Source organism: Dendrobates tinctorius, unplaced genomic scaffold, assembly GCF_039654945.1.
Source record: "Dendrobates tinctorius isolate UK_male_01 unplaced genomic scaffold, ASM3965494v1 ptg000151l, whole genome shotgun sequence".
Taxonomy (NCBI): domain Eukaryota; kingdom Metazoa; phylum Chordata; class Amphibia; order Anura; family Dendrobatidae; genus Dendrobates; species Dendrobates tinctorius.
In genome coordinates, this window is record NW_027361818.1 from 30,356,938 (window position 1) to 30,412,038 (window position 55,101).

At 49.0% G+C, this 55,101-nt stretch overlaps 1 long non-coding RNA gene across 3 annotated transcripts; it reads left to right on the plus strand.

Annotated features, from left to right (window-relative positions):
* Nucleotides 1–12,993: 12,993 nt before the first annotated feature.
* LOC141050024 (uncharacterized) lies at nt 12,994–39,421 on the plus strand. Of its 3 annotated transcripts, none has more exons than XR_012220473.1 (5): nt 12,994–13,312; nt 16,519–16,726; nt 17,833–17,997; nt 30,989–31,107; nt 38,089–39,421. It is a non-coding gene; the product is annotated as an uncharacterized lncRNA (long non-coding RNA). The 3 variants fall into 3 exon arrangements; XR_012220472.1 differs by lacking the exon at nt 38,089–39,421 and adding an exon at nt 31,648–32,467; XR_012220474.1 differs by lacking the exon at nt 30,989–31,107 and having other exon boundaries at nt 12,996–13,312.
* Nucleotides 39,422–55,101: the final 15,680 nt, after the last annotated feature.

Genomic DNA, 55,101 nt, shown 5'->3' on the forward strand with positions numbered 1-55,101 from the left:
GGAGCGGCACATGACAGGATGGGGGAGCAGGATGGGAGCGGCACATGACAGGATGGGGGAGCAGGATGGGAGCGGCACATGACAGGATGGGGGAGCAGGATGGGAGCGGCACATGACAGGATGGGGGAGCAGGATGGGAGCGGCACATGACAGGATGGGGGAGCAGGATGGGAGCGGCACATGACAGGATGGGGGAGCAGGATGGGAGCGGCACATGACAGGATGGGGGAGCAGGATGGGAGCGGCACATGACAGGATGGGGGAGCAGGATGGGAGCGGCACATGACAGGATGGGGGAGCAGGATGGGAGCGGCACATGACAGGATGGGGGCAGCACATGACAGGATGGGGGCGCAGGATGGGAGCAGCACATGACAGGATGGGGGTGCAGGATGGGAACGGCACATGACAGGATGGGGGCGCAGGATGCGAGCAGCACATGACAGGATGGGGGCGCAGGATGGGAGCAGCACATGACAGGATGGGGGCGCAGGAAGGGAGCAGCACATGACAGGATGGGGCGCAGGATGGGGGCAGCACATGACAGGATGGGGGCGCAGGATGGGAGCAGCACATGACAGGATGGGGGTGCAGGATGGGAGCAGCACATGACAGGATGGGGGTGCAGGATGGGAGCAGCACATGACAGGATGGGGGCGCAGGATGGGAGCAGCACATGACAGGATGGGGGCGCAGGATGGGAGCAGCACATGACAGGATGGGGGCGCAGGATGGGAGCAGCACATGACAGGATGGGGGCGCAGGATGGGAGCAGCACATGACAGGATGGGGGCGCAGGATGGGAGCAGCACATGACAGGATAGGGGCGAAGGATGGGAGCAGCACATGACAGGATGGGGGCGCAGGATGGGAGCAGCACATGACAGGATGGGGGCGCAGGATGGGAGCAGCACATGACAGGATGGGGCGCAGGATGGGAGCAGCACATGACAGGATGGGGGCGCAGGATGGGAGCAGCACATGACAGGATGGGGCGCAGGATGGAAGCAGCACATGACAGGATGGGGCGCAGGATGGAAGCAGCACATGACAGGATGGGGCGCAGGATGGAAGCAGCACATGACAGGATGGGGGTGCAGGATGGGAGCAGCACATGACAGGATGGGGGCGCAGGATGCGAGCAGCACATGACAGGATGGGGGCGCAGGATGGGAGCAGCACATGACAGGATGGGGGCGCAGGAAGGGAGCAGCACATGACAGGATGGGGCGCAGGATGGGGGCAGCACATGACAGGATGGGGCGCAGGATGGGAGCAGCACATGACAGGATGGGGGTGCAGGATGGGAGCAGCACATGACAGGATGGGGGTGCAGGATGGGAGCAGCACATGACAGGATGGGGGCGCAGGATGGGAGCAGCACATGACAGGATGGGGGCGCAGGATGGGAGCAGCACATGACAGGATGGGGGCGCAGGATGGGAGCAGCACATGACAGGATGGGGGCGCAGGATGGGAGCAGCACATGACAGGATGGGGGCGCAGGATGGGAGCAGCACATGACAGGATAGGGGCGAAGGATGGGAGCAGCACATGACAGGATGGGGGCGCAGGATGGGAGCAGCACATGACAGGATGGGGGCGCAGGATGGGAGCAGCACATGACAGGATGGGGCGCAGGATGGGAGCAGCACATGACAGGATGGGGGCGCAGGATGGGAGCAGCACATGACAGGATGGGGCGCAGGATGGAAGCAGCACATGACAGGATGGGGCGCAGGATGGAAGCAGCACATGACAGGATGGGGCGCAGGATGGAAGCAGCACATGACAGGATGGGGGTGCAGGATGGGAGCAGCACATGACAGGATGGGGGTGCAGGATGGGAGCAGCACATGACAGGATGGGGGTGCAGGAAGGGAGCGGCACATGACAGGATGGGGGTGCAGGAAGGGAGCGGCACATGACAGGATGGGGGTGCAGGATGGGAGCAGCACATGACAGGATAGGGGCGAAGGATGGGAGCAGCACATGACAGGATGGGGCGCAGGATGGAAGCAGCACATGACAGGATGGGAGCGCAGGATGGGAGCAGCACATGACAGGATGGGAGTGCAGGATGGGAGCAGCACATGACAGGATGGGAGTGCAGGATGGGAGCTGTTGTGAGTTCATTTTCTGGTCCACCAGTTTTGAGCTCTCCTTCCAGGCTCCCTCTGGTGGTAACAGGAGGTAGTGAGGCTGATTTAATCAGTAGAGATCTGCCACCTGATAATGAGGATGACGATTGGACCTCAGGAATCTCAGACTGGATTTAAGACAGCCAACGCCCTATTCTGGTGCTGGTGATTCCTTCTGGCTTGTCAGGTCTTGCTTTGCAGCTCTCTTCCAGTCATCTAAAGCTAAGTTTTTCTGCTAATGTTCACACTTGATTTTGTTGGTCTATTCAGTTTTTTGTGTGGTCAGCCAGCCCTAGCTGGGCCTGTGCTGAATTTCCACTCTTATTTATCTGTATTTGCCAATTTGCTTTTTGTCCCTTACTAGATTGGCCTCTTTTTGCTCTGTCTCAGAATATTTCAGAGTGCTGTTACAGTGGGAGAAGTCTAGTGACTTCAGGGTTAATTTTGCTATCAGAAGTATTAGACATTATTTTTTTAGGGTTTTTTGCAGATTGCAGACAGTGTCTTTCCTTTCCTATCCTTTCTAGCTAGTTTGGGCCCCATCGTTTGCTCAACCTATTTTCCTGCCTGTGTTTGTGCTTTCATCTTGTTTCACCGTCAATACATGTGTGGGGGCTGTCTTTCCTTTGGGGTGTGCTCTGGGGCAGTTAGTTTTCCCCTTTTCATGCTTCAGGCTTATTTAGTCCTCCGGCTGTGACAAAGCGTCTAGGAACATCGTAGGTACGTTCCACAGCTGCTGCTAGTTGTGTGGTGAGGATCAGTGATCTGCAATCTGCATAGTTACCAACCTCTCTGGTTTTCTGTGACTTAGCTTGTTTTGCTTTTTTCTCCTCGGTGACCCAATCATAACAGAATCACCTGCCTTACCACAGATTCTAGGGTACTCAAAAGCAGGAAAAAGTTGTTGAAAAAAAAAAAAAAGTGTCAGAATTTTTTTTTTATATATATATATTTTTTTCCTCTTTTTCTCTGGGGCCGTAGGAGGATTTTTTTCTCTTTTTGCTAATGGAGATTAAGCAGTTGTCTGATCGTGTGGAGCAACTTGCTGCTGAAGTGCAGGGAATTTCCACCTACCTCATTCAGTCACATGCTGCTGAACCTAAGATCCCTACTCCTGATGTGTTTTCTGGGGATCGGGCTAAATTTCTGAATTTTAAGAATAATTGTAAATTATTTCTGACCTTGAAGCCTAACTCATCGGGGAGCTCTGTGCAGCAGGTTAAAATTGTCATCTCTTTGCTGCGCGGCGATCCCCTGGATTGGGCTTTTTCTCTGACACCTGAAAATCCTATTCTGACTAATGTGGATGCATTTTTTCAAGCCTTGGGGTTGTTGTATGATGAACCTAATGCTGTTGATCAAGCTGAGAGAACCCTGTTGCATTAAACCAGGGTCAGGATTCTGCAGAGTTATACTGTCAAAAATTCCGAAAGTGGGCGGTCCTTACTTCATGGAATGATAGTGCATTGGCAGCTCTCTTTCGGAAAGGTTTGTCAGAGACCGTAAAAGATGTTATGGTGGGATTTCCTGTTTCCTCTGGTCTGGATGATTCTATATCATTAGCCATTCAAGTTGATCAGCGTTTACGTGAACGTAAAACTATACGGGAGGCGCTGCCACCTTTTGAACAAAAGTCTGAACCTATGCAATGTGATGGGGTTTTGTCTAGGGCGCAACGTCGGGAGATTAGAAAGCGTAATAAGCTGTGTTTTTTCTGTGGAGACGTCTCTCATACTATTTCTGTCTGCCCTAAACGAGAGAAACATTTTGCACACACATTTGCTGTGGGCAGTGTACAACCTAAGTTCCTTTTGGCAATTACTCTGATCTGCTCCTTATCCATGTTTTCCACGGAGTCTTTTGTGGGTTCAGGAGCAGCGTTGAATCTGATGGATTTGGACTTTGCTAAAAGTTGGTTTTTCCATGACGCCTCTGCGGATGCCTATTCCTATGAGGGGTATTGTTGCTACTCCTTTGGCAGAGAATAAACCTCAGTTTTGGACCCAGGTGACAACGCAAGTTGCCCCAGACCACCAAGAAAATTGTAAATTTTTGGTGCTGCATAATTTGCATGATACTATTGTTCTGGGTTTTCCTTGGTTGCAAACTCATAATCCAGTTTTGGATTGGAAGTCTGTGTCTGTGGTGAGTTGGGGCTGTCAGTGTGTGCTTAGTGATGCTCCTGTTTTCTCCACCTCTCCTCAGTCTCATGATATTCGTGATTATCTAGCCAATTTTTCTGATGTATTTAGTGAGAGCAAGTCTGCGTCTTTGCCTCCTCATAGGAGTTATGACTGTGCAATTGACTTGATGCCTGGGTGTAAATTTCCCAAGGGTCGGCTTTTCAACTTATCTGTACCCGAACATGATGCTATGCGATCCTATATTAAGGAGTCGTTGGAGAAGGGTCATATTAGACCATCCTCGTCACCTTTAGGTGCTTGTTTTTTTTGTGGCCAAGAAAGATGGTTCATTAAGACCGTGTATTGACTATCGTTCCTTTAACAAAATCACTGTCAAATATCAGTACCCGTTACCCCTGATTTCTGATTTATTTTCCAGAGTTAAAAGTGCCTGTTGGTTTACCAAGTTTGACCTCAGGGGGGCGTATAATCTTATTCGCATTAAGCACGGGGATGAATGGAAGACGGCGTTTAATACTCCGGAGGGACATTTTGAGTACATGGTGATGCCTTTTGGGCTCTCTAATGCCCCTTCTGCCTTCCAGTCCTTTATGAATGATATTTTCCGAGACTTTGTGGATAAGTTTTTGATCATCTATCTGGATGATATTTTGATGTTTTCTAGTGATTGTGATTCCCATGTGGAACATGTCCGGACTGTGTTCCGGATTTTGAGGGAGAATTCCCTGTTTGTTAAGGGATCGAAGTACCTCTTTGGTGTACAGAGAATTTCATTTTTGGGATTTATCTTGTCTCCATCGACTATTGAAATGGACCCGGCCAAGGTACAGGCCATTTATGATTGGGTTCAGCCTACTTCTTTGAAGGCTCTCCAGAAGTTTTTGGGTTTTTCTAATTTCTATCGTAAATTTATAGGTAATTTTTCTAGTATTGTCAAACCACTGACTGATCTGACCAAGAAGGGAGCTGATGTGCTGAATTGGTCTCCTGAGGCTGTCTCAGCATTTCAGGAGCTTAAGCAGAGATTTACTTCAGCTCCAGTTTTACGGCAACCTGATGTCTCACTTCTATTTAAAGTGGAGGTAGACGCTTCTGAGATTGGTGCAGGAGCTGTTTTGTCCCAAAAAGACCCTGTGACTTCTAAGATGAATCCCTGTGCCTTCTTTTCTCGAAAGTTTCCCCATTTGAACGCAACTATGACATGGGGAATCGGGAATTGTTGGCCATGAAATGGGCATTTGTGGAGTGGAGACAATGGTTGGAGGGAGCTAGACATCAATTTGTGGTCCTCACCGATCACAAGAATCTGATTTATCTGGAGTTGACCAAACACTTGAATCCTAGACAGGCTAGATGGGCCTTGTTTTTCACGCGTTTTAATTTTGTGGTCTCTTTTCTTTCGGGCACTAAGAATGTTAAGGCAGACGCCCTTTCTAGGAGTTTCTTTGCTGATTCTCTTAATGTGACCGAGCCTACTACTATCCTAGGTGAGGGGGTAGTTCTTCCTGCCATTTCGCCCGATTTGAGACGCGCCCTGGAGGAATTTCAGGAGGATAAACCTGAGCGTTGCCCTATGGGAAGATTGTATGTTCCTGACCAGTGGAGAAAGAGAGTGATGTCTGAAGTCCATTGCTCCGCATTGGCTTGTCATCCGGCTATTTTTGGTACCAGAGATTTGGTGAGTCGGTCGTTTTGGTGGCCTGCCTTATCTCGAGATGTCAGGAATTTTGTACAGTCCTGTGGGACTTGTTCTCGGTCTAAACCCTGTTCTCGTTCTAGTGGGTTGCTGATGCCCCAGCCGGTGCCCAAGAGGCCATGGACCCATATCTCAATGGATTTTATTTCTGATCTTCCTGTCTCTCAGAGAATGACTGTTATCTGGGTGATTTGTGATAGATTTTCGAAGATGGTCCATCTTGTACCTCTCCCAAAGTTGCCATCTTCCGCTGAGTTGGTACCCTTGTTTTTACAACAGGTGGTTCGGTTACACGGGATTCCTGAGAACATTGTGTCCGATAGAGGGGTCCAGTTTGTTTCCAGATTCTGGAAAGCCTTTTGTTCCAATCCTTCTCCTCCGCGTTTCATCCCCAGACCAATGGGCAGACTGAGAGAACAAACCAGACCCTGGAGTCTTATTTAAGATGTTTTATATGTGTTGATCAAGATGATTGGGTCTCATTTTTGCCCTTGGCCGAATTTGCGCTGAATAGAGCTAGTTCTGCCACTTTGATGTCACCCTTTTTCTGTAATTTTGGGTTTCATCCTCGATTCTGTTCAGGGCAAGTGGAATCTTCGTCCTGCCCAGGTGTGGACATTGTGGTTGTGAGAATGCAGCAGATATGGGACCAAGTGGTGGATAAGTTGTCACTCTCTCAGGAAAAGTCCCAGCATTTTTCCAACCGGCATAGGATTATTGGTCCCCGGTTTAAAGTGGCTGATATGGTTTGGTTGTCGTCTAAGAATATTCCTATGAAGGTTGCATCTCCAAAATTTAAGCCCAGATTTATTGGACCTTATAAGATTTTGGAGATTCTTAATCCTGTTTCTTTTCGATTGGCTCTTCCAGTTACGTTCAAAACCCATAACGTATTTCACATGTCACTGTTGAAGAGGTTTGTTGAGCCAGTAGTTCCTGTGGCGGCACCTCCTGACCCTGTATTTGTTAAAGGCAATGTGGAATATGAGGTAGAGAAAATAATGGATTCTCGTTTGGTTAGACGGAGACTCCAGTATTTGGTCAAATGGAAGGGTTATGGCCAGGAGGATAATTCTTGGGTCTCTGCCTCTGATATTCATGCCAATAAATTGGTTCGTGCTTTTCACCGGGCCCATCCTGATCGGCCTGGTGGCATGGATGAGGGTTCGGTGACCCCTCTGTTGTGAGTTCATTTTCCCCTTCGTCACTGAGGTCTGGTGAACTCCCTATTCTGGTAAAGGAAGGTAATGAGCCTGATTATCAGGCACCTGAGCCTAATGATGATGACTGGCTGAGTGGAGTCACTGACTGGATATAAGGCTGCCGACGCCCTTCTGCCCTGCGGGTGATTTCTCTGTGGACTTCTAGGACACCAGTCCGATTCCTGCTCCTCTAAAGCTAAGTTTTCTGCTTTGCCTTTTTGCATTTGTGTTTTGTTTTTGTTTGCCTTGCTTTTCTGGATTCTGCCATTCCCTGCTGGGGTGAGCTGTATCTCTTTTTGCCGGTTGCTCTGTCTTCAGAATATTCCTGAGTACTGACATAGTCTTTTTGAAGCCTAGCGTCTTCAGGGCCTTTTTCACTGTCAGTCTGTTGGCTCTTATTTTCATAGGGTTTTTCACGGATTGCAGACAGCAGCCTTCCTGTCCTTTCCTTTCTAGTTAGCTTGGGCCCCGTCTTTGCTCAGTCTCTCTTTCTGTCTGCATTGTGTTCTTTCTTCTTGCTTCACCGTCATTATATGTGGGGGGCTGCCTTTTGCTTTGGGGTCTGCTCTGGGGCAGTTTAGATTTCCCTTTCTGTCTTTAGGCTATCTAGTCCTCCGGCTGTGATCGAGGGGTCTAGGGCATCGTAGGAACCCCCCATGGCTACTGCTAGTTGTGTTGATAGGTTCAGGGGTCTGCAATCCGATAGCTGCCAACCTCTCTGGTTTTCTGGACTTAGCTTGCATTTCTGTTTTTGCCTCCTACGGTGACTCAATCATAACACCTCTCCTCAAGGGGGATACTGTTATGAGCTCATTTTCTGCTCCACCAGTTGAGAGTTCTCCTTCCGTTCCCCCTCTGGTGGTGACAGGAGGTAGTGAGGTTGGATTAAGTGGTAGTGATCTGCCACCTGATGAGGAGGATAACAATTGTATCTCTGGAGTATCAGACTGGATATAAGACAGCCAATGCCCTATCCTGCTGCTGGTGATTCAGTCTGCTTCTCAGGTCTTGGACTTCCGCTCTCTTCCAGTCTTCTCAAGTTAAGTTTGTTTTTTGCTAATGTTCACACTTGCGCTTGTTGGTCAATTCAGTTTCATGTGTGGTCAGCCTGCCCCTGCTGGGGCTATGCTGAACTTCCACTCCTATTTATCTGTATTTGCCAATTTGCCTTTTTGTTTCTTATTAGATTGGCCTCTTTTTGCTCTGTTTCAGAATATTTCAGAGTGCTGATATAGTGGGAGAAGTCTAGTGACTCCAGGGTTAATTTTGCTATCAGACGTGTTGGACATTATTTTGGTAGGGTTTTTGGGCAGATTGCAGACAGTGGCTTTCCTTTCCTGTCCTTTCTAGTTAGTCGGGCCCCATCGTTTGCTCAGCCTATTTTCCTGCCTTTGTTTGTGTTTTCATCTTGTTTCACCGTCAATACATGTGGGGGGCTGTCTTTCCTTTGGGGTCTGCTCTGGGGCAGTTAGTTTTCCTATTTTCCTGCTTTAGGCTTATGTAGCTCTCCGGTTGTGACGAGGCATCTAGGACCATCGTAGGAACGCTCCGCGACTGCTGATAGTTGTGTGGTTAAGATCAGGGATCTGCAATCTGCATAGTTATCAACCTCTCTGGTTTTCTGAGACTTAGCTTGTTGTTTTTTTTTCCTCCTCGGTGACCCATTCATAACATTTACCACTGTGTGAAAGGCACCACCATGGGTATTTCTTGTGCACTGACTTCTGCTAATTTATTTTTAGGGTGGTGGGAAGATAAAATTGGTGAATTATTACTTTTTTACACTAGTCACTTTTTTTTTTTCAGGGGGGGTGGTTGGTACATCGATGATGTTCTTATCCTTTGGGATGGCAATGTCCACTTATTTTCTGACTTTGTTACAGGTATGAATAGGAATAAAATTGCCAAGTTCTTTACACATGAAATTGGAAACAAATGCATCAATTTGCTAGATTTGACTATCGGTATTCAGGATGATGGCTTTATCCGCACGGATATTCTCAGGAAGCCAACGGTTACCAACAATTTTCTCCACTGAAACAGCTGTCACCCCCAAAGCTAATAGCAGGAATACAGGTGGTACAGTATTCGAGGACTCGCCCAAACGGTTCAGAGAATGAAAGTTTTGGTAGAGAGTACCATAATCTTTGTGAAAAGATTTACAGCTAGAGGTTACCCGAAAGAAGCTTTTTATAAGGCATTTAATATAGCAAAATTAAAGCAAGTTCCCATACTGGACCCAAGAGACAAAAAAAGGGATAATTCTATCATTAGATCCATAGGGACCCATGAGGACCAAACCCCAGAAGCTATAAATATACGGCGCAGGTACTGACCTATCTTGCAGACAGATCCTGATTTGAAAGCTATAATTGTCTCATTGTGACGTCTGCCTGCGGTCTGGGCTGCAGCCGGACAACACCCCGAGAAACACTGATACCCTTTACCCCTATACAGGGATCTGGATTTATAGCAGAGCCCAGGAGGTGCTGTCTGCATAGGAGCAATGACCAGAGCAGGACGGTCGCCAGAAAGGTGTTCCAATACAGGACACAGAGGCAATGATATCCGAGACTAAACCAGTCAGGCAGAAATGGTATAAAAACAGTAGACAGTAGCAAAGTCAGAATCCAGGCTGAAGTCAGAGTCATAAAACAGTAATTCACACAGTAACAAGCAGGGGAACCAAGAATATATCCGGCAGCCTGCAAGAGCAGTCCCAAGGTATTTGAGGGATCAGGTCATCCCTCACAGGCTCCTGGGCTGATGATGTCATCCAGACCGCCCCCGGACCAGGCTGGATAGTGATGCACCAGCCCCTTCATGACTGACCGAGGAGCAAAGCCTGCGCCCAGCAGACGCCTGCGCAGGAGCCTTATAACTATCGCTGCCATCACTCGGGGTTGAAGCACAGCGCCTCCCAGAGACCGAGGCCGGGACCGCAGGCCAGACGCTGATAGGACAGTCCAGCGCCTCCTAGTGGTCGAGGCCGGGACAGCAGGCCCTGAGTCTGACGGTGATGTGACCGTACCCCCCCCTCTAAGAGGGGCCTCCGGACCCTCAAAACCCGGTTTGTCAGGGTGGAGGAGGTGAAACCTTCTAATCAACCGCTTTGCACGAATGTCACTAGCGGGGACCCAGGACCTCTCCTCTGAGCCGTAGCCCTTCCAATGCACTAAATATTGCACAGAGTTTCTCACTAGGCAGGAATCAAAGATGCCCTGGACTTCGTACTCCAAGGCGCCCTTGACCAAAACTGGAGGAGGAGGGGACTGGACGGGATGAATTGGGGAGCAGTACACCTTGAGGAGGGACTTATGGAAAACATTAGGAATTTTAAACAACTGCGGGAGCTTTAACCGAAACGCGTGGATGTAGTCCAAGGTTACAGAAAAAGGGGGTAGTTTTGATGGAGTCTTGGTATCTATTATTGAGAGCGAACTCCGCCAATGGCAAATGTTCCACCCAATCTGACTGATGTGCTGAGACATAGCAGCAGAAGTATTGCTCCAGCGCTTGGTTGGCACGCTCAGTTTGACCATTGGTTTCGGGATGGTATGCCGAGGAGAAGGACAACTCAACACCAATACTTTTACAGAACGCCCTCCAGAACTTCGAGACAAACTGGGTACCCCTGTCGGACACAATATTTTCCGGAACGCCGTGCAAACGTACAACGTGAAGAACAAACAACTTACTTAAAGTTTCAGAGTTAGGCAAGCCAGACAGGGGAACAAAGTGACACTGCTTACTGAACCTGTCCACCACCACCCAGATACAAGTTTTCCCATCGGAGGGAGGCAGGTCTGTAATGAAGTCCATGGAGATGTGGGTCCATGGACTCTCAGGGGTGGGCAAGGACTGAAGCCAGCCGGTAGGGCGATTATGGGGGGACTTGGCGAGGGCACAGACTTCACACGCTGAGACGTAATCCTTACAGTCCTTGGCCACCGTTGGCCACCAAAAGTTCCTGGTTACCAGCCTAGTGGTATTATTGAGAGCAGGATGGCCTGCCAGGACAGAGTCGTGTGATTCTTTTAACACTTGTAAGCGAAAGGTAGCTGGAACGAATAATTTTTTTGGGGGGTGTAGGGTCAGGAGCTCGTTCTGATGACCTACTGATCTCCTCCAGAAGGTCCAGAGATACTGCCGACACGACAATGCCATTAGCCAATATTGGAACTGGTTCATAGTCCTCGGTTTGTGTGGGGAAAAAGCTGCGAGAGAGGGCATCTGCCCTCACATTTTTAGTTCCGGGGCGAAAGGTGATTAAAAAATCAAACCTGGAGAAAAACAAGGCCCACCTGGCCTGCCTAGGATTTAGTCTTTTAGCCGACTCTAGGTAGGTAAGGTTACACACCTCGTACACACGCGGCTCTGCTCCGTACACCTCGTACACACGCGGCTCTGCTCCGTACACCTCGTACACGTGCGGCTCTGCTCCGTACACCTCGTACACACGCGGCTCTGCTCCGTACACCTCGTACACACACGGCTCTGCTCCGTACACCTAGTACACACGGCTCCGCTCCGTACACCTCGTACACACGGGGCTCCGCTCCGTACACCTAGTACACACGGCTCCGCTCCGTACACCTCACACACACGCGGCTCTGCTCCGTACACCTCGTACACACGCGGCTCTGCTCCGTACACCTCGTACACACACGGCTCTGCTCCGTACACCTCGTACACACGCGGCTCTGCTCCGTACACCTCGTACACACGCGGCTCTGCTCCGTACACCTCGTACACACACGGCTCTGCTCCGTACACCTAGTACACACGGCTCCGCTCCGTACACCTCGTACACACGCGGCTCCGCTCCGTACACCTCATACACACGCGGCTCTGCTCCGTACACCTCGTACACACGCGGCTCCGCTCCGTACACCTCGTACACACGGCTCCGCTCCGTACACCTCGTACACACGGCTCCGCTCCGTACACCTCGTACACACGCGGCTCCGCTCCGTACACCTCGTACACACTCGGCTCCGCTCCGTACACCTCGTACACACGCGGCTCCGCTCCGTACACCTCGTACACACACGGCTCCGCTCCGTACACCTCGTACACACGCGGCTCTGCTCCGTACACCTCGTACACACGCGGCTCTGCTCCGTACACCTCGTACACACGCGGCTCTGCTCCGTACACCTCGTACACACGCGGCTCTGCTCCGTACACCTCGTACACGTGCGGCTCTGCTCCGTACACCTCGTACACACGCGGCTCTGCTCCGTACACCTCGTACACACACGGCTCTGCTCCGTACACCTAGTACACACGGCTCCGCTCCGTACACCTCGTACACACACGGCTCTGCTCCGTACACCTCGTACACACACGGCTCTGCTCCGTACACCTCGTACACACGCGGCTCTGCTCCGTACACCTCGTACACACACGGCTCTGCTCCGTATACCTCGTACACACACGGCTCTGCTCCGTACACCTCGTACACACGCGGCTCCGCTCCGTACACCTCGTACACACGCGGCTCCGCTCCGTACACCTCGTACACACACGGCTCCGCTCCGTACACCTCGTACACACGCGGCTCCGCTCCGTACACCTCGTACACACGCGGCTCCGCTCCGTACACCTCGTACACACACGGCTCCGCTCCGTACACCTCGTACACACTCGGCTCTGCTACATCCACCCTGTAAACCTTTCCTGACCTCACACAGAAACTTCCCCTCATCCAGCACCATGACAACCAGCACAGCTGAGTCCTGCCCACACTGAGGCCCCTGATCATGTGACCTCTGACTCCTCCCCTCCTGTGACCTCATCACAGGTCCTGTGCGCACAGAGCAGCCATCGTCGCTCCTGAATGATATTGTCCAGTGTAGGGATTCGCCCCTTGCTGGTAACGCCCAGTTGTCAGTTTATTGTTATTTTCTAGGAGTTCTAGAATTTTACAAATAAGATTTCCTGGGCAGAGCGGTGGAGCTGTGACGGCTCACTGTGAGGATGCCCTGAAGGTTGTGTGTGGCTCCAGAACGTGACTTCAGGACATATAGACGCTGGTGGCGTTCACCGTCACAGCTGCTTCCATCCACTTCTTCTCTAATCCACCACCGCGTCAGCCTTGATGTTTCCGGCAGCTGAGCCGTTCCTGTAAGATCACAAGTCCGGGTTCTTACTTGTACTGAGAGTAAATCATCCTGCGCGGGTTTCACCCACCGAGCGCTTTTCTTTTTCTTCTGATCCTCGGCAGCTAAGCTGCACACGTCACGTCTCCTATGTGGATGTCTGTCAGGAGCTGAGGCCTGACTTCACCTCCTCTGGGTAGACGAATGTGTCTGCTATTCACAGGACTTGGTGGGTAAATAAGACTAGGCCTGACTTGCTGGAGATATGTATAGACTAGGCCTGACTTCCTGGAGATATGTGTAGATTAGGCATGACTTGCTGGAGATATGTGTAGATTAAGCATGACTTGCTGGAGATATGTGTAGACCAGGCCTGACTTGCTGGAGATATGTGTAGATTAGGCATGACTTGCTGGAGATATATGTAGACTAGGCCTGACTTGCTGGAGATATGTGTAGACTAGGCATGACTTCCTGGAGATATGTGTAGACTAGGCCTGACTTGCTGGAGATATGTGTAGACTAGGCATGACTTCCTGGAGATATGTGTAGACTAGGCCTGACTTGCTGGAGATATGTGTAGACTAGGCCTGACTTGCTGGAGATATGTGTAGACTAGGCCTGACTTCCTGGAGATATGTGTAGACTAGGCATGACTTGCTGGAGATATGTGTAGACTAGGCATGACTTGCTGGAGATATGTGTAGACTAGGCCTGACTTCCTGGAGATATGTATAGACTAGGCCTGACTTGCTGGAGATATGTGTAGACTAGGCCTGACTTGCTGGAGATATGTGTAGACTAGGCATGACTTGCTGGAGATATGTGTAGACTAGGCATGACTTGCTGGAGATATGTGTAGACTAGGCATGACTTGCTGGAGATATGTGTAGACTAGGCATGACTTGCTGGAGATATGTGTAGACCAGGCCTGACTTCCTGGAGATATGAGTAGACTAGGCATGACTTGCTGGAGATATGTGTAGACTAGGCATGACTTGCTGGAGATATGTGTAGACTAGGCCTGACTTCCTGGAGATATGAGTAGACTAGGCATGACTTGCTGGAGATATGTGTAGACTAGACATGACTGGCTGGAGATATGTGTAGACTAGGCATGACTCGCTGGAGATATGTGTAGACTAGGCATGACTCGCTGGAGATATGTGTAGACTAGGCATGACTTCCTGGAGATATGTGTAGACTAGGCATGACTCGCTGGAGAAATGTGTAGACTAGGCATGACTCGCTGGAGAAATGTGTAGATTAGGCATGACTCGCTGGAGAAATGTGTAGATTAGGCATGACTCGCTGGAGATATGTGTAGACTAGGCATGACTCGCTGGAGATATGTGTAGACTAGGCATGACTTCCTGGAGATATGTGTAGACCAGGCATGACTCGCTGGAGAAATGTGTAGATTAGGCATGACTCGCTGGAGATATGTGTAGACTAGGCATGACTCGCTGGAGATATGTGTAGACTAGGCATGACTTCCTGGAGATATGTGTAGACTAGGCATGACTCGCTGGAGATATGTGTAGACTAGGCATGACTCGCTGGAGATATGTGTAGACTAGGCATGACTCGCTGGAGATATGTGTAGACTAGGCATGACTTCCTGGAGATATGTGTAGACCAGGCATGACTCGCTGGAGAAATGTGTAGATTAGGCATGACTCGCTGGAGATATGTGTAGACTAGGCATGACTCGCTGGAGATATGTGTAGACTAGGCATGACTTCCTGGAGATATGTGTAGACTAGGCATGACTCGCTGGAGATATGTGTAGACTAGGCATGACTCGCTGGAGATATGTGTAGACTAGGCATGACTTGCTGGAGATATGTGTAGATTAGGCATGACTCGCTGGAGAAATGTGTAGATTAGGCATGACTCGCTGGAGATATGTGTAGACTAGGCATGACTCGCTGGAGATATGTGTAGACTAGGCATGACTTGCTGGAGATATGTGTAGACTAGGCATGACTTGCTGGAGATATGTGTAGACTAGGCCTGACTTGTTGGAGATATGTGTAGAATAGGCCTGACTTGCTGGAGATATGTATCTGCACAGACAGAAGACTAGACGTCTAGAGCACCTCCAGGAGGCCACGTACTGTAGGGAAACATGGCGTGCTGACGGTGAACAGTCCCCGCAGGGGGATATATACAATGCTGTGCTGGCTAGTAGGTGAAAATTCATTGATGATAAATATTTCCTGGCTAAATGCAACTTTCTAAATAGTCTTCATTAGAAATGTTCTATCATCAGTGTCTGCAAGTCCTGTTATCTAGCAGAGCGCTCTGCAAAAATGCTACAAATCCCGCGGAGCTCCTGGCTGTGACTGCTCTCCCTCTCTTCTCTCTGTGTTAGGGAAGAGTCAGACGCCGTATAACTCGGACGAGCGCTAAGACTGGCCGTCTGCTCTCCTGGCTCTAGCGTCACAGCTGCACAGAAATACACCAATTTGCATAAGTTTTCACCCCTCTTGGTTTGTTACCTATCTTGTTACCTGTGTTTAAATATTTTTGTAATCTGATTTGTGGGTGATAAATCAGCACTAAATAGTCTAAGTTGGTGAAGTGAGAAAAATATAGGCATACAATAATTTTTTTGTTGGGATCTAAAAATCTACCTGTGCATATGTGTTCACGCCTTTTGCCATAAAGCCCCTAAAATTTTTTGGTGCAAGCAATTCCCTTCATAAGTGAAAGATTGCACCCAGGTGGTCTTCCTCAGTGTCACATGGTCTGTCAGTATACACGCACCTTTTCGGAAAGTCCACAGAGGCTGCGACCCCAGTAAAGTGAAGCTGTCGGGTCCCCATTCCCTCTAACTCACTGATGAGTAAGTTCCCTGCCTATCCGGCCCTAGATAACATTTTTCGAGTTAAATGGCGCTCGTTGCCCCAGACTAGTCCGCCCTCTTTCCATGTTATCGGGCCCCTGTGGGCGTGATAACATAATGTGCACACGCGGGGTCATCACCGCTTATGCGGATCTAGCGCATGCGCCGCTCATTCCGGCCACGTCACTGCGCCTCTGAAGCCGGGTGTACGCACTCCGCATGACCAAAAGTTATCTTCCAAACTTCTGGACATGCGCCGTGCGCCTCTGGAGCTGGCTGGATTTTACAATCGAGGTCATAAAATCTTCTATATTTGGTGACATAAGATTTTAGGTTTTTTTTATTTTAACTTTTTCACACTTTTTGTATCCACTTTTCAGACTCTGGAGCTGCCTTCATTTTCCATGACCCCGTCCCATCGTCAGGTTGTGTCTGAGGGGACAGCCTCGCTTTCCAGTGCACGGCGTCCTACATAGACCAGGACATGCCGGTGTTGTGCTCTCCGGATGGGAGGACTGTGGGAACGGACGAGGCGCAGGGGATTTTTGTTCAGAAGAACATGATGCACAGCTGATCACTGATCGCCAGGTACCCCGTGTTCTCCGATATATCATCGGTATATATATACGTTGTGTAATGGACAAACCATAAAATCCCTATAGGAATTTGGCATTGTATAAGAAGGCAGCAGCCTAAAGATCACTGCGCATATTGGGGCATAAAGAGTCATTTATTCTGTTATTTCTCCTGATTTACCAAACCCCGGAGAATTGTCTGCATTGCCCTGCAAGACCCCACAGTTTCCCCAGACTTCTACCCCCTGAGCTGGATGGGGTGCGATGCCGCGTCCTATAGACATTTTCATCATCTTCAGCGCATGCATGGCCAGAAATATTCAGTGCCATGGGTACAAGTTACAGGGGGGTTGTCAGGTTTAAAGGAGAGTTTTTCCAGCAAAAAACCTGATCTGGACTATAATGTGTAATCCCCAGTACATAAGTGTAAGAGCGCGTTCACACTGCGGCAATGTCACAGACAAAACCCATAGGAAAATAACACAAAAAATATGTATTTGATCCAAACAGCGCTCAGTCCCCTGTGTTATATATATAAGACGTGCTGTTAGTATTTGCTTATTTTCTGTAGGGTATGTGCTGATTTTCTTTTTTTCCTAGGTTCTGTCTGTGAAATGGCCGCAGTGTGAACTTGCTCTTACACTTTGCACACATGCCAGCTTATAGTCCAGCTCAGTTTTTTGGTCTCTTTTTGGGAGCGGGGGGTTGTATGTAATTTTTTTGTAAATTTGCTATACTGTTCCAGAAATATGAGCCTTTTTATTTACTTGCTATAATTATGCTCTTCACTAAGGAGAGGTGACTTACAAGGAAATATAATGCAGCCCAAAGACCCGCCCCAGAGGATCCTGTGAGCCTCGCCCCATGGTAACGTCAGTACTAAATAAAAAGGCCCATATCCCCGATACGTACAGGAAAGATACGGAACACTCTGGGAAACAGCAGGGATAAAATAAGAGCAAAACCTGGCCATTGTTGTCCTGGTGACAGGTCCTCTTTAAAGTCTTTTATCTTCTGTGGTAAATGCTCCAGTAGGTGAGTTATGGCCGTGGAAGGTATGAGGTTATTATAATAGTATTGCCTGTGTGTGTGGTTGTGACACCTTGATCCCCTTTTTAGTGCACTGACCATTTCCAACATACAAGCTGGATCAACCGGGAACTGGGGCTGCCGGGTGCAGAGCAGGCGAGGTAATGACAGCGGGACTGTGGACATCGTGGTGCTGGAGAGTTCAGCCCAGTATTGCCCCATGGACAGAGTGATCAACAACAGACGGGATTTCAGGTGGGTGAACATTTCATTCCTTGGGGGTTTTGGCCTGTTTTATCATTATTCATCTGTCATCAGGCACTGAGTATTTCATAGACATATTTACCCATAACACAGGGGCTTCATCAGCGTAATGTCTGTTGTAACGTGTTCCCAAAGAGCATCTGGCACCAGACTGACCATTTCTGGTGCTACTGACCCTCTGGATATTCATCAGAGGGTCAGGCTTATTTTGTCCTGTCTACTAATCAGAAATTGAACTTATGGGTTTTTACTGGATGGTTGGGAAGCCATCGCTGCTGGCTAGTGCAGATTGCCAAAGCTGATACTGATGTGGCAGCAGTAACCAACCTGACAGCACTAGCCTGAGCAAGCCGCTGGGAACGACGTCTTCACTGAGCAGGCTCCTCTGCGGCTGGGACTAAATGGGAGACCTCAGAAGGCAAGGCTCGAGATTCCTCCTGTGCAGGGGCAGGAATCCGACACCTAACATGTGGCATGATGTATTACCTGAGAGGTGTTGCAGGTAATATGTTGTTGGATGGAGAAATTTTTTTTTGCCATCCACAGATGAGAATGAAGAAAATCCCACTATATTTTTGCACGACACACAATTGCCGCACGGCTTTCCTCTGTCTTGTACCCAGGCGTGCTTCCCAGCATGCGCTCTGCTCTGTCTTGTACCCAGGCGTGCTTCCCAGCACGTGCTCTCCTCTGTCATGTACCTAGGTGTGCTTCCCAGCACGCACTCTGCTCTGTCTTGTGCTCAGGCGTGCTTCCCAGCATGCGCTCTGCTCTGTCTTGTACTCAGGCGTGCTTCCCAGCACACGCTCTGCTCTGTCTTGTACCCGGCGTGATTCCCAGCACGTGGTCTCCTCTGTCTTGTACCCAGGCGTGCTTCCCAGCATGCGCTCTGCTCTGTCTTGTACTCAGGCGTGCTTCCCAGCATGCGCTCTGCCCTGTCTTTTACCAAGGCGTGATTCCCAGCACGTGCTCTCCTCTGTCTTGTACCCAGGCGTGCTTCCCAGCATGCACTCTGCTCTGTCTTTTACCCAGGCGTAATTCCCAGCACGTGCTCTCCTCTGTCTTGTACCCAGGCGTGCTTCCCAGCATGCGCTCTGCTCTGTCTTGTACTCAGGCGTGCTTCCCAGCATGCGCTCTGCTCTGTCTTGTACCCAGGCGTACTTCCCAGCATGCGCTCTGCTCTGTCTTGTACTCAGGCGTGCTTCCCAGCTTGGGCTTTGCTCTGTCTTTTACCCAGGCGTGCTTCCCAGCATGCGCTCTCCTCTGTCTTGTACCCAGGCGTGATTCCCAGCATGCGCTCTGCTCTGTGTTATACTCAGACGTGCTTCCCAGCTTGCGCTTTGCTCTGTCTTTTACCCAGGCGTGCTTCCCAGCACGCACTCTGCTCTGTCTTGTACCCAGGCGTGCTTCCCAGCATGCGCTCTGCTCTGTCTTGTACTCAGGCGTGCTTCCCAGCATGCGCTCTGCTCTGTCTTATACTCAGGCGTGCTTCCCAGCATGCGCTCTGCTCTGTCTTGTACTCAGGCGTGCTTCCCAGCATGCGCTCTGCTCTGTCTTGTACCCAGGCGTGATTCCCAGCACGCACTTTGCTCTGTCTTGTACCCAGGCGTACTTCCCAGCTTGCGCTCTGCTCTGTCTTATACTCAAGCGTGCTTCCCGGCTCGCGCTTTGCTCTGTCTTTTACCCAGGCGTGCTTCCCAGCATGCGCTCTGCTCTGTCTTGTACCCAGGCGTGCTTCCCAGCATGCGCTCTCCTCTGTCTTGTACCCAGTCGTGCTTCCCAGCATGCGCTCTGCTCTGTCTTATACTCAGGCGTGCTTCCCAGCTTGCGCTTTGCTCTGTCTTTTACCCAGGCGTGCTTCCCAGCATGCGCTCTGCTGTCTTGTACTCAGGTGTGATTCCCAGCTTGCGCTCTGCTCTGTCTTGTACCCAGGCGTGCTTCCCAGCACGCACTCTGCTCTGTCTTGTACTCAGGCGTGATTCTCAGCTTGCGCTCTGCTCTGTCTTATACTCAGGCATGCTTCCCAGCACGCACTCTGCTCTGTCTTGTACCCAGGCGTGCTTCCCAGCATGCACTCTGCTCTGTCTTGTACTCAGGCGTGCTTCCCAGCATGCGCTCTGCTCTGTCTTATACTCAGGCGTGATTCCCAGCACGCACTTTGCTCTGTCTTGTACCCAGGTGTACTTCCCAGCTTGCGCTCTGCTCTGTCTTATACTCAGGCATGCTTCCCAGCTTGCGCTCTGCTCTGTCTTATACTCAGGCGTGCTTCCCGGCTTGCGCTTTTCTCTGTCTTTTACCCAGGCGTGCTTCTCAGCATGCGCTCTGCTCTGTCTTGTACCCAGGCGTGCTTCCCAGCATGCGCTCTGCTCTGTCTTATACTCAGGCGTGCTTCCCAGCTTGCGCTTTGCTCTGTCTTTTACCCAGGCGTGCTTCCCAGCTCGCACTCTGCACTGTCTTGTACCCAGGCGTGCTTCCCAGCACGCACTCTGCTCTGTCTTGTACTCAAGCGTGATTCTCAGCTTGCGCTCTGCTCTGTCTTGTACCCAGGCGTGCTTCCCAGCACGCACTCTGCACTGTCTTGTACCCAGGTGTGCTTCCCAGCACGCACTCTGCACTGTCTTGTACCCAGGCGTGCTTCCCAGCACGCACTCTGCTCTGTCTTGTACTCAGGCGTGATTCTCAGCTTGCGCTTTGCTCTGTCTTGTACTCGGGCGTGATTCTCAGCTTGCGCTCTGCTCTGTCTTATACTCAGGCATGCTTCCCAGCACGCACTCTGCTCTGTCTTGTACCCAGACGTGCTTCCCAGCTTGCGCTCTGCTCTGTCTTGTACCCAGGCGTGATTCCCAGCTTGCGCTCTGCTCTGTCTTGTACTCAGGCGTGCTTCCCAGCATGCGCTCTGCTCTGTCTTTTAACCAGGCGTGATTCCCAGCATGCGCTCTGCTCTGTCTTTTAACCAGGCGTGCTTCCCAGCATGTGCTCTGCTCTGTCTTGTACTCAGGCGTGCTTCCCAGCTTGCACTTTGCTCTGTCTTATACTCAGGCGTGCTTCCCAGCTTGTGCTTTGCTCGGTCTTATACTCAGGCGTGCTTCCCAGCTTGCGCTTTGCTCTGTCTTTTACCCAGGCGTGCTTCCCAACATGCGCTCTGCTCTGTCTTGTACTCAGGCGTGCTTCCCAGCTTGCGCTCTGCTCTGTCTTATACTCAGGCGTGCTTCCCAGCTTGCGATTTGCTCTGTCTTTTACCCAGGCGTGATTCCCAGCATGCACTCTGCTCTGTCTTGTACCCAGGCGTGCTTCCCAGCTTGCGCTTTGCTCTGTCTTTTACCCAGGCGTGATTCCCAGCATGCACTCTGCTCTGTCTTGTACCCAGGCGTGCTTCCTAGCTTGCGCTCTGCTCTGTCTTATACTCAGGCGTGCTTCCCAGCATGTGCTCTGCTCTGTCTTGTACCCAGGCGTGCTTCCCAGCTTGCGCTCTGCTCTGTCTTATACTCAGGCGTGCTTCCCAGCTTGCGCTTTGCTCTGTCTTTTACCCAGGCGTGATTCCCAGCATGCACTCTGCTCTGTCTTGTACCCAGGCGTGCTTCCCAGCTTGCGCTCTGCTCTGTCTTATACTCAGGCGTGCTTCCCAGCATGCGCTCTGCTCTGTCTTGTACTCAGGCATGCTTCCCAGCATGTGCTCTGCTCTGTCTTGTACTCAGGCATGCTTCCCAGCATGTGCTCTGCTCTGTCTTGTACTCAGGCGTGATTCCCAGCTTGCGCTCTGCCTTCTACTCAGGTGTGCTTCCCAGCACGCACTCTTCTCTGTCTTGTACCCAGGCGTGCTTCCCAGCTTGCGCTCTGCTCTGTCTTATACTCAGGCGTGATTCCCAGCATGCACTCTGCTCTGTCTTGTACCCAGGCGTGCTTCCCAGCATGCACTCTGCTCTGTCTTGTACCCAGGCGTGCTTCCCTGCATGCGCTCTGCTCTGTCTTGTACTCAGGCGTGCTTCCCAGCTTGCGCTCTGCTCTGTCTTATACTCAGGCGTGCTTCCCAGCTTGCACTTTTCTCTGTATTTTACCCAGGCGTGATTCCCAGCATGCACTCTGCTCTGTCTTGTACCCAGGCGTGCTTCCCAGCATGTGCTCTGCTCTGTCTTGTACCCAGGCGTGCTTCCCAGCACGTGCTCTGCTCTGTCTTGTACTCAGGCGTGATTCCCAGCTTGCGCTCTGCTCTGTCTTCTACTCAGGTGTGCTTCCCAGCACGCACTCTTCTCTGTCTTGTACCCAGGCGTGCTTCCCAGCTTGCGCTCTGCTCTGTCTTATACTCAGGCGTGATTCCCAGCATGCACTCTGCTCTGTCTTGTACCCAGGCGTGCTTCCCAGCTTGCGCTCTGCTCTGTCTTATACTCAGGCGTGATTCCCAGCATGCACTCTGCTCTGTCTTGTACCCAGGCGTGCTTCCCTGCATGCGCTCTGCTCTGTCTTGTACTCAGGCGTGCTTCCCAGCTTGCGTTCTGCTCTGTCTTATACTCAGGCGTGCTTCCCAGCTTGCGCTTTGCTCTGTCTTTTACCCAGGCGTGATTCCCAGCATGCACTCTGCTCTGTCTTGTAGTCAGGCGTGCTTCCCTGCTTGTGCTTTGCTCTGTCTTATACTCAGGCGTGCTTCCCAGCTTGCGATTTGCTCTGTCTTTTACCCAGGCGTGATTCCCAGCATGCACTCTGCTCTGTCTTGTACCCAGGCGTGCTTCCCAGCATGCGCTCTGCTCTGTCTTGTACTCAGGCGTGCTTCCCAGCTTGCGCTTTGCTCTGTCTTTTACCCAGGCGTGATTCCCAGCATGCACTCTGCTCTGTCTTGTAGTCAGGCGTGCTTCCCTGCTTGTGCTTTGCTCTGTCTTATACTCAGGCGTGCTTCCCAGCTTGCGCTTTGCTCTGTCTTATACTCAGGCGTGATTCCCAGCATGCACTCTGCTCTGTCTTGTACACAGGCGTGCTTCCCAGCTTGCGCTCTGCTCTGTCTTATACTCAGGCGTGCTTCCCAGCTTGCGCTTTGCTCTGTCTTTTACCCAGGCGTGATTCCCAGCATGCACTCTGCTCTGTCTTGTACCCAGGCGTGCTTCCTAGCTTGCGCTCTGCTCTGTCTTATACTCAGGCGTGCTTCCCAGCATGCGCTCTGCTCTGTCTTTTACCCAGGCGTGATTCCCAGCATGCACTCTGCTCTGTCTTGTACCCAGGCGTGCTTCCCAGCTTGCGCTCTGCTCTGTCTTATACTCAGGCGTGCTTCCCAGCATGTGCTCTGCTCTGTCTTGTACCCAGGCGTGCTTCCCAGCTTGCGCTCTGCTCTGTCTTATACTCAGGCGTGCTTCCCAGCTTGCGCTTTGCTCTGTCTTTTACCCAGGCGTGATTCCCAGCATGCACTCTGCTCTGTCTTGTACCCAGGCGTGCTTCCCAGCTTGCGCTCTGCTCTGTCTTATACTCAGGCGTGCTTCCCAGCATGCGCTCTGCTCTGTCTTGTACTCAGGCATGCTTCCCAGCATGTGCTCTGCTCTGTCTTGTACTCAGGCATGCTTCCCAGCACGTGCTCTGCTCTGTCTTGTACTCAGGCGTGATTCCCAGCTTGCGCTCTGCCTTCTACTCAGGTGTGCTTCCCAGCACGCACTCTTCTCTGTCTTGTACCCAGGCGTGCTTCCCAGCTTGCGCTCTGCTCTGTCTTATACTCAGGCGTGATTCCCAGCATGCACTCTGCTCTGTCTTGTACCCAGGCGTGCTTCCCAGCATGCACTCTGCTCTGTCTTGTACCCAGGCGTGCTTCCCTGCATGCGCTCTGCTCTGTCTTGTACTCAGGCGTGCTTCCCAGCTTGCGCTCTGCTCTGTCTTATACTCAGGCGTGCTTCCCAGCTTGCACTTTTCTCTGTATTTTGCCCAGGCGTGATTCCCAGCATGCACTCTGCTCTGTCTTGTACTCAGGCGTGCTTCCCAGCCCGCGCTCTGCTCTGTCTTGTACTCAGGCGTGCTTCCCAGCCCGCGCTCTGCTCTGTCTTGTACCCAGGCGTGCTACTCAGCCCGCGCTCTCCTCTGTCTTGTATCCAGGCGTGCTTCCCAGCATGCGCTCTCCTCTGTCTTGTTCCCAGGCGTGCTTCCCAGCACACACTCTGCTCTGGTTTGTACCCAGACGTGCTTCCCAGCATGCAGTCTCCTCTATTTTGTACTCAGGCTTGCTTCCCAGCGCGTGCTCTGTGTTGTCTTTGAGCCAGCCACCTGGTTCCAGCAGTCGTGGTACTTTGTTCCCCTGGGCCTGCCCCTGATGCTCTCTGTATAGGGCGTGGTCCTCAGTAGGTCAGCTCGCCCAGGGTGGGTTGGTATCACGGCCCACAGTGTCCTGTCCAGGAGTCGTTAATTGAACAAGGGTGGGTGGTTTTGCTGGGCGTAAAACATTTTTTAGGGACGCCCTCCTGGACATCTCGTGAAAGGGGTATTGGGGTGCGTCGTAATTCTTGGCAGCCTATCGACTCACTGCAAGAGTCCCTCCTTCATAAAGGAAACAAGATGTGTCTGCTTATGTGTCACACACCACATGGCCAGCTAGGGTTGGGAAATGTTACAATAACATTTCACAGTGAATGCATTTGTTTTGGTTGAAAGCAATGTAAAAGTTGAAAAACGCTTCAAAACCACTGCGTCTGAACATATCCCAAGTGGTGGAGGAACATTTTGGTCTGGGGTTAATTATTTTGCCTTATATACAAGTCATTAACCTGGAAAGGATGTACCGTAACATATTTCCCAGCAAACTCCATTTTGGTTTCGTTTTGGTATGTTTTTTGGTGCTCCGGTAAAAATGGCATGAAACTCTGACAACATTATATAAGCTGTGAACTAGGAGTCAGGAATGCTTCCAGGGGCGATCCCCATGATGTCCCCATGTCATTTGTGCAGTGTTTCCATCATTTTCAGATGTTTTTAGACCTTAAAAGGACCCCCGGGGGGGATCGCGGTTATAATGCTCGGGTCACCCATAGACTTACATTGGGCTCGTTCTGTCCGAGTAACCCGCGTATTCCAATTTGCTCGACCCGAACAACGAGCACCCGAGCATTTTAGTGCTCGCCCATCACTAATGACCACCAGTTACATTAGTGTTTAACTTTATTCAAAACCCTTATTTCTTACTATCGATAAAAGCTTTTTTCAATTGGACCACTGATGCAATATGTACTATTAGCTGATTTACCTTTAAGACACTTGTTACTCTGCTTTAAAAATAGATTTAATAATGTAATTGGTCCAATTGGATTTGGACTTCGTTTCATCAGAGAATCTAAAAACTTTTTTTTTCATACGTTGAAGCTTATAAGCACTAATTGTATGTACAAGGGTACTGATCTAATATGTACTAATATTGCTACTTAGCATCAGGAATAATTTAATTGATCTAAACGTACCTGACTACCTATTATTTGAGAAATCATCAATTATTATTTTCTATACATCGAAGCTTATAAGCGCTAACAGTATTTTATTGTTTTGCAAAAGAATTGGATGCTATTTCTTTTATTTTCTCTGGACCAAATCATAATAGTAACACTACTTTATTGGTATTCAATCTATTGCTCTTAACCCCTTAACGACCAGGGGTATTTTTGGTTTTGCATTTTCATTTTTCCCTCCCCTTCTTTCCAGAGCCATAACTTTTTTATTTTTCCGTTTATATGGCCATGTGAGGGCTTATTTTTTGCGGGACGAGTTGTACTTTTAAATGACATCATTGGTTTTACCATATCGTGTACTTGAAAATGGGAAAAAAATTCCAAGTGCGGTGAAATTGCAAAAAAAGTGCAATCCCACACTTGTTTTTTGCTTGGCTTTTTTGTTAGGTTCACTAGATGCCAAATCTGACCTGCCATTATGATTCTCCAGGTCATTACGAGTTCATAGACACCAAACATGTCTATGTCCTCTTTTATCTAAGTGGTGAAAAAAAATTCCAAAATTTGCTAAAAAAAAAAAAAAAAAAAAATTGCGCAATTTTCCGAGACCCGTAGCATCTCCATTTTTCATGATCTGGGGTCGGGTGAGGGCTTATTTTTTCCGTGCTTGACTGACATTTTTAATGATATGACGTTTGTGCAGATACGTTCTTTTGATCGCCTGTTATTGCATTTTAATGCAATGTCTTGGTGACCAAAAAAACGTAATTCTGGAGTTTTGAATTTTTTTCTCGCTACGCCATTTAGCGATCGGGTAATGCTTTTTTTTATTGATAGATCGGGCAATTCTGAACGCGGCGATACCTAATATGTGTATGTGGGATTTTTTTTTACTGTTTTATTTTGATTGGGGCGAAAGGGGGGTGATTTGAACTTTTAGGTTTTTTTAATTATTTTTTTTTTTTTTACTTTTTGCATGCTTCAATAGCCTCCATAGGAGGATAGGAGCTTGCGCAACCCGTTTGGCTCTGCTACATATGGGCGATGAGCAGATCGCCCATATGTAGCAGATTTACTGCTGTGCTTTCAGTGCCGACCACCGGGTGGCGCTGAAAGCCATATGCCTGGAACAACCATAGAGGTCTCATAAAGACCTCTGGTTGTCCAGGCAACATGACGCCGACCCCCGATCACTTGATGGGGGTCGGCGATGACGTCATTTCCGGCCCGGCGGCCGGAAATGCTATTTAAATGCCCGCTGTCAGCTTTGACAGCGGCATTTAACTAGTTAATAGGCGCGGGCGGACGGCGATTCCGCTCGCGCCTATTGCGGGCACATGTTAGCTGTTCATAACAGCTGACATGTCCCGGCTTTGATGCGGGCTCAGCGCCGAAGCCCTCATCAAAGCAGGGGAAATGTCTGATGACGGACTATGTCCGTCATTGGACATTAAGGGGTTAATATTGGGTATAACGATCCCTCTGTTTGCAAGTCCATTTTTCTTGTGTTCACCCATTGGAAAAAATTTTTAAAAATTGTGTATTATCTTTTAAAATTTACTGGGCATCTGCTTCCGTATATTCACATCCAGTACGTTTTCTAAATGGCGCAGACTTCAGATCTTAATGACACAGCTCGTTTATCAAGTAAATGATGATGAGAAGTAGCTGAGTGCTGGACAATCAATTCACTTATCCTGCAGCATAAGAGGAGCTCTGATTAAACCCCTCAGTTATTAGGCATCAGGCACAGGTCTACACATCTGTATAGTGCTGTCACATGATAATATTCCTAGCAATACATGTGATATCATGGATCACTATCTTAGCAGAAGCCTGTTATGATGAGTCACCGAAGGAGGAAAAAACAAAATACCAGCTATCGGATTGCAGACCCCTGAACCTATCCACAACAACTAGCAGTAGCCGTGGGGGGTTCCTACGGTGCCCTAGACCCCTCGATCACAGCCGGAGAACTATATAGCCTAAAGACAGAAAGGGGAAAAACTAAACTGCCCCAGAGCAGACCCCAAAGCAATAGGCAGCCCCCAACATATAATGACGGTGAAGCAAGATGAAAACACTAACACAGATAGAAAGATAGGTTGAGCAAATGATGGGGCCCAAGCTAACTACATAGAACAGGATAGGAAAGCTGCTGTCTGCCATCCGCAAAAACCCTATCAAAATGAGCCAACCGACTGATAGGAAAAACAGGACCTGTAGTCGCTAGGCTTCAAAAGACTATATCAGCACTCAGGTATATTCTGAAGACAGAGCAAAATATCAACAGATCAGAGACAAAAAATGGAATACAGCTCACCCCCGGCCGGGGATGGCAGAACTCCCAAAAAACAAGGCAAAACAAAACTGAAGAGTACAAAGCAGAGCAAAAAACTTAGCTTTGAGATGCAGGAATCAGACTGGTCTCCAAGAATCCAGCAGGAAAATCACCAACCAGGAAGAAGGGCGTCGGCAGCCTTATATCCAGTCCTCAATTCCAGCCACCCAGTCATCATCTAGCTGTCCATGTGTTTGGTAATCAGCCTCACTACCTTCCTTCACCACCTTCACCAGAGGAGGGAGTTCATCAGATCTCAATGGTGAAGGGAAAAATGAAGTCACAACAGAAGCCATTATAATGATATGACAAGGGAGAAAATATCATATATGTCCTACTGCTCTGCTTATTAATGCTCAGCATGAAACTACTCCTTAATAATACTACAATACTGTGCCCAAAGCCTTCTGCTGTACTACTGCCAAATTTACACACCATACATTGCGTAAGACACATGGACTATAGTCGTATGGGTCTGAATGATGACACTAGAATTGATGTTTGGGAAATTGCTGAATGGCAGCTGTTTACCTCTTATATCAGCTCCTAGGGAGTATTGTCTGCTATCTTTGAAAAACAGGGACGCAGGGTCATTGAACAATCATGTTTGCTAATATGTTGATTACACATTGTACCAAGCCATGGAGCTTGTTTACTTGGAAAACAGAGGAAGACAAACTATGCAAATTAATTAAATACTCAAACAATGAGGTATGAGAAACTGCAAACTTCCCCCAATCCTGTGGAAAAAATACCTGAATAAGAGCTGTGATGTATAAAAGAGGATCTGCTTCTGGATCAGGTAAACTTTACAAATCACAGCCAGAAACACTCTACAAGACAGCTGCCAGTTCACCATGGCTCCATCAAGAGGGACTCAGATTTAACATTCTACAGGATGCCAGCTTAACGACCTCAGCCCCAGCTGGAAGAATACTGATCTGCTACATTGACCATCACTGAACCCATGGTCTGCTCTGAAAACCTCCTGAAAAATCACTCAGAAACTGCACCAAAATTTCTATTTATCTCTTCAGTGTCTTTGAAATTCTTCAGGTTTCCAAAAACACTAAGAGGTTGAAAGAAGTGAGCCGACCATTCTTCAGGCATATTCTGTTTCGCAGATGCTCAACCCCAGAAGATGCCTGGGTGTCAGTTGGAGCATTTAGTGACTTTTTGTCTTAAAAGCGCTCTCATTTTATGCATTGCTTAATGGACTTATCAAAACTTCTGACAATAGGTCCAAGAAGCACTAAAAAAAGCTTAAGAAAATGAGACTGCATACGTTTGGGCAGCAAGGTGGCTCAGTGGTTAGCACTGCTGCCTTACAGCACTGAGGACCTATGTTCACATCCCACCATGGACAACATCTGCAATGAGTTTGAATGCTCTCCCATGTTTATGGGGGTTTCCTCCAGATTCTCTGGTTTTCTCCCACAGTTCAAAAACATTCTGATATGGAATTTAGATTGTGAGCCCCAATGGGGACAATTTCAATAATGTTTGTAAAGTGCTGTGGAATAAATGGCTCTATATAATGAGTAAAATCAGTAATGTATATGCTGCTTACATAGTCATTCATATATTTAGAAACAGTAATGTTACATTATTATTTTTATCAACTAACAAAATGCAGAGTTAAGTTTATTCATTAATAGATGAAAAAATCTCACTAAAAATATTTATAATTTTTTTTATTGACAAAAGGATAGAAGGAAAAGGGAGGGAGAAGATCGGGAACAGAATCAATAGGCAAAATGATAGTCAGGAGGGCAGCCGGGGTCAGATACCAGTAAGAGTCCAGTCAGTCAAGCAGTATGAATACAGCGGAGCCTGGTGACAGAGGCGATACATGTCCGGCAAGAGATGTAACAGAAGGCCACAGGTAGATGGTGAAGGTTCTTCTATACAGGTCCAGCAGTGATGGTGGATCTGCTGGACTTCAAGGAGGGAGAAGATCGGGAACAGAATCAGTAGTCGAAATCATAGTCAGGCGGACAGCTGGGGTGAGATACCAGTAAGAACCCAGTCAGGCGAGCAGTATGAATACAGCGGAGCCTGATGACAGAGGCGATACATGTCCGGCAAGAGATGTAACAGAAGGCCACAGGTAGATGGTGAAGGTTCTTCTATACAGGTCCAGCAGTGATGGTGGATCTGCTGGACTTCAAGGAGGGAGAAGATCGGGAACAGAATCAGTAGTCGAAATCATAGTCAGGAGGGCAGCTGGGGTGAGATACCAGTAAGAACCCAGTCAGGCGAGCAGTAGGATTACCGCAGAGCCTGGTGACAGAGGCGATACATGTCCAGGTAGCGATATAACAGAAGTCCACAGGTAGATGGTGAAGGTCCTTCTTTACAGGTCCAGCAGTGATGGTGGATCTGCTGGACTTCAAGGAGGGAGAAGATCGGGAACAGAATCAGTAGTCGAAATCATAGTCAGGAGGGCAGCTGGGGTGAGATACCAGTAAGAACCCAGTCAGGCGAGCAGTAGGATTACCACAGAGCCTGGTGACAGAGGCGATACATGTCCGGGTAGAGAAATAACAGAAGGCCACAGGTAGATGGTGAAGGTCCTTCTTTACAGGTCCAGCATTGATGGTGGATCTGCTGGACTTGTGGGAGCGAGATGTGGAGGTTTCCTGTATTTTAGATGTCTTTAGGGGCACAACTCATAAGTAAAATGTTGGACACAAATGGTAATAAGTGTTTGTAGTATAAGGTTCGGCCACCTGCCAGTATCTGTATATGTACTGAATCTTATCAGATAACAAAATACATAGGTAAGTTTAATAAATGTGAAAAAAATTAAGCAAACTTAGAATTTTTTTTTATCTTTATAATTTTAATTAATAATAGGATAGAAGGATAAGGGAGGGGTAAAACTAGGAACAGAATCAATACGTGTATGAAAAAGCTCTGTCGTTAATACTGTTTGGGTAGAGCTATTCGATAGCGCTATCCATGAAGAAAGTGCACGGGTAGAGCTATCCCATAGCTCTACTCCTAAAGGAAATGAACGGGTAGAGCTCTCCGATAGCGCAATCCCTCAATGTTCCTGAGCGTAAGCTATTCCACATGGTTGAGCGCACTTGGGATCTGCCCCCAAGGCCCTGCCCATGCCCAATGTTTGGTCCGTAGACCGCGGCTAGGAGTTAGTCCCGCTTCAAAACAGGTCCAGCAGTGAAGGTGGATCTGCTTGACTTCAGGGCGCTCGATGCTTAGGTTTCCTGTCTTTCAGATGGTTCTAGGGCAACAGTGACAACCTGCAAATACTCGAGCAGCCCTGGATAATCCACGCCGGCAGGATGATAAGATCCGGCGGAAGATGGAACCTATGAGAAGAGAAGTAAATATAATGTAAGTGATGGGACTCCATATGACATGATACTACTGTGCGGTCACTGTGGCCGGACGGCAGAGGAATCTCATCACACAGAGGTCAGGGGTCATTGTCAGCCATCATACATGTGATAATCCCATCACTGACAGATGACATCTGCTCCACATGAATGATTCTCACTGACATCACACAACATGGGGCTGATTCTCACACTTACCTCGTCTCTTTTTCCCCTTTTTTCCTTTTTCTGATTTTTCTTCTTCTTTACTCAGATTTATTGTAGAGTTTCTTTCCTCCTGAGCAGGAAATTCTGATCATAAAGTAAAACAAAACCTCAGTAATAGGACCTGCTTTGTCTCCTGTATATAGTAGGATTGTTCTAGTCCTGCCTCCTATAGTCCTGATAATCTGGTAATATATCATAATAGGGCAGAATAAGTCCTATATAATGTACATAATCCCATCTGAGGGGCATTAGATGTGTCGCTGATATAGAGCAGTAAGCGCCCTGTGTGCCGCCATGTGGTGCATCACTGATGAGCGATATTCTATTGTAGGAGACGATGTCTCCTTATGATGATGGAGGTTATTGGACGCTGCAACGCATCTCACAGAATCCATGAAAAAGCTCCTGTGCAAAATTAGTGAAATAGAGATACAATATGGGCCCATGGACAACATAATTGTGATCCATGAATCATGAATAACATAGGAGACCTACTACAGGAAAACCATGTGGAAATGTTTGAGACTTGAAGTCAACATTCAGATTGTTGCTGCTGCAGACATGGACATACCTGATAGTGGGGACGAGGATGGTAAGATGTTAATGGCGTCGTCTCTATCAGCTATTGGGGAAGATTCTTTCTGCCTGTTTGGAAGAAGAAAAACACATGAATCACAAGGAAGCACAGTATAAAAGGGGTTGTCTCACTATAAGAACACTGACTATAAGGCCTAATAGGACATATGACTGCCATAGTGGGGAAGGTCTAATGCTCAAAACTAACTTTTATAGAGTGGAGTGGAAAACAACTACCAAGAATGTCTGTCAGGTAATACTACATCTCTCCTACAGTGTGTATTACTAAAAATGCATGACTGGCCACAATCATGGGCTGTTATCACCAGCGGTTTCTGAAGCCAAAAGCACAATGACTGCTAACCAGGGGGCGGAGGATGCTGCATGTGATATTATGGTATTTCTGTCCTATATTTGGTATAGTGCACATATATCAGCCTGAAGTTCCCAGTAATGACCCCATAATCTACTCACATTTCGGAGCTGTCAGTGTTGGATGTTGGGGTACACTCTGGAGGGGACTTGGGATCCTCATCGTTCATCATTCCGTTAGTGGTGGTATAGAGCTACGTGCGGAAGCAACAAGATATGAAATCACTTTATGTTTACTTTTAAGGGTCTTTTTATGCATATTTTGGATTTATTAATCACATACTTACTTTAGAAAGCCTTTCAGATGATGATGTAAAATTTTTAAAGTCATACCACTTATTCTCCTCACTTGTACCCTTCTCCTCCTCTGAGACCAGATGTTTAATCATATTATAATGGTCTATAAGACATAGACAATCAAGTGTTAGTAGAGGTTGTCAGTATAACACAGTCACCATTTATCATTAATATTAATGGGATCCGATTATCACATAATATGGAAGACGAGACAAGCAGACACTATGTCTAGATGATGTCTTTTCTACTTACTGACAAAAAATATACTGGTGTCCACATCTGATGCAAGCTGAGGAACATACACCGGCTTTTGACTTAGAAGGTTGTCAAAGTCTAAATCTCTAAAGAATGCATGACCCTTGATCTCAAATGCACCTGCTGGATAAAGAAAAACAAAAGTGATGGGGACATTGTCAGAGACAGCTCCATACCAACAAATTAAGGGAAGCGCTTAATCAAGTGGGCTGGGACCATCTCATGGTAACTGGGGATTCCGACCATAAATGGGACATGTTTAAGGATATCCTACTAGAATCCTGTAGAAAACATATACCCTCTGGTAATAAAATGCCCAGGAATAAAAAGAAACCAATATGGATAAATAAGACAGGACAAAGTTTAATCAGACTAAAACAAAGTGCATTCAAAATCTTGAAAGCCGAGAATACTGAAATACCATTTCAGGAGTATAAAGATCTAAGTAAGAAATGTTAAAAAGAAATCAAGCAGGCAAAGTTATCCACAGAGAAACAAATTGCCTGTGACATTAGAATAAATCCCCTAAAATGTTATAAATATATCAATGCCAAAAAGGAAAAAAAGATGGTGTAGGTCCATTAAAAGACAATAATAACAAGATAATAATAGAGGACAAAAAAAGGCTGAGCTATTAAACAGGCACTTTTCATCCATGATCACTAATGAACTACCTGTTCCAGGGATCATTCAACATGGCAAAAATCAAAGGTCACCACCGGAAATAACACAACAAGAAGTATGCCTGCGTCTGAGCAAATTAAACATTGACAAATCCCCTGGCATTCATCCACGCATCCTGAGGGAATTGAGCTCAGTAATTGACAGACCACTATAGCTTATATTCTTAAGGCCCCGTCTCACTAAGCGATCTCGGTAGCGAGATTGCTGCTGAGTCACAACTTTTGTGACGTAACAGCGATCTCACCAGCGAGATCGCTGTGTGTGACAGCGATCAGCGAGCGGCCCCCCTGTCGGTATCGCTGATCGCTGGAAGAAACCTCTGGACATTTCTTTGGTCGCTGGTCTCCCGCTGGCCAGCACGCATCGCTGTGTGTGACAGGCGGGAGACCAGCGATCAGGTGTAAAAAATAATAAAAAAAATAAAAAATATAGTTATTCTCACCTTCCGACGTCCCGTTCAGCCATCCTGCCTCTCTCCACGCTCCGGTCCCAGTGATCCTTTGCACGAATGACCGCGAGATGTCATGGTCTCGAGGGATAACAAAGTCTCGCGGTCATTCGTGCAAAGGATCACTGGGACCGGAGCGTGGAGAGAGGCAGGATGACTGAACGGGACGTCGGAAGGTGAGAATAACTATATTTTTTATTTTGATTCTATTTTTTTACAGCTCACCAGCGATCACATAGCGACTTACCAGTGATCCTGACACCTTGATATCGGTGTCGAGATCGCTGGTAAGTCGCTTAGTGTGACGGGGCCTTAAGCCTCTCTTGTAACAGGGGTGGTGCCACAGGATTGGAAGATGGCTGAGGTGGTACCGATATTTAAGAAATGTAAGACTGACATCGGTAGTGTGCAAAATTTACGAGGGCATTATAAGAGATGACCTGCAGAAACATATTGTAGATAATAATGTAATAACTGACAAACAGCATGGATTCATTAAAGAGAGGATGTGTCTAACTAACATGTTGGGTGTCTATGAGGAGCTAAGTGCGAATCTGGATGTTGGTAATGCAGCTGATGCGATTTATCTGTTCTTTACAAAGGCGTTTGATGCTGTTCCACTTAACAGCCTTATACTGAAGCTCCATAAGCAGGGACTGGGGGAAACTATGTGCAGATGGGTAAGGAATTGGCTTAATGACAGGAAACAAAGAGTCGTCATAAATGGTACATTCTGTAAATAGGATATAGTCAGCAGTGGGGACCACAGGGATCTGTACTGGGAGCAGGGGAGTACTGCAGGCATCTGTACTGGGAGCAGGGGAGTACTGCAGGGATCTGTACTGGGAGCAGGGAAGTACTGCAGGGATCTGTACTGGGAGCAGTGGGGTAACGCAGGGATCTGTATTGGGAGCAGTGTGGTACCGCAGGGATCTGTACTGGGAGCAGTGTGGCACTGCAGGGATCTGTACTGGGAGTAGTGTGGTACCGCAGGGATCTGTACTGGGAGCAGTGTGGCACTGCAGGGATCTGTACTGGGAGCAGTGGGGACCGCAGGGATTTGTACTGGGAGCAGGGGAGTACTGCAGGGATCTACTGGCAGCAGTGTGGTACCGCAGGGATCTGTACTGGGAGCAGTGGGGCACCGCAGGGATCTGTACTGGGAGCAGTGGGGCACCGCAGGGATCTGTACTGGGAGCAGTGGGGCACCGCAGGGATCTGTACTGGGAGCAGTGGGGCACCGCAGGGATCTGTACTGGGAGCAGGGGAGTACCGCAGGGATCTGTACTGGGAGCAGGGGAGTACCGCAGGGATCTGTACTGGGAGCAGGGGAGTACCGCAGGGATCTGTACTGGGAGCAGGGGAGTACCGCAGGGATCTGTACTGGGAGCAGTGGGGTACCGCAGGGATCTGTACTGGGAGCAGTGGGGTACCGCAGGGATCTGTACTGGGAGCAGTGGGGTACCGCAGGGATCTGTACTGGGAGCAGTGGGATAATGCAGGCATCTGTACTGGGAGCAGTGGGGACCGCAGGGATCTGTACTGGGAGCAGTGGGGTACTGCAGGGATCTGTACTGGGAGCAGGGGAGTACTGCAGGGATCTGTACTTGGAGCAGTGTGGTACCGCAGGGATCTGTACTGGGAGCAGTGGGGTACTGCAGGGATCTGTACTGGGAGCAGTGTGGCACCGCAGGGATCTGTACTGGGAGCAGTGTCGTACCGCAGGGATCTGTACTGGGAGCAGTGGGGACCGCAGGGATCTGTACTGGGAGCAGTGGGGTACTGCAGGGATCTGTACTGGGAACGGGATTACTGCAGGGATCTGTACTGTGAGCAGGGGAGTACAGCAGGGATCTGTACTGGGAGCAGTGGGGTACCGCAGGGATCTGTACTGGGAGCAGTGGGGCACCGCAGGGATCTGTACTGGGAGCAGTGGGGCACCGCAGGGATCTGTACTGGGAGCAGTGGGGCACCGCAGGGATCTGTACTGGGAGCAGTGTGGCACCGCAGGGATCTGTACTGGGAGCAGTGTGGCACCGCAGGGATCTGTACTCGGAGCAGTGTGGCACCGCAGGGATCTGTACTGGGAGCAGGGGAGTACCGCAGGGATCTGTACTGGGAGCAGGGGAGTACCGCAGGGATCTGTACTGGGAGCAGTGGGGTACCGCAGGGATCTGTACTGGGAGCAGTGGGGTACCGCAGGGATCTGTACTGGGAGCAGTGGGGCACCGCAGGGATCTGTGCTAGGACCGATTCTTTTTAACCTCTCTATTAATGACCTTTTTGATGGGATTGAGAGTAAATTGTCAGTCTCATTCTTTACTGACAACACCAAACTATGTAGGATACTAAAATCTGACCTTGACATTAGAATTTTGCAAAACGATCTGAATAACACGTCTGAATGAGCAAAAACTTGGCAAATGAGGTTTAATGTAGATAAATGTGGAGCAATGCAGCTAGGACGGAGTAATACTATTGCTGCATATACATTTAAATGGGAGAATACTTGGGAATACAGAACAGGAGAAGGACTTGGATATTCTGGTTACAAGTAAGCTGAGCAGCAGCAGTACTCAATGTCAAGCAGCAGCTGCAAAAGCAAAGATTTTAGGATGTATAAAAAGAGATAAAATCCAGCGATCCCAATGTAGTGTTACTCCACTATAAATCACTTGTGAGGCCACATGTAGAATATGGGATCCAGCTTTGGGCTCCACATTTAAAAATGGATATTCAGAAATTAGAGTCAGTTCAAAGGCGGGCTACTAGATTATTACAAGGGTTGGAAGGCCTCTCATATGATGAGAGGTTGGAAAAGTTGGGCTTGTTTTCCTTAGGAAAAAAGACACGTGACTGGCGCATGTCTTATTCCTTCCAAGGGCCATACTAAGGACCAGGGGGCTCTCATTACCGGTGGAAGAATGGCAATTCCAGCAGCTAAATAGGAAAGGGTTCTTTACAGTAAGAGCAGTCAGACTCTGGAATGCCGACCACAAGAAGTAGTAATGGCAGACACTATAGCAGCTTCTAAAAAAGAGCTGGAAGATTTCCTCAGTGCACATAAGATTGTAGGTTATAGGTAATTTGGTGACAAAATGAATAATTGGTGGAGAAAGGGAGAACTTGATGGACCGAGGTCTTTTTTCAACCTTTGTAACTATGTAACTATATCTGAACAGTTTATCTTAATCTGAATTAATTAGGTAACCGAGCAGACATGTAGGAAATAGAGTGAAAATCTTAGCAATGAGAACTATAAATGGAGAAGCTGATGGGGAAGTAATGATCCTCATGGACATGAGTGATATGTCCTCGGTGTAACAAGGGAATAGTGATAGTATTGGATATGTTACCTGTCCCAAGTCTATCCACAGGATCTTTTCTGAGCAGCTGAGTGATGAGGTCCTGAGCATCGGGTGGAATAGTTTCATTACTGTCCCAAATTATATCTCCTGTTATATAGAAAATTACAGAACATAAAGCCTCTTTACTGGACTGTAAGATAAAGCAAAGGAAGTAACTAAACCAAGATGACCAGTGAAAGCCATGATCAGATTATTCTACTTACCATTGATCACATTTTCATTAATCTCAGTCCAGGAATTTCCATCAAATGGTCTATATCCCATGAGAAGCTCATATAATATGATGCCCATTGCCCACCAGTCCACAGGTCTTCCATAGCCTTTCATCAGGATGACCTCAGGGGCCATGTAACCCGGGGTGCCACAGAACTAGAAACCAACAGAAGAGCGAGATGAGAATCGATGAGACAATTATTATGATAAGTTCTTATAATAAAAACAGAAATACAGAAGATAAAATATCAGTGAAAAAGTTCTGTAGAAATGAAGAACGTAGGGAAGAGACAATAGGGTCATGAGATTTATGCAGAACAAGCTAAGTTCCTGTAGGTAATGCCAACCTCATGGTCCTGGAACTCTCTGGAGATGTCCTCTGCTGATGGCTTGTAGATGTTGGTGTTTGGCATCATGACTCCAACTTTTGAAACTCCAAAGTCGGTAACTTTAATATGTCCAGCAGATGTTATCAGGAGGCTGTGAAAGAGAAGATGGTTTTAGCTTCATAGACCGTGAGATAATAAAGGATAACTTTCCTCTTTTTCTCATACTACAGGTATTCACTTACTTCTCCGGCTTCAGGTCTCTGTGCACCACACCGTAACTATGCAGGTATTCCACAGCAAGGACCGCCTCTGCAAAGTACAAGCGGGCCAACGGGACAGATAAAGCACCCCTGGTGCTTAGAAGGGTCCTACAGTCTCCACCTATAGAAGAAAGGAAATATGGCCGGTGAGGGGTTTATACAGCCGATCACCATGATGTGTGATGAGAAGTGAGTGGAGACATTGGGGCAGGAGACAATATATAAAGATATAATATACTGTATACTGCACAAATGAATTAGTCTGAGGTCATGATGAAATGTCATCTATGTAACTAATAACATAAAGTGATGTCACATCTCGTCTACAGCTGGAGATACTGACGCTCTCAGTGCGGACATACCGGGAGATCACACAGATCAATGACTTTCTGGGCATCTTGGTAATAGATAACCTATAGTAAATGCTCTGTGGGATGTAACCGTCCACGGGGAGAATCCTAATGATATGGGAGGTGATAAGATGTCAGCAGGCATGGGAAGAATATAATACAATGTACGTGTCCTACCTCCTACATACTCCATGACCATACACAGGTAAGATGTAGTAGGGAAGGAGCAGAGCATGGAGACCACAAAGGGACAATCAGCGAAGGTGGGGATGTCTCTCTCGATAAAGGCGCTTTCCACTTTCTGTGGAGTATCCAGGTTCCGCTTGGCCATTTCCTTCATAGCGAAGATCTGTTGTGATTCTTTATGGCGCACTAAGAAGACGGACCTGGAGAGAAGCAGAAGCCATGGTTTATAATGAAGCCTTATTAACAGTCTGTATATACAAGTCATTATATGATCTTTTAGTAATGTTTGATGCCAGCAGTCCGGCCATCACTAGAAATCCACATCTAGAAATACATAAAAGAGCTCTACATAGATCACCTACGGGAGGTCTGCACCACGCCACGTCTGCCCTCACCCAGGTCACATTACAGATGAGAGAATCTACTGAAATTCATCTTGGGCAGATTCGCTATAACCGACCAGTACATACGATTCAGTCCAAATATAAATTGGTCTAAATTCCCATTGCCACATCCCAAGGCAGAATAAATGGAGGGCAGGGAAGAGGTTAAAATATAATTAAACACATTACACCCCCTTGTCCTCGTCCCTCCCCGTCCATCACTGCTGTCCTCCGTCCTCTGTGCCAGTCTTTGGTTGTCCTCCCTTCTGCTGCTGAGGCCGGTGATCGGACTCACATGGTCATGGTGGAGGGTGGGGGTGCAGATGTCATTGGCGTCAGTATCGTGTCACCCCTCACGTGACCGTGTGCAGCCAATCACTATTATCAGCTCCATAATGGGGCCCCGAAAAATCCGAAGATGGGTGCGGAGGACGGGGAAGCGGTGGTGGAGGCGGCAGCATAAGAACAGATGAGGTCTCGGACCGGTGGGTGTAATGTATTATATCCGCCCTTTCCTTACAGACTGATTGGTTACAGATCTGGCCGCTCAGCGGTATATAACTGAGCTGAAGAGTGACCTGGAGATGCGGACAGTGATGTGGACTCTGATCGTTTCCCTATGACAACACTGACTGGCACAGCACAGGGGCAGAAGCATTGTCATGGGGAACCCTGAGAAATGGGGATTATAGGAACAGAAATCTCACCCAAAAGCTCCACTGCCGATCCGTTTAGATGTCTCATAGTCGCTGATCCGCGGCTCTCCTGCCGGGATCAATGATCTGATCAAGTCCTAAAAAAGAATAAGAAATAATACTAAGATCTAGAAGCTGCAGGAAAACATCTCAGGATGTAAAAAATACAAATGCACCAATCAGGAAGGACTAAACCAACATTTACAGATGCACCAATTGTAACTCTACAAATCACGCGCCATCATGAGAACTTTTCTCAGAAACTTCTCTCCCTTCTGTGGATTACGATGAGTTAACATTGAAAAATCTCCCGTTCGGTGTCAGACTTTATGTTATGCACCGTGATATCCCAGAGCTGCATTATCCCCGCTCTTTCCACCGTGGATACGTCTTGTACTTTATTCATTATATCATTGGGTAGAATTGCTTTACACTGCAGCTCCTCTCCACAAGCCCACATTAATATACTGTATAAGGGACTTGTATGCACAACATTTCTGTAATGACGCCTGTTATCTCAGCGGCAGCATTTACAAGTAGGAAGACTGATAGAGCGAGAAAGAAGGGAAAATACAGACTTCCCCCCACTGAGCAGTGACTACATCAGCAGAATACAGACTGTCCTCACAGAGGAGGGAGCAGCACAGACAGGCGGCCATAAAACCTCCTGTGCCTGCCGGGGACTGACAGGGAGGCCTGGAAGATCTAACACCAGATCTTCTGATCTCTGACTGGTGATCTGGAGAAGATCAGAAAACAAGGACGTGTGATAGGGAAGATGATGGCTCCTTACCGGGCGTTCCGACGAGCAGGCCGGACCTTCTAGGACACTCAGGACTTTTTCGGCCAGATCTTTAATAAAAGCCAAATCTTCAATTTGAGATCTTTTTTCAGCCTATAAAGAAGAAAAGAAACAAAAAGGAAAAATGTGAGATGAGAAAAGACACAATGGAGGCGGCCATTGTCAGTGACATCGTCTCCTCTCTGCAGATACAGCGGCTCCATATCTGGGGACTCGTCGTGTTTTATATTGGAGGAAAGAAGAAGCTTCTCTCCCACCATTATTATCTAGGATTACGGAGAAGTTCTGTGCGGAGCGTCCGCCACTTACCTGCTGTAGTAATGTCCTGATGTTGTGACGTAAATCCGTCAGATAGTCTGACGTTAGTTGGTCTAGTTGGTGTTTGGTCAGGCAATCCATTACTAGCTGCACCACCAGCCGGTGAGTGAAGCTGAGGACGCCATCGGATGGTGGAAGCACAATGTCAGGGTGATGGGTGGTAAGAATCTCCCACAGTGCTTGTACCTGAAAATTCTGTAATTCAGCCATAGTGAAAAATTGCAAATGCTCTCAGTCACTATAGAACCATAAATGGCAGCGGTGACCCTGCGTACATTCTAGAAGTAAGGACCGAGCTGTGAGGTCATAATGGCCGAGAATCACCAGTGATCTCACAATAGCCGAGCATCAGCAGTGATGTCATCACCGAATCCTGTGATAGAATCTTCAAGGATCGGCTCTGCACAAATACATGGGGAAAATAAGTGTTGGATACACTGACAACTTTGCAAGTTTTCCCACCCACAAAGAATGGAGAGATCTGTACTTTTTATCATAGGTACAGTTCTACTCTGATAGAATCTAAAAATAAAAAAAATCACATTATATGATTTTCAAATTATTAAATTGCATTTTATTGCTTAAGTATTTGATCACCTACCGACCAGCAAGAATTCTGGCTCTCCCAGACCTGTGTTTTTTTTAACCCTTTAGTGACAGAGCCGATTTGGTACTTAATAATCAAGCCAATTTTTACACTTCTGACCACTGTCACTTTATGAGGTTACAGCTTTGGAGCGCTTTACCGTATCCCACTTATTCTGATATTGTGTTTTCGTGACACGTTGTACTTCATGTCAGTGATAACATTTGTTTGATATACTGTAACTTTGCAATTTTCAAACTTTTAACTTTTGTCCACTTAAATCAGAGAGGTATATCACACAAAATAGTTACTATATAACATTTCCCACATTTCTACAGAGAGGTATATCACACAAAGTAGTTACTATATAACATTTCCCACATTTCTACTTTACATCAGCACAATTTTTGAAGCAATTTGTTTGTTAGGACATTATAAGGGTTAAAATTGACCAGCGATTTCTTATTTTTCAAACAAAACGTACAAAATCATTTTTTTAGGGACCACCTCACATTTGAAATGAGTTTGGGGATCAAAATAACAGAAAATACCCAAAAGTGACACCAATCTAAAACTGCAGTTTATTAACCCTTCAAGTGCTTCACAAGAACTAAAGCAACGTGGAAGGAAAAAATGAACATTTTACCTTTATCACAAAAAGTTACTTTGGATCCAATTTTTTTCATTTTTACAAGGGTAACAGGAGAAAATGGATCACAAAATTTGTTGTGCAATTTCTGCTGAGTACACCAATACCCCATATGTGGGGAAAAGCCACTGTTTGGGTGCATAGCAGGGCTCAGAAGGGAGGGAGCACCGTTTGACTTTTTGAACACAAAATTGGCTGGAATCAATGGTGGCGCCATATCGCGTTTGGAGACCCCCCTGATGTACCTAAACAGTGGAAACCCCACAAATCTCATCCCAACCCTAAACCCAACACACCCCTATCTGTAATCCTAACCCAAGCACAACCTAACCCTAATCACAACCCTAACCCTAATCCCAACCCTAACCGTCCCCCCAACTCTAACCCTAACCCTAACTTTAGCCTTAACCCTAACCCTAACTTTAGGCCCATCCCTAACCCTAACTTTAGTCCCAAACCTAACCCTAACTTTAGCCCCAATCCTAAGCCTAACTTCAGCACCAACCCTAACTTTAGCCCAACTCACTAGCCCAACTCTAACTCAAATGGGAAATTCGGGGGATGCAGGAGGGTCAAGGGACACCGGGAAGGTCCAGGTGGGGGAATCAAGGACCCTATTTCTCTCTCCTCTGATGTGCGATTACATCAGATGAGAGAGAAATTAAATGGAAAATCTGACTTTTTTTCTGCAGTCGCCATTATACCGTTAATAACAGCAATCGCAACACCGGAGTCGGTAAAAAACGACCCAAATCATGTTCTCTGGGGTCTTGGCTACCCCAGGTAGCTGAAACCATGGATAAATTCTGACTTTGGGGGGCGCTATACCCTTACTCCTCAGCAACGGCGCTGTGGTTTAAGTACCCTTAACTGCCGCAGTTAAAAGGCGTATCAGCGGTCATTAAGGGGTTAAGAAGCCCTCCTACTCTGCACTCATTACCTGTATTAATTGCTCTTGTTTGAATTTAACTGTATAAAAGACACCTGTCTACACAATCAATCACATTCCAACCTCTACACCATGGCAAAGAACAAAGAGCTGTCTAGGGACACCAGGGACAAAATTGTAGACCTGCACAAGGCTGTGATGGGCTACAGGTAGTGTTGAGCTTTCCGATACCGCAAGTATCGGGTATCGGCCGATATTAGCTGTATCGGAATTCCGATACTGACTTCCGATACTTTTTTCATATCGGATACCGGTATCGGAAGTTCCCATAATGCTATCAGCCCGCTCGCTTTGATTCAGCCAATGGGAACCCTCAGAAGTGTGGGCACATCCTGTTAGGCATGTAGGAATGTTAACTATTGGCATAGCTGTGATTGGCTGCTGAAATGATGTCATGATGCACTATAAAAGCCACCGCCGCCGCCATTTCTGGTCACTCTGCTGTGAATTCAGTTAGGGACAGGCTGCTGTTGAAGACTGTGAGGGACAGTTAGAAATAGTGATTCTAAAAACAATATTGTGCTTTACCCAGGCTACATAAACCACCACTGTAGCTTTCTTTTCCCTAGCAGCAGTGTTCACAGCTGTCTTCAAGAGCTGTGTGAGTGCAGCTCACGCTGTGGAGTGGGTCCTGCAGCCACGTCTAGTTGTAGGCCGCCCAGCATGCCTCACTGCTGCCTCATACATATTTTTCTTTTTGAGCTGCTTATTTTTAAAAAATTCTATCTAGTGTGCTTCCATCCGTATCCATATACGTTGGTTGCAAACACTAGTAGTAGACATCGGAGCCTTTCTGCAGCCTTTCAGTGCTAGTGCCCACTTAGCTGCACTGTTCACGGCTGTCTGAGAGGTCTCTGTGTGTGAGTGCAGCTCACGCTGAGTAGTGTGTCCTGCAGCTACGTCTGGTTGTAGGACGCTCAGCGTGTGTCACTGCCTCACACATTTTTCTTTTATTGCAGCTCATTTTTCCTTCTATTAGTGTGCATCCATCCGTATCCATATACGGTGGTTGCAAACACTCTAGGAGTACACAGCGGAGCCTTTCTGCAGCCTGTCAGTGCTAGTGCCCACTTATCTGCACTGTTCACGGCTGTCTGAGAGGTCTCTGACTGTGTGTGAGTGCAGCTCACGCTGAGTAGTGTGTCCTGCAGCTACGTCTGGTTGTAGGCCGCTCAGCGTGTGTCACTGCCTCACACATTTTTCTTTAATTGCAGCTCATTTTTTCTTCTCCTATTAGTGTGCAAACATCCGTATCATCTACATTGGTTGGTTGCAAACACTATATAGGAGTAGATAGAGGAGCCTTTTTTCTGGCTTGTGCCCTTCAGCTGCAGCCAGATTAGTATTACCCAATTTTTTTGGAGCCTCATCTTTTGCATTGTAGGTTACCTGTCTGCATTGTTTTCCCCCCAAAAAAACAGCAAAGTTAACCAAACACTACATTTGCCACAAGAGCTCCCATTAAAGTGTAGTCGACACACACACTTCATAAAATTAGTGTTTCTTATACCTGTAACCAGCTGTTTAGGAATAAGCACACTAAGGCCCCCCTTTGTACTTTTCTGCCTATCTTTCTCAGTCTAGCAAGATGAAGAAGGCAGGGAGTAAGGCACGTGGGCGTGGCGTTTCAGCAGGGAGAGGACGTGGGGATTCTGCAGGTAGAGGAAGTGGGGATTCTGTGCCTGCTGTTGGCACCAGTGAGTCAGCATCCCCCAGTTTTAGCAGGCAACAGTCCTTTATGCGCAGCTTTGTAGGACCTCACCGTACCCCACTGCTGCGGGAGGAACAAATTGAAGCCGTTGTCGGATGGATGGCAGCTAACCCATCAACTTAAGTTACTTCCACATCCTCTCAGGGCCAGAGCACCGAAGAGCAACCATCTGTCTCTTCACCACCTGCCAAAGTGCCAAGGCAGAGAGCCCTGGACAGGAGCCATCACAGTCTCTACTTCTGTTCTCGGAATCTGTTGGTTTGGAAAGAGGGGGCCAGCCAAGCAGCATTCCAGAATGTGAAGAAGAGGGAGTATGCAGTGATGCGCAACTTCTTTGTCCCTCTGAATCTGAAGAGGCGGGTGGGCCAGTGCCTATGGTCAGCACACCTCAGTACGCATCAGATGATGACGAGACTCAGTTACCACTTTCTGGTGCGTACGGTGCTGGCGAGACAACCCAGGAGAAGCAGGTGTTTGAAGAGGGGAGTGTAGATGATGAGGTCCTTGACCCATCATGGCGTAAGGAACAGGAAGGTGGTGGGAGCAGCTCTGAGGAAGAGATTCCCCAAACGGCCAAAACCGGAGGGAGAGGGAGGAGGCAGACTTGCTTGCCTGTAGCCTCCACTTCGGCACTCGTTAGGAGCATTCCACTTTCAAAAGGCAAAACGGACGCTCCCAAGACTTGCAGTGCTTGGTCCTTTTTTGACACAGTTGCAGATGACATTTGCTTTGTCAAATGCAAGCTGTGTCATCAGAGAGTTAAAAGAGGGAAAAATGTCAGCAACCTCAATACCACTAATATGTGGAAACATGTGCGGATCAAGCACGAGGTGGAGTTACACAGACACACTGAAGACGTAGGCCAACGTACAGCACCACCTGCCACCTCTTCAGCTCATGTTGGGGCCTCTTCCTCCAGCTCACACACAGCTGGTTCGGCTTCCTCACAGGATCGCCAAAGAAGAACCTCTGGCACTGTTGTCCGGAGACCCTGTGACATTCCACCCACAGCACCACGTTCCAAGTCATTCTCACACTCCCAGGCCACTCGACAGCCATCGGTAGCACAGGCATGGGAGAAAAGGCGGCCATACTCGGCAAACCATCCCCGAGCACAGGCTCTGAATGCTGGCATTGCCAAACTACTGGCACTTGAAATGCTGTCATTCAGGCTGGTGGAGACTGACACCTTCCGGGACTTCATGGCATTGGCAGTCCCACAATACACCGTGCCCAGCCGCTTTTATTTCAGCAGGCTAGCCATCCCTGCCCTGCAGAAACATGTGGAGGCAAACATAAAACATGCGCTACTAAACGCCGTCAGTAGCAAGGTCCACCTGACCACTGATGCGTGGACCAGTAATCATGGACAGGGACGATACCTTTCCCTCACTGCCCATTGGGTCAATGTTGTGGAGCCGGGTAGTTTCTGCCAGCGAATCTCCAGCCGGGCTTGGTAGTGTGTGACAATGGCCGAAATCTGGTGGCAGCTCTTGGCCTTGGCAACCTCACTCACATCCCATGTCTGGCACATGTGCTCAACTTGGTTGTGCAGAGCTTTCTGAGGGACTATCCGGATCTTGATGCACTGCTGCACAAGGTCCGCATAGTGTGCGCTCACTTGCGTCGTTCCAGCACGGCAAGATCGCGCCTTGCTGCTCTGCAGCGCCGATTACGCCTTCCGGAACATCGCATCATATGTGACCTACCCACCAGGTGGAATTCAACGTTACATATGTTGGAGCGGTTGTGTGAGCAGCAGGCAGCAGTCATGGAGTACCAGCTGCATCAGGCGCAAACAAGTCGCAATGTGCGCCGGTCACACTTCAGCACCACTGAGTGGGCCTCTATGAAGGACATCTGCCTCGTTTTGCGTGCCTTCAATGATTCCATGCAGATGGCAAGTGCAGATGATGCAGTAGTCAGCATGACTGTCCCCCTTATCTGCCTGCTTCAAAAAACACTGCAAGCACTAAGGGATGAGGTTTTGGAAGAGGTGGAGGATGAGGAGTCCCAAATGCAATCTGCATCTGGACAGTCTGCGCTAAGTGCTTCCTCACAAAGGCCTAGGCAGAGGACACTTTGTGAGGAGGATGAGGAGGAGTCGATGGAGGAGGAAGACATCTCTCCACAGGAGGGAGGTACACAAAGCTCTAGTCAGTATGTACAGCGAGGGTGGGGTGATGCAGAGCAGGCAGAGATCACTCCTCAAGCAGGGGACAGCGGTTCTTTGGCAGTTGGGAGTCTGCAGCACATGGTTGACTTCATGCTGCAGTGCCTGAGAAACGACTGCCGCATCGCCCACATTCTCTACATGGCTGATTATTGGGTGTACACCCTCCTAGATCCTCGCTACCGGGACAACTTGCAAACCCTCATACCAACGTTGAACCGGAAGCATAAACTGCGGGATTACCAAGACACACTGGTGCAGTCCATCATGTTTTCCATTCCACCCGACAGCAGTGGTGCTAGTGCTTTACAAAGCACCTCTGTGCGTCGAGCCAGTGGAGGAAACTCGGCACAAAGAGGGAGCAGAAGCAGCGCCTTAGCACAAGGCAAGACCACTATGGCCCAAATGTGGCAAAGTTTTGTGTGTCAGCCACAATTGTCTACACCATCACTGACGGCTCCAGTCAGCAGGAGGCAACGTTTCCTTCAGATGGTGACAGACTACATGTCTTGCCCTGTGAGTGTACTCCCAGATGGCTCTTCCCCCTTCAAGTTTTGGGTCTCTAAGCTGGATACATGGCCAGAGCTTAGCCAGTATGCATTGGAGGTGCTGGCTTGCCCTGCTGCCAGTGTATTATCCGAACGCGTCTTTAGTGCCGCAGGTGGTGCACTAACAGACCGTCGCACACGACTTTCTTCCGATAACGTCGACTGCCTTACTTTTCTGAAAATGAACAAGGCCTGGATCTCCCCAGAATTTGCCAGTCCTCTTCCCGACTAAATAATTGGTTGGCAACTGTATCCAGGTCTCCTGTTGTGTTCATGTTTCTACCACCTGAACTATAATCCCTGGGCTTCAACACAGCCAGTTTTCGCTCAGATGTGTCGTCTGCACAGAGAAAAACACTAGCTCCTGTGTTAGTGGGGTTCAGTAACGCCAGCTGCTCCCCTGCTGTGTGGACGGCAAAGTCTCCTGCTCCATCCACATTCAAACTACTACTGATTTTTAATCCTGCTCCACTTAGGCCTCTGGCTCCACTGTCTCTAGTATTTCCCCTGGCCTCCAACCCCGCCAGTGACAGCTCTTAAGTGGCGTCTGCATAATCCACACTTGTTCCAGTGTTACTTGGCCTCAGTCACGTCAGTTGATCCCCTGATGTGTGCCCGGCAAGGTCTCCTGCTCTGTCCACATTCCCATTACTAGTAGTGTGAATGAGGACAGAGCAGGAGACCTTGCCGGGCACACATCGGGGGATCAACTGACGGGACTGAGGCCAAGTAACACAGGAACAAGTGTGGATTGTGCTGATGCCACTTCAGAGCTGTCACTGGCGGGGTTGGAGGCCAGGGGAAATACTAGAGACCGTGGAGCCGGAGGCATAGTGGAGCACGGTTACAATCAGTAGTAGTCTACTACCTCTATAAAACGTGTGGCAAGTTGGCCTCAGCCTGCTCCATGCCTCATCCTGGGCTCAAACAGCGCCAGTTGGTGTTCAGAAGTGCCGACTTCACAGAGAAAAACACACTCGCTACTGTGTCTGTGGGGTTCAGTAATGCAAGCTGTTCCCCTGCTGTGTAGACGGCAAAGTCTCCTGCTGCCTACACATGCCAACAACATCAGGCCTCAGCCTGCTCCATGCCTCATCCTGGGCTCCAACAACGCCAGTTGGTGTTCAGAAGTGCCGTCTTCGCAGAGAAACACACTAGCTCCTGTGTTAGTGGGGTTCAGTAATGCCAGCTGTTCCCCTGCTGTGTAGATGGCAAAGTCTAGTGCTGCCTCCACATGCCAACACGATCAGGCCTCAGCCTGCTCGATGCCTCATCCTGGGCTCCAACAACGCCAGTTGGTGTTCAGAAGTGCCGTCTTCACAGAGAAAAACACACTCGCTACTGTGTCTGTGGGGTTCAGTAATGCCAGCTGTTCCCCTGCTGTGTAGACGGCAAAGTCTCCTGCTGCCTCCACATGCCAACACCATCAGGCCTCAGCCTGCTCCATGCCTCATCCTGGGCTCCAACAACGCCAGTTGGTGTTCAGAAGTGCCGTCTTCACAGAGAAAAACACACTCGCTACTGTGTCTGTGGGGTTCAGTAATGCCAGCTGTTCCCCTGCTGTGTAGACGGCAAAGTCTCCTGCTGCCTCCACATGCCAACACCATCAGGCCTCAGCCTGCTCCATGCCTCATCCTGGGCTCCAACAACGCCAATTGGTGTTCAGAAGTGCCGTCTTTGCAGAGAAAAACACACTAGCTCCTGTGTTAGTGGGGTTCAGTAATGCCAGCTGTTCCCCTGCTGTGTAGACGGCAAAGTCTCCTGCTGCCTCCACATGCCAACACCATCAGGCCTCAGCCTGCTCCATGCCTCATCCTGGGCTCCAACAACGCCAGTTGGTGTTCAGAAGTGCCATCTTCACAGAGAAAAACACACTCGCTACTGTGTCTGTGGGGTTCAGTAATGCCAGCTGTTCCCCTGCTGTGTAGATGGCAAAGTCTCCTGCTGCCTCCACATACCAACCCAATCAGGCCTCAGCCTGCTCCATGCCTCTTCCTGGGCTCCAACAACGCCAGTTGGTGTTCAGAAGTGTCGTCTTCACAGAGAAACACACACTAGCTCCTTTGTTTGTGGGGTTCAGTAATACCAGCTGTTCCCCTGCTGTGTAGACGGCAATGTCTCCTGCTCCATCAACATGCAAACTACTACAGATTTGTAACTGTGCTCAACTTAGGCCTCTGGCTCCACTGTCTCTAGTATTTCCCCTCGCCATCAACCCCGCCAGTTACAGCTCTGAAGTGGTGTCTGCACAATCCACACTTGTTCCTGAGTTACTGTGGCTCAGTCCCGTCAGTTGATCCCCCGATGTGTGTCCGGCAAGGTCTCCTGCTCTGTCCACATTCACATTACTAGTAGTGAGAATGAGGACTGAGCAGGAGAGCTTGCCAGACACACATCAGGGGATCAACAGATGGGACTGAGCCACAGTTACACAGGAACAAGTGTGGATTGTGCAGACGCCCCTTCAGAGCTGTAACTGGCGGGGTTGTTGGCAAGGGGAAATACTAGAGACAGTGGAGCCGGAGGCCATAGTGGAGCACGGTGACAATCAGTAGTAGTCTACAACCTCTATAAAACCAGCTGCAAGTTGTCCTCCGCCTGCTGCATGCTTCATCCTGGGCTACAACACAGCCAGTTGTAGCCTGGAAGTGCTGTCTGCACAGATATAAACACTCGCTCCTGTGTCTGTGGGGTTCAGTAATGCCAGCTGTTCCCCTGCTGTGTGGATGGCAAAGTCTCCTGCTGCCTCCAAACTCACACTACAACGCTTTTTCTCCTCGCTACAAGTAGGCCTCAGCCTGCTCGGAGCATTGATCCTGGGCTACAACACAGCCAGTTGTAGCCTAGAAGTGCCGTCCGCACAGATTGAAACACTCGCTCCTGTGTTAGTGGGGTTCAGTAACGCCAGCTGTTCCCCTGCTGTGTGGACGGCAAAGTCTCCTGCTCCATCCACATTCAAACTACTACTGATTTTTAACCCTGCTCCACTTAGACCTCTGGCTCCACTGTCTCTAGTATTTCCCCTGGCCTCCAACCCCGCCAGTGACAGCTCTGAAGTGGCGTCTGCACAATCCACACTTGTTCCTGTGTTACTTGGCCTCAGTCACGTCAGTTGATCCCCTGATGTGTGTCTGTAAAGGTCTCCTGCTCTGTCCACATTCCCATTACTAGTAGTGTGAATGAGGACAGAGCAGGAGACCTTGCCGGACACACATCAGGGGATCAACTGACGGGACTGAGGCCAAGTAACACAGAAACAAGTGTGGATTGTGCTATCACCACTTCAGAGCTGTCACTGGCGGGGTTGGAGGCCAGGGGAAATACTAGAGACAGTGGAGCCAGAGGCCTAAGTGGAGCAGGGTTACAATCAGTAGTAGTCTACAACCTCTATAAAACGTGCTGCAAGTTGGCCTCAGCCTGCTCCATGCCTCATCCTGGGCTCCAACAATGCCAGTTGGTGTTCAGAAGTGCCGTCTTAACAGAGAAACACACACTAGCTCCTGTGTTAGTGGGGTTCAGTAATGCCAGCTGTTCCCCTGCTGTGTAGATGGCAAAGTCTCCTGCTGCCTCCAACATCACACTACATGTTATTTTCCACTTGCTCCAAGTAGGCCTCAGCCTGCTCTGAGCATTGATCCTGGGCTTCAACACAGCCAGTTGTAGCTTGGAAGTGCTGTCCGCACAGATAGAAACACTCGCTCCTGTGTTTCTGGGGTTCAGTAACGCCAGCTGTTCCCCTGCTGTGCGGATGGCAAAGTCTACTGCTGCCTCCAACATCACACTACTACTGACTTTTAACCGTGGTCCACTTAGGCCTCTGGCTGTACTGTCTCTAGTATTTCCCCTGGCCTCCAACCCCGCCAGTCGCTGCTCTGATGTGCCATCTGCACAATCCACACTGGTTCCTGTGTTACTGGGGCTCAGTCACGTCTATTGATCCCCTGATGTGTGTCCGGCAATGTCTCCTGCTCTGTCCCCATTCCCATTAATAGTTGTGGGAACGTGGACAGAGCAGGACACCTTGCCGGACACACATCAGGGGATCAACTGACGTGACTGAGCCCCAGTAACTCAGGAACAAGTGTGGATTGTGCAGACAACACTGCAGAGCAGCCACTGGCGTGGTTGGAGGCCAGGGGAAATACTAGAGACAGTAGAGCCAGAGGCCAAAGTGGAGCACGGTTACAATCAGTAGTTGTGTACAACCAATATAAAACTCGCTCCAAGTTGGCCTCAGCCTGCTGCATGATTGACCCCTGGGCTTCAACATCGCATGTTGCTGCTCAGAAGTGTGTTTGCCACGGGTACTCCCTCCTATCCAGTCGGGTTCCAGCACCGTCAGCTGTTTCTCGGCAGAGCCTTTGGCCTAGGTGCCTCCTTCTTGGTATCCGAGTTCCAGCAACGTCTGCTGGTCCTTGGTAGTGCTTTTTAGCACAGGTAACTCCTGCTTAGAAACCGTGTTCCAGCACCGTCAGCTGGTCCACGGTTGTGCCATTAGCTCTTGTTCCTTTTGCTGCCCCTCCGGGTTCCAGCACCGTCAGCTGGTTCTCGGCAGTGTCTTTGGCACGGGTACTCCCTCCTGCCCAGCCTGGTTCCAGCACGCCTGCTGTTTCCGAGTAGTGTCAACATCACTTTGCCACTGATACGTTGTCCTGTCGTGTTGCGGTTGGGTTAGCCGAGTCTATGGTGCCTGCAGTTTCAGTGCTTCCTATGTGGACTGCGGGTTCTGGTAACAAAGGCTGGTTCCATAGTGCCAATAGGAAAAGCACCCCCTGTAGGACTGTGGGTTTCGGTAACTGCTGCCTGCTCGCGGACGCGACACTTTGTTAATCATGTGTACCTTCTGCTACCCATCCGGGTTCCAGCAATGTCAGCTGGTTCCCGGCAGAGCCTTTGGCCTAGGTGCCTCCTTGTCGGTATCCGAGTTCCACCAACGTCTGCTGGTCCATGGCAGTGCTTTGGAGCACAGGTACCTCCTGCTTAGTGTCACGCCGTACTCACCTGGGGGCGGGACCTCGGTCCCGACGTCATCTCTTCCGGAGCCGCGGTCACTCCGGGGGTCCCGTCGGGTGCGCACGCGCAGCTCTCATCCCCGGGTCTTCTCCTACATGTCACGTTTGCGCTTGCGCGCTCCTGTCAGTGCTGTATAGGGCTCGGTCCTCTCTATGGTAATGGAGGACCTGACCCGGAACCTGTAGTGGTCATGTGCTTTCTGGCTAGGTCCTGACCCGGAACCAGTAGTAGTCATGAGCTATATCAGATGACCTCCCCCTAGGGGAGGTGCCTGATTATTGTTGTGCTTCCTGGCTTGGTCTGCCGTGTCCCTGTCTGGCTGTGCGCTGTATTCAGGTCCTCTGCTTTGTACTTGGTTGTGCCTCCTGGCACACGCTCTGACCCTGTGCTCTGTCTCGTACTCGGTTGTGCCTCCTGGCACATGCTCTGACCCTGTACTCTGTCTCATCCTCAGTTGTGCCTCCTGGCACACACTCTGATTCCATGCTCTGTCTTATACTCAGTTGTGCCTCCTGGCACACACTCTGATTCTGTGCTCTGTCATACTCAGTTGTGCCTCCTGGCACATGCTCTGATCCTGTACTCAGTCTCTTACTCTGTTGTGCCTCCTGGCACATGCACCAATCCTGCGCTCTGTCTTATGCTCAGTTGTGCCCTCTGGCACACACCCTGCTCCTGTACTCTGTTACACCTCCTGGCACACCTGCTGCCTGACTCAGTGCTCTGACGTGCGCCTTGCACGCATCCTGCTTCACTCACACCCGGACGAACGAAGTCTCTGTATACCACGTGTTCCCGTGTCCACGCTTTACACGTTCCTGCAGACACACTCACCCACTCGTGTCTCCTGTGAGCCGGCTGCCTGGTGCCAGCAGTCGTGGTGCCTCACCCCCTGGGGCTTGCCCCTGACACTCCCTGTATAGGGGGTGGTCTTCACTAGGTCAGCTCGCCCTGGGAGTGTTGGTGTCACGACCCAGAGGGTCCACTCCAGGAATCGTAACACTTAGTAACCGTGTTCCAGCACCGTCAGCTGTTCCACGGTTGTCCCATTGGCTCTTGTTCCTTCTGCTGCCCCTCCGGGTTCCAGCACCATCAGCTGGTCCTCGCTAGTTTCATTTGCTCTTGCAGCTTCTGCTACCCATCCGGGTTCCTGCACCGTCAGCTGGTTCTCGGCAGTGCCTTTGGCCTAGGTGCCTCCTTGTCGGTATCCAAGTTCCACCAACGTCTGCTGGTCCTTGGTAGTGCTTTGGAGCACAGGTATCTCCTGCTTAGTAACCATGTTCCAGCACCGTCAGCTGGTCCACGGTTGTGCCATTGGCTCTTGTTCATTCTGCTGACCCTCTGGGTTCCAGCACCGTCAGCTGGTTCTCGGCAGTGTCTTTGGCACGGGTACTCCCTCCTGCCCAGCCTGGTTACAGCACGCCTGCCATTTCCAGGTAGTGTCAACGTCACTTTGCCACTGATACGTTATCCTGTCGTGTTGCGGTTGGGTTAGCCGAGTCTATGGTGCCTGCAGTTTCAGAGCTTCCTATGTAGACTGCGGGTTCTGGTAACAAAGGCTGGTTCCATAGTGCCAAAAGGAAAAGCACCCCCTGTAGGAATGTGGGTTTCGGTAACTGCGGCCTGCTCGCGGACGCGACACTTTGTTAATCATGGGTACCTTCTGCAACCCATCCGGGTTCCAGCAACGTCAGCTGGTTCCCGACAGAGCCTTTGGCCTAGGTGCCTCCTTGTCGGTATCCGAGTTCCATCAACTTCTGCTGGTCCTTGGTAGTGCTTTGGAGCACAGGTACCTCCTGCTTAGTAACCGTGTTCCAGCACCGTCAGCTGTTCCACAGTTGTCCCATTGGCTCTTGTTCCTTCTGCTGCCCCTCCGAGTTCCAGCACCGTCAGCTGGTCCTCGCTAGTTTCATTTGCTCTTGCAGCTTCTGCCACCCATCCGGGTTCCTGCACCGTCAGCTGGTTCTCGGCAGTGCCTTTGGCCTAGGTGCCTCCTTGTCGGTATCCGAGTTCCACCAACGTCTGCTGGTCCTTGGTAGTGCTTTGGAGCACAGGTATCTCCTGCTTAGTAACCGTGTTCCAGCACCGTCAGCTGGTTCACAGTTGTGCCATTGGCTCTTGTACATTCTGCTGCCACTCCGGGTTCCAGTACAATCAGCTGGTTCTCGCCAGTTCCTCAGCCTTCTTGTAACTTCTGCTACTTTTCAAAGTTCAAGCTTGTGGAAATGGTTTTTGATTCTCACTCTGGATCTCCCTGACAATGACCCTGAAGACGACGACCCTGAAGACCACACAGAAGAATGCCTAAAAGATGACCCTGAAGAAGATGACCAAGAGGACAAAGAACAGGAAGACAACCACCAAGATGCAGAACAACAAGAGACAGAAGACCAAGAAGCATAAAAACCAAAAGCAGAAGAACATTAAGCATAAGACTAAAAATCTGAGCAAATGAGATTATCAAATTTATAAGCAGAAGAAGACTAAGCAGTGTATGGGGGTGAGTCCGTTCCTCCTCGTGGTGCCCCTGGAAAAGGCCTGCTGCTGCAGGCCAAACTGAACGTGGACAAATCCTGCTGTAAATCTTTTGTGACAGGCTGAATGGAAGGTGTAATCTTCA